This window comes from Oncorhynchus tshawytscha, unplaced genomic scaffold (genome assembly GCF_018296145.1).
Source record: "Oncorhynchus tshawytscha isolate Ot180627B unplaced genomic scaffold, Otsh_v2.0 Un_contig_4965_pilon_pilon, whole genome shotgun sequence".
NCBI lineage: Eukaryota > Metazoa > Chordata > Actinopteri > Salmoniformes > Salmonidae > Oncorhynchus > Oncorhynchus tshawytscha.
The window spans coordinates 35,031-107,119 of NW_024609362.1; the positions used below are offsets into that span (position 1 = coordinate 35,031).

Here is a 72,089-nt window from a genome sequence, read left to right on the forward strand (position 1 = left end):
ATAGGAAATGACAGGACATTTACAGTCTAGTAGATTTAGTAGTCTATAGGAAATGACAACACATTTACATTGTGGTAGATTCAGTTGTCTATAGGAAATGCCAACACATTTAGAGTCTAGTAGATTTAGTGCTCAATAGGAAATGCCAACACATTTACAGTCTAGTAGATTTAGTTGTAAATATGAAATGACAAGACATTTACAGTCTAGTAGATTTAGTTGTCTATAGGAATTGCCATCACATTTACAGTCTAGTAGATTTAGTTGTCAATAGGAAATGACAACACATTTACAGTCTAGTAGATTTAGTTGTCTATAGGAAATGACAACACATTTTCAGTCTAGTAGATTTAGTTGTCTATAGGAAATGACAACACATTTACAGTGTAGTAGATTTAGTTGTCTGTAGGAAATACCAACACATTTACAGTCTAGTAGATTTAGTTGTCTATAGGAAATGCTGAGCGTTTACAGTCTAGTAGATTTAGTAGTCTATTGGAAATGCCAACACATTTACAGTCCAGTAGATTTAGTTGTAAATATGAAATGACAAGACATTTACAGTCTAGTAGATTTAGTTGTCTGTAGGAAAAGAAAATACATTTGTAGTCTAGTAGAGTTAGTAATCAATAGAAATGACAAAACATTTACAGTCTAGTAGATTTAGTTGAAAATATGAAATGATAAGACATTTACAGTCTAGTAGATTTAGTTGTAAATATGAAATGATAAGACATTTACAGTCTAGTAGATTTAGTAGTCTATAGGAAATGGCAAGACATTTAGCGTCTAGTAGATTTAGTTGTCTATAGGAAATGACAACACATTTTCAGTCGAGAAGATTTAGTTGTCTATTGGAAATGCTGACAAATTTACAGTCTAGTAGATTTAGTGGTCTATAGGAAATGCCAACACATTTACAGTCTAGTAGATTTAGTTGTCTATAGGAAATGACAAGACATTTACAGTCTAGTAGATTTAGTTGTCTATAGGAAATGACAACACATTTACAGTCTAGTAGATTTAGTTGTCTATAGGAAATGCCAACACATTTACAGTCTAGTAGATTTAGTTGTCTATTGGAAATGCTGACAAATTTACAGTCTAGTAGATTTAGTAGTCTATAGGAAATGACAACACATTTACAGTCTAGTAGATTTAGTTGTCTATAGGAAATGCAAAACATTTACAGTCTAGTAGATTTAGTTGTCTATAGGAAATGCTGAGCGTTTACAGTCTAGTAGATTTAGTTGTCTATAGGAAATGCTGAGCGTTTACAGTCTAGTAGATTTAGTTGTCTATAGGAAATGCTGAGCGTTTACAGTCTAGTAGATTTAGTTGTCTATAGGAAATGCTGAAGGTTGAAATCATTACTAGCAAATCTTAAGAAGTCACTTTCAAGTTATCCCAAGTTTATTTATTTACATAACAAAACTTTTTAACAAAACTTTTTTTTGAGGTCACTCTTTTTTCGATGGGTTTTCATTGGGATTCCAGATTTCTAAGGGGCAGGCTTGCAGTTCCTATCGCTTCCACTGGATGTCAACAGTCTTTAGAAACGGGTTGAGGTTTCTCCTTTGAGAAATGAAGAAGTAACACTGTTCAGAATGAGGATCGAGGGAAGTGTACGAGTGACCTGAACAGCAGGCTCCACTTTCTTGTTCTCCTGCATTGAACACAGTTTATCCCGTCTTAAATCCCATATTAAATTTGATCGATTATTTACCTAAAAAAATATCCGAAGTTGTATCAGGAAAGTTGCTTGAAATGTTTGGACAAAGATTAAGGGTAACTTTGGAAATGTTTTGTAGTCATGTCGCGCGTTTTGGAACCAGTGTTTTTCAGAATCAAACGCGCCAAATAAATGGACATTTTGGATATATATCAACGGAATTAATCGAACAAAAGGACAATTTGTGATGTTTATGGGACATATTGGAGTGCCAAAAGAGGAAGATATTCAAAGGTAAGGCATGAAATATATCTTTATTTCTATGTTTTGTGTCGCGCCTGGCGGGTTGTTCGTGGAGGTGCTATACTCAGATACACAGTAGACTTTTGCTGTAAAGCCTTTTCAAAATCTGACATGCTGGCTGGATTCACATGTATTGTATGTGTGATTTCATGAAGATTTTAATTTTTATTGTAATTTATTTGAATTTGGCGCCCTGCATTTTCACTGGATGTTTGCCAGGTGGGACGCTACCGTCCCACATATCCCAGAGAATTTAATCCAGCCGCTTTGTCAGATTTCAAAAAGCTTTTATGGCGAAAGCATACCATGCGATTATCTGAGAACAGCGCCCCGCACACGAAAGCATTACATACCTTAAGGGAACATTTTGACATTTCGTGTACGGTTAGTGAGAAAGTCCACATTGGAAATGTACGGTCCCTTACTAGACGTCCGAAAACGTTTGTAAAATTCGCAGACGGCGTCGGGCCGAGCGGCAGGGCCGGACCTACCGGGAAGTCATCTAATGAACTTTGTCGGACATTCGGTTTCCGTTTTATAAAATAATCAAATTTTGGTCATTTTTCCGCTGTTCCGGAAAATCCCACAAGAGGGCATAAGCAATCATATTGCAATTGGACAAAACATCACGAATCACGACAGGGCCTTATCTCGAAAACGGAAAATATTTCGAAGCCGAAACTCGGTGAGCGTAGGTTTGGCATAATGGGCAGTTGGCCCCGAACAAGATGGCGTCTAGGCCTCAACGGTTTTTGAGTTATGGCCATTATTCTGGGATTAAAGGTCCAAAATGAAAATAGAGATATTATTTTTCCACTTCACGTCAAAGTCAAGGAGCCTCCGGTGTCAATAAAAAAAAGAACAAACCATTTATCTATCGTCATTTAAGAGAAATCATACAATGACAGATTGGTGATGTTCAAAGATAGGTGTTTTTTTTCAACAGTTACAGATCCAGTTGCAGGGTGTTCATACAAATCTTTTTAAAGTGTGCTGCGGAGCTCTGCGAGATTTCTGTGATTTTCTATGATTTTCTGAAATATCACACACTCACTAAACCCTCCGTAAATAACTCAGTTCTTAACGTAAAGACTTAAAAGTCAGGATTCTGTAAAGGCATACCCCAATCAGGATATGAATTTATTTATAGCTTCCTGTCCCAACCGGAAGTGCCTTAAATGGTGTCACAGTGGCAGTTTCCAAGGGTTAAAAAGGTCAGATCTTTCCAAAACTTCATATGTGTGATTAGGCAGCCCCCATAAACTGTAAGTCAGTTATTTCTCCCAACAGATAGGCCGTGCCGAGTTCAACGAGATATCCCGCTTGACCGTAGCTCGCTCGGTCTAAGCGCAGCGACTATTGGAATAGTAGGCCCAAAATGAAGCCTACCCCACAACGTCATTTGCTTTTGGGTGACAGTGAGAGAACCGTTAGGGTGAGAAGCACAATTCGACCTCGGCCTGCAGTTTCTCGCCTATCCCTTCTTTAGCTTTTTCTCTTTTCTTCCACTTTCTCACCCTGCTGCCTTTTGTCGTGTTTGCAGTGCTGGGTAACCGTCTGCAGTGGCTCAGTCTCCCAGCTGATACAGGTAGTTCTCACCGTCTTCTGGGAGTCCTCCTTTAAGCCATTCACAAGGTACACCTTCAACAGATGGCTGTAGGCCTCTTCTCCTGGCCTCAACCCACTGTTTAGACGGAAGAGGGTCTCCAGCCTCATTCGATAGTCTTCCAGACACTCTTCTTTTGAAAGCAACCCTGGATGGCTGGCCAATCAGTCTTTGGAGGATACATGTCCTTTAATCTGTTTCCCAAAACAGTGAGTTGAAGCTAGTATGCACCATCTGGTAACCATTGGTGAATTAGATCGTAGTCGCCCTCCACGTCCATCCACTGCAGTCCCATTTTCTTCCTGAAGATGTGGTCTACCTCAGCCGTGGATGGTTTATACTGTCTGCAGAGGAGATTTATGTCGGTTACAAACTTCACCACATTTTTTCTGGCTCCTTTGTGATGTCAGCGATTTTGCCAGGTTTTCTGGATCCACACCTCTGGTCTCCAGTCATCTCCTGTCGCCCCTGGTCATGGCTGTGGGTTGAGGAACAGCACCGGGGGAGCCTGTCTTCAGTCTTGTTTCGGAAAGGGTTATAGTCTCGTTTTAACATAGTTTGTGAAGGTTGTTTGGGTTCATGCTTTTTTCTGGTTTTCCTCCTTGTCCATGGGGGTCCGTTTCACTGGAGTTGGAGGGGTGTAGAGGGGAGATGGGGAGAGAACTCCCATTCAACCTCCTTTTCTTCTTCTTTCTCTGAACTGGAGGGAATCTTCATCTCAGCAGCCTTCTGTATCAGAGGTATTGGGTACAAGGGTTCTTTGTTGGTCTGACCACTGTGGCTGCAGCTGTTTCTTTTTGAGGGACAACAACTTGAGAGGGAGCTGAGGGTGCGGGAGGGTGTTGGTGGTGCCTGTGGTGGAGCCTGCAGTGGAGCCTGTCGTGGTGCCTTGTGGTGGAGCATGTGGTGGTGCCTATGGTGGAGCCTGTGGTGGAGCTTGTTGTGGAGCCTGTGGTGGTTGATAGAAAGGGGGCAATAGGGCGAGGGAAAGTCTTCCTTATTTTATTTTGTCGTTTAGTAGTGTCACTGTTGGTTGTGAGCTCATTCTCGGTAATCTTTACCATTATGTTTTTACACTGTTTATCATATCGTCTCTCTGCTTCTCTTTCCCACTTTTCTAAAACTACCTCAGTCAACTGTCACTGTTCCCTTTAACTTTCCATTCTTCCTGTCATAGTCTTCTAGTTTAACTCAATGTGGCTTTTATTGGAACATCAGCTAAAAGAACAGGATGGATTGAAGAACTCTCAGAGGCTCCTTGTCTTATGCCGTGAGACCAAGTTACTCAGAAGCAAAGATGATTGGAAACAATACAGGACTATTCTGTTCCTCAAGTTCACCTCCCAAGTCGCCAAGAATGTCCTTGACTACACGCCTAGACCAGGTGCTGGGAGCAGAAAGGGAACCATTCCTTTACAGAAGCACAGCATTGGTAGAATATAAATGTCTTACTATTGTTAAGCATATAATTGTTAACTATTAATATTTAACAAATCAGGTTAACACCTTTTAGGGATAGAGAGCAGCATTTTCACTTTGGATGAATTGAGTGCCCATAGTGAACTGCCTCCTACTCTGTCCCAGATGCTAATATATGCATATTATTATTACGATTTGATAGAAAACACTCTGAAGTTTCTAAAACTGTTTGAATTATGTCTGTGAGTATAACAGAACTCATAGCGCAGGCAAACTTCCAAACAGGAAGTGGAAATTCTGGGGCTGATTGATTTTCAACTCATCACCTTTTCACATCCCTGTAAGATATGGATCTGTTCGCACTTCCTACGCCTTCCACTAGATGTCAACAGTCAGTAGAACGTGAAATTAAGCCGCTAGTGTGATGTGGGACTTGATGGCAGCTATTTGAGTCAGTGGTCTGGCAGAATGCCAATTCCTGGTTATGCACAGTACTCACGATATCATCTTGTGTTCCATTACTCTGTAGACAAAAACAAATGCTCCGGTTGGAACGTTATTGGATATATATGATAATAACATCTTGAAGATTGATTCTCTACGTAGTTTGACCAGTTTATTCGACCTGGAATATAACTTTTTGTAGTTTTTGTCCGAGTTCGCCTGGTCCAGCGCCTGCTTTTGGACATGTGAACTAAACGTGCTAGCAAACGCAGCTAATTGAACACTAGTAATGGACATTATCGAACAAAACAACAATTTATTGCGGAACTAGGATTCCTTGCACTGCATTCTGATGAAATATGATCAAAGGTAAGGGAATATTTATGATGTAATTTCGTATTTCTGTTGACTCCAACATGACGGAGAAATATTTACGTCTGAGCGCCGTCTCAGATTATTGCATGGTATGCTTTTTTCGTAACGTTTAAAAAAAAATCTGACACAGCGGTTGCATTAATTAAGAACCAGTGTATTTTTAATTATATCTAAAACATGAATCTTTCGTCAAAGTTTATGATGAGTATTTCTGTTATATGACGTGGCTCTCTGTAATTACTCCGGATATTTTGGAGGCATTTCTGAACATGGCAACAATGTAAACCGTGATTTGTGGATATAAATATGCATTTTATCGAACAAAACATAAATATATTGTGTAATATGATGTCATATGAGTGTCATCTGATGAAGATTATCAAAGGTTAGTGATTAATTGTATCTCTAATTCTGCTTTTGTGACTCTTTGGCTGGGAAAAATGTTTTTTTGGATTTGGTGGTGATGTAACATAAATATATGTTGTGTTTTCACTGTAAAACATTTTAAAAATCGGACACGATGGGTAGATGAACAAGATGTGTGTTTTCATTTGCTGTATTGGACTTGTTAATAATGTGTGAAAGTTAAATATTTCTAAAACATATTTTAGAATTTCCCACGCTGCCTTTTCAGCAGAATGTTGCGTGTCCTAGACAGGAACCTGTGTCCTAGACAGGTTAACCTCACTAGGGTAGGGGGCATTTTTCTCACCTCCGGATGAAAAACGTGCCCAAAGTAAACTGCCTGCAACTCAGACCCAGAAGCTAGGATATGCATATAATTGGTAGATTTGGGTAGAAAACACTCTAAAGTTTCCAAAACTGTTAAAATAATGTCTCTTTCCTACTAAGAAGCCACCAGTCCCGGTTGATATATTATCGAATAGATATTTGAAAAACACCTTGAGGATTGATTATAACCAACGTTTGCCATGTTTCTGTCGATATTATGTCGTGACTGCAAATTCCGGTCGATTTCTCAGCCAAACGTGCAGAACAAACGGAGCTATTTCGCCTACAAAAATAATATTTTGGGAAAAAAGGAACATTTGCTATCTAACTGGGAGTCTCGTGAGTGAAAACATCCGAAGCTCATCAAAGGTGCTGTCACGCCCTGGTCGAAGTATTTTGTGTTTATCTTCATTTATTTGGTCAGGCCAGGGTGTGGCATGGGTTTTTGTATGTGGTGTGTATGTATTGGGATTGTAGCTTAGTGGGGTGTTCTAGTTAGGTCTATTGCTGTCTGAAGTGGTTCTCAATCAGAGGCAGGTGTTTATCGTTGTCTCTGATTGGGAACCATATTTAGGCAGCCATATTCTTTGAGTTTGTCGTGGGTGATTGTCCTTAGTGTCCTTGTTCCTGTCTTTGTTAGTTTACACTAGTATAGGCTGTTTCGGTTTTCGTTATGTTCTTTGTTTTTGTAGTGTTTATCATTGATTCGTGTTTTACGTTTGTTCATTAAACATGGATCGCAATCTACATGCTGCATTTTGGTCCGACTCTCCTTCACACCTAGAAAACCGTTACAGGTAAACGATTTAATTTAATTGCTTTTCTGATTTTCGTGACCAGATTGCCTGCTGCTAGCTAGGAATAATGCTATGCTAGGCTATCAATAAACTTACACAAATGCTTGTCTTGCTTTGGCTGTAAACCATATTTTCAAAATCTGAGATGACAGGGTGATTAACAAAAGGCTAAGCTGTGTCTCAATATATTTCACTTATGATTTCATGAATAGGAATATTTTCTACGAAGATTTATGTCCGTTGCGTTATGCTAATTAGTGTCAGTTGATGACAACGCTCCCGGACCCGGGAGTACCAACAAGTTAAACCTAATCAACACAGTCTACAAGCATCGTACCTTAAAGCAACCAACATTAAAACATTCTAAACCATTTTACTGCATTACTTGAATCACCTTTTAATATCTCCAGGGCTCTCCAGAGGTCTGGTCTGGTGAGGTCTGCACAACGCATCACCGGGGCAACTTCCTGCCCTCCAGGACACCTACACCACCCGATGTCACAAGAAGGCAAAAAGGATCATCAAGGACCATAACCACCCGAGCCACTGCCTGTTCACCCTGCTATCATCAAGAAGGTGAGGTCAGTATAGGTGCATCAAAGCTGGGACAGAGAAATTGAAAAACAGCTCCTGTCTCAGGGCCATCAGATTGTTAAACAACCACCACTAGCACAGAGAGGTGGCTGCCTACCTACAGACTTGATATCATTGGCCTCTTTAATAAATGGAACAGAAGTCACTTTAATAATGCCACTTTAAGAATGTTTACATATCTCACATGTATATACTGTATCTTTCACTAAATATTTAAAATAATATATTACTATCTATTCTTTACTATCTATTGCATCTTAGCCGCTCTGTCACTGCTCATCCTTATATTGTATACTTATATATTCTTATCCCATTCCTTTATAAGACTGTGTGTATTAGGTTTCGTTGTGGAATTGTTAGATATTAGCTGTTAGATACTGCTGCACTGTCATTATCCTCTAATAGTTGCCCCCAGCAACATACACACCCATATGCTCTGCTCACTATCACACACACCCTTACCGTATGGTGTGTATTGAAGTATTCTGTCAGTCAGAGCATCAGTGATGTCATTGTGGCTCAGGCTGAGAGAGAGAGAGAGAGAGAGACAGAGAGAGAGAGAGAGAGAGAGAGAGAGAGAGAGAGAGAGAGAGAGAGAGAGAGAGAGAGAGAGAGAGAGAGAGAGAGAGAGAGAGAGAGAGAGAGAGAGAGAGAGAGAGAGAGAGAGAGAGAGAGAGAGAGAGAGAGAGAGAGAGAGAGAGAGAGAGAGAGAGAGAATGGCCCCAGTTGGTCCCCAAAAGTATAGTTAAACAAGTCCACACACACAGTGCAAGCCACTCACTCCAGGACTTGTACTTTATGCAAGTGTGTGTGATCAGAGGCTGTAGCTGGTGGTCTGTGAGTTGACAGTGGCTGAGGTCCAGTTCTGACAGACCCTCTGAGTGTTCCAAAACCAGGGCCAGAGATCCACAGGCCTTCTGGTCCAGCCTGGTCTCACTGAGGTCCAGCTCCCCACCCAGGGCTCTGCACAGGGACTCTGCATGCCTCTTCAATCCCCTCACACACAAGGTCCAGCAGCTGAAGTAGCAGAGCTTTGCTGGGGCTGAGAGGACAAGAAGCAGAGACAACATTATGACACAGAGTAGGTCTAACTCCTACTGATTAACTAGTTGGTCAAATGATTGTCTTTGTGTGTCTAACCTCAGCTTGACAATATGCAGGATGGGAAGCAGCTCCCTCAGTGATCTGTCCTCCACCTCACATTCTCTTAGGATGAGCTGGACCTGGTTCTGAACCAACTGGGTGCTGTGTTGGTTCTGCTTCAGAACAGAGTTGATGGCCCTGCAGTGGTCAGTAGTCAGACACAGAGCCTCCCCTGGTCCTGAGCTGACAGGTCCACAGAGGAGGAGCAGGAGAAGTCCAGTCTGTAGTGCAGAGACCTCAGCAGCCATAATGCTGTTGGTAGTGGTGGCGCCCCCTGCTGGATCTGAGAGGCACCACAGCACTGGAGGAAACTCAGCAGTAACCTCCTGTCAACACTACAGAGAGAGAGAGAGAGAAACAGAGAAAGAGGGTGTGAGAGAGAGATACTTATTTACACACCATCACACATTAAAACACTGATAAACACACTACAACTCTATTTATCTCCCCTTCAATTTCACCCCTAGCTGAGGTTAAGGTTAGTGCATTACAGGGTTTCATCAACATTCAGGCTCTAAATTAATAAATATAATTTTCTGCAATTCTCCATCATTTTACACGACTGGAGACATTACAATAATTATATATTATATATTTCTATAATAATATATGATATTTTTTTAAATCCCACAAAAAATCCCAAGATGCTCTGACACCAGAACAATAAAACGAATGACCAGTGTCTTAAATGCAACCAATAACACAGGCCAATGAAAGTAGTGGATACACAGATTGTAGGCCAACAATATAGGGAGGAAATTAGAGTCAACCAACTCTCCAGTGGCAAATAGTTTTGCCGTTCCAACTATCTAAATAGGGGTGTTCATTAACAACCATACTGACAGCCACAACTCAATCAGCTGTTCATTAACTTCTTGGGGCTTGCGTCTTGGGCAAAAAACAGGGAAACTTAGCCAAAATATTTCAAACTACTTTTGTAATACAACTTTAGGTATTTTTAAATGTTAATAATCGATCAAATTGTAGACGGGGCAATCTGTTTTCAATACAGGAAGTAAACAAACCATGCTCCTTTTCACGTCTTGTGCAACTCTCAACAGTGTTACGTAGTTCCTAGATGGCCTTCTTCTTTGTTGCACAAATGAATAACCTCAACCAAATTCCAAAGCCTGGTGACATCCAGGGGAAGCGGTAGGAACTGAAAACAGGTTCCTAAGAAATATCCCATTGACAACTCAGGGAACAGATAGAGGCCAAAACATTTTATTCTGAACAGTTAGTCCTCGGGGTTTTGCCTGCTACATAAGTTCTGTTATACTCACAGACATAATTCAAACAGTTTTAGAAACTTCAGAGTGTTTTCTATCAAAATCAACTAATAATATGCATATCTTATATTCCTGGCATGAGTAGCAGGAAGTTGAAATTATCCAAAAGTGAAAATGCTGCCCCCTATACCTTAAAAGGTTAAACATTTAATTAAACAAAACTTTCTATTTTTTAAATCCTAAAACACCAAATTATTTTATAATAACAGTGCATGATAATTCTTCACGTTTTTCTTTCTCTAGTAAATAACTTTCTCTAGTAAATAAATATAGTCCCCTGCTAAATATAGTTCCCTATGGTATGCAGGCAGGGGGGCTGGTCAGTGGCCCCTGCCATTCTTGGGATGGCTCTGCCGTTCCAACAACCTCCCTCCCTCCTGTCCTCTTGCCTTGTGGAAGTGTAGGAGTAGCTGGTTGTGAGATACTACGTGAATGAATGAAAAGCCTTGCTTTCTATGAGACTGCTGGCTACTGCTCCTTGACACCACTCTGTCGAGTCACTGTCTCTACTGTCAAAGATCTGTCTGATGGAGGACTTTCCCACCTCTTGATTAAAACCCAAATGATATTACAGAGGAACAACATGTCACTGGATAGAAATAGTTATTTTATTAGTTCTAGAAAGACTGATCGGAGAAACAGTTCACCCACCTCTTGAGAGTAACCCTTCCCAGAAAGGGGAGAAGATCTGAGATGTTCTTCTCTAGGAACCACTGAGTCAAGTCCTTGTCCTGAGCTTCATACACAACTACAGTCAGCTGCTGCAGAGTGTCTGAGTTTAGTCTAGGAGGTTGGAACATACAGGCTGTCAGAAATATGAAGAAAAACACATGAATGACGTTACTATTTCTACTTTTAAAAAACATCAGCTTCAGACTGACCTGAGAGAGAGAGGTCCCTGGTGACACAGCAGTGTGATGAGAGAGTGACCCTGAATGCAGAAGTCAGTCAGGTCCAGACACTGAACCCTCCAGAGTCTCAGCAGGGACGCAACACTACTCAGAGCCCTGGATAACACTCTCTCTGGTGGCTGGCTGCTCTGTAGGACCAGGGAGAGCTCTGGGACAGTCAGTGGAGTAGCACCTCTCCCTGTCCTCCTAACCAGTCTGGACAGTTTCACTGCCACACCCACATTCAGCCTGGAATGAAACGACAAAACGCAAGTCACTTAAAACAGAGAAACCTTGTCAGATAAATATTCAATACGAAAATAAACTATTGAATAGACCTGTAAAAGCTGTCTTCCTGAACATACCTGAGCTTGTGGAGCTTTGACTCATGTCTCAAAAGAAGTGCGGCTCCTTGGAGAGAGATCTTGCTGGGGGTGAGAGTGAGGTCCAATCTGGAGGCACAGAGACCCAGGACTCTCCCCACAGACCTGCAGGTTTTCCTGGGTAACTCTCCTCCCAGTGACAGGGTGGAGCCCAATGCCTGGAGGAGAGAGGCCAACTGCTGGTCCTCCTCTCTGGACCTCACAGGGATGGATTCACACACAGTCTGGAAGAACCTGTCATCACCACCGCTGAAACAGCAGAACATGGGGGACATCAAATCAGACATTTAGGAGACAGTGACGTCCAAAAGTATTGGGACAGTGACACATTTTATGTTGTTTTGGCTCTGTACTCCAGCACTTTCTAAACGGTGACATTGCCCTGACATTAAAGCTGACAGTCTGACCTTTAACCTCAGTCAGTGAATCATGTCAAAGTGTACAGAGACAAAATAACAAATGTGTAGTAAAATAATATACAAGACGTTTGGTTTTATAGATTAGATATTCTGAATATAAACGTTCAGATTCTTAAAGGTAAAATCCATAAGATTTCTAAAAGACCAATGTCTAGCATCACATAATTAAGATAAATTAACAATATATGACAAAACTCCATAATATCGGTGTTACTAACACAACAGCAACATTTGTTCTGTTTTGAAAGATATATGAATAAAAAAAATAAAATGAATGACATTTAGTAACATTTGAAATCTTGGTATAAATGTTACTAGCATCACATAACCACCACACATGTTCAGACTCACCTCAGCTGTGAGATGTAGGACAGACACTGAAGGAAACTCCTCACTTCACTCTCTTCATTTGACCAGCCCTTCAGCTCTACTGGTTTCTTCTCTGGTTGGAGTTTCAGCACTTCTAGGAGGAGGGAGGCCTTTCTCTCTGAGAGGTCTATGGACCAGACTGCAGGAGCTGACTGGTAAACTGGCTGTAATGCCAAAAGGACACTCCTGCCTGTTTGAGTCTCATAGTCCTTCACATGTGAGTACAGATCCAGCAGGATGTCATATCTCTCAGTTTGATACACAGAGAACAGTGACAGCAGTGTGTTCACAGTTCTCTGGATTGTTTCTCTGTGATCTAGTGCTGCTTGTAGACACAAATCTAGTAGGACTGCTTTGTCGTCTGTCTCCAGTCTTTCAGGGGATCCTCTCTGATGTAGTAGAGGGGTAAACCTGTGACCCATAAAACATAAGAATGTCTATGTTCAGATAGTAGCACGGAGAATGTGACTTCACTCTGTAAAAGCATACTGTTGTTATGTCTATCTTGTTGTGTTGTTGCAATGTCTTATTTGTCTGTCTTAGCCTTTAGATTAGTTGTCATTGGAAATAAGAGCAATATGTTCTCAAATGACTTAAGCAAAGTAATCGTCACGAAGACATTGAGTAAATATATATTGACTGTGGAAAGACTCACCTGAGTTTGTTGATATTAGGTAGACAATTTAAAATGGTCTTGCTGAGAGCTTCACTGAGAACAGTTCTCTGATCCCAGTGTAGACAGAGATGAAACTTCTCTAGACTCTGTTTCATCACTTCTTCTGCTCTCTCAAACACTTGTTTTTCACCCTGGACTGGAAGGTGCAACTCATTTCCACAGAGGCAAAGTAAGCTGGTGAAATCCATCTCTGTCTCACTGCTCAGCAAAGTTGTCCAGAGTTGATAGAGCAGCACTGAGGGGTCAGATGAATCATCAGAGGATGGTCTTTAAAAGAGAATAGATTAGAAATTATATTATACAGATTATGTCAAAGTAGGATGACACAGACATGTTTATAACTCAGTGTCTGAAGGGAAGAGAATATAATAGATATTTTTTTAAAGATGGGTTGTTTCGTCCCAATTTATCTTTCTTTGGCTGGTTAATTGGCAATCAACTGGTGAATTAAATAACACAAACATTACCCAAGATGTCTGACATTCTTCAGAGAGCCCAGTATCAGCCTTACTCCTTGGTCTGACACAGTACAGCCGTTCAGGTCCAATCCAACCTTTCTCTCTGCAGACTGACTGGTCACATAAGAGACTGCACAGCACTGGTGAGGATCAAGATGTTCTCCACTCAGGTCTAGATGATAGTCCAGTTTGTCCAGGAGAAGCTGACAGGCCTCAGTAGACTGATATTCATACAAGCACTGACACAAAAACAGAAGATCTATCTCAAACTCAGGAGCACCACCTTCTGCATGATCTTGGTTTGTTTGAGATGGAAGAAATGTGTTCACCACTTCCTTGAAGAACCAATCTGACGTCTTCTTGATCTGTTCAGCTGGAACTAGGCTGTTTACCAATCTAGTATTCATCTCATTCAGAAGCCCAAACAGGAAAGGAATCAAGTGTTTTGTGTGTTTCCATTCTTCAGTCGGGCACTTCTCTAGAACCTCTCTGATTTTGTCTGGATTCTGTAAGAGCCAAAGGGCACCAAAGAACTCCTGCATTGTGTAATGGAGAAACGCAGCGCAAGTGTCTGATGTTGTTGGTGAAAAGTTAACAATAAATGCCCCCAAGAACGCAAAATGGACACTGCTTTCTTCACAACTCAGTGTTGTCAAGTTCATGTTTTTCTCATTTGTTGCATCAAAAGCAATTTCTGCCAAAGACAATATTTTCTCTCTGTTTTCTTTGAGATAACTGTCGATATCCTTACGTCGTCTGCCACTGTGTTTTTGGATGCAGTGACGGAGGATGTTGCTGTACATTTCAGTTATAGTGCATGTTCTGTTCAGAAGCCTCTGATGTAGGGAAATAAATGCAGGCAACCACCATCTCTAGGTTGTTTAACACACTGCTCAAGGAGTCAGTCTCAGCACTCAGCATCTGTGTTAAATAAGCCCTGATAGATTCTTCACTGAACCCTTTCACCTCCACTCTGAACCAGTCTGTGGGCCAGTCTGTCAGGAAGTCTTCAGATTGATCTGGTCTGCACGTGGTCACAATCTTTGCGTCAGGGAGGAGGTTCTCCACAAGGTCCTTTACTACCGACAGAGAGGAGAGGTCTGTGATTCCATCAAATATGATGACAACATTTTCAGAGTTCTTCTTAATATCCTGTAACACTTCTTCTTTACTGTCTTTTGGCTCACTGTACATGTTAAAGAGAAGGTCCTCCAGGCTCATGGGTTTTCTGTGTGAAATGTCTCTCACCTCAAAATAAAACATGTAATCTAGTTCTCTGTGATCTTTCTCTGCCCAGAGGTTCAACATTTGATGGGCGACTGTTGTTTTTCCAATTCCAGGTTTTCCAACCAGGAGGATTTTTTTCTCATGTGTTTTAAGCAGCTCAGTAGGGGATGTTTCCTGTTTGGCCAAGGGGATGAAGCTCTTTAGTTTTTTAGGCCGAGCTTTCTTCCATATTTAGTTCTTCACTTTAATTTTAGAGAGAGATGAATGCACGTCTGTATCTAACACAAGAGGGGTGTAAGAGAAAGTCCCCTCATTTCTACATCTCTCTGGTAGGAGACTACAGCTTTGTTTCCATGCACCCTCTGTGATCTTCCGTGCTTTACATTTCAGCTGTGTCTGATATCTGTGACAGTTTATTGAGCCTAAGAAAAGGGTCAATAAAAATCGAGTTAATGGTGAAATAACAGAACATGTAAATTGATGTAAGTTCTTCTTCTACACAAGTCTATTTTCTGCCGTACTTCTGCACTACCTACCTTCAAGGATGTCAATGACTATTATCTGCACACCAAATGCCGTACTTCTGCACTACCTACCTTCAAGGATGTCTGACTATTTTCTGCACACCAAATGCCGTACTTCTGCACTACCTACCTTCAAGGATGTCAATGACTATTTTCTGCACACCAAATGCCGTACTTCTGCACTACCTACCTTCAAGGATGTCAATGACTATTTTCTGCACACCAAATGCCGTACTTCTGCACTACCTACCTTCAAGGATGTCAATGACTATTTTCTGCACACCAAATGCCGTACTTCTGCACTACCTACCTTCAAGGATGTCAATGACTATTTTCTGCACACCAAATGCCGTACTTCTGCACTACCTACCTTCAAGGATGTCAATGACTATTTTCTGCACACCAAATGCTGTACTTCTGCACTACCTACCTTCAAGGATGTCAATGACTATTTTCTGCACACCAAATGCCGTACACTCTGCACTACCTACCTTCAAGGATGTCAATGACTATTTTCTGCACACCAAATGCCGTACTTCTGCACTACCTACCTTCAAGGATGTCAATGACTATTTTCTGCACACCAAATGCCGTACTTCTGCACTACCTACCTTCAAGGATGTCAATGACTATTTTCTGCACACCAAATGCCGTACTTCTGCACTACCTACCTTCAAGGATGTCAATGACTATTTTCTGCACACCAAATGCTGTACTTCTGCACTACCTACCTTCAAGGATGTCAATGACTATTTTCTGCACACCAAATGCCGTACTTCTGCACTACCTACCTTCAAGGATGTCAATGACTATTTTCTGCACACCAAATGCCGTACTTCTGCACTACCTACCTTCAAGGATGTCAATGACTATTTTCTGCACACCAAATGCCGTACTTCTGCACTACCTACCTTCAAGGATGTCAATGACTATTTTCTGCACACCAAATGCCGTACTTCTGCACTACCTACCTTCAAGGATGTCAATTACTATTTTCTGCACACCAAATGCCGTACTTCTGCACTACCTACCTTCAAGGATGTCAATGACTATTTTCTGCACACCAAATGCCGTACTTCTGCACTACCTACCTTCAAGGATGTCAATGACTATTTTCTGCACACCAAATGCCGTACTTCTGCACTACCTACCTTCAAGGATGTCAGTGTCCACCTCTTGGTCTTCCTTGAATGGGAAGCAGCTGATCCAGTGGTACAGGTCATGCTGCCGTCTGTCCTTTGAATCAGAGGAAGGCTCCAGTAATGTTCTCTGTCTCGTAATGTACAGAATCTCCAGTAACTTGTAGCATGCAGCTTCCCCTTTTAACGACTCTGTCCAGTATTTATCTGGCTTTGTCACTTCTTGTGTCCTTACTATTAATAACTTCCACTTCCTCATTGAGGAAAACTCTCTGCTGCTGAAGGTTGTCAACAATAAGTGTCAGATCCTTGAGCAATCTGATAAGGTCCAGTCTGCGATCTGTGACATAGTTCACAGCAGTCTGTTTAGTGGTTGCCATTGTGCCTTTGGTTATTCTTCTGAACGTTCATTTGACATGGTTTTCCTACATTACCAAAAACGCAGGATCTACAGAATGAATGAGAATAAAGAAATTAAAAGATTACATATGATAACTATTCATGGTTTAATAAATGAAAATCACCTTTAAGTAACATCAAACCAAATAATTGATTTGATTTACAGTTGATTTGACATTTTAACATTCTTATTGCTAATGATGACGTTGTTGAACAAGGCAATTTATCCACTGTTAACCCCCGGTATGCAGTCTTTGAAAATAAGAATTTGTTCTTAACTGACTTCCTTAATTTTAGTTGAAAAAATAAAATATTGTCTGAATGCTAATTTTGCCAATGACTGACAAGGAACAAGGAACGAACCCCAACAAATGGCAGTATGATATTTAAGAATAATTGAAAAATAAACTTACTTAATTTTGATAATAAGCAGGTATGTGTGTGGAAATTACCTTGCGTCTCCGAAATCTCCAACGCCGTGTACTTTCATCTTCAGGCAACTTCGGTCTATAAAAACATTGGGGTGCGTTCAGCAAGACGCAACGTTTTGGAACATTCAGATAGAGACGCTATGTAGAAAAGACACGCCTCTCTCTAACGTGAAGAGATAATAAGGAATCACGTCGGCTCTATTCATGGCATTTCTATCGGGATTGTTCAACAACATTTGGATCCTGAACGTGGCATTGTTGTAGTAATCGTTGTAGTAATCAATCATTGTTGTAGTAACTTATCAGGTGTGCTAAAACGGTACATGTAGGGTGTATTCATTACAGGACACCGTAGCAAAATGTTGAACAAGTTCAGCCGGACAAGTTTAGCCGAGTGCCTCCCTGTTTTGGCCAGCTTGTTTCTGTTTGATTCCTGATGACTACACCCCAGGGCAACATTCAGAGAGGTGTGTTCTATCAATATAGAGTAGGTCTATTTATATCTGGACGTTCCCAAACATTGGGTCCTGCTCAGTGAACGTGCCCCATTTATATAAAATATGTAATGCATGTCATACATGGTTTATTGTCCTATATAGACTACACTATCAATCGACATGGTTATTACTACACTATTACTGCAGTTAATAAATTACACTAAGTAAGGCAATATAATATATAATATCGATTGGTCAACATACCTGAGATTGGGGAGAGATGAGAACCCACGCTGGACTAAGATCCCACAGGAGAGTTGTAATAAACTAAACCCGGTTGTCACCAGGACAGGAGAGTTGTCGTAAACTGAACCAGGTTGTTACTAGAACAGGAGAGTTGTAATAAACGAAACCAGGTTGTCACCAGGACAGGAGAGTTGTAGTAAACTAAACCAGGTTGTCACCAGGACAGGAGAGTTGTAGTAAACTAAACCAGGTTGTCACCAGGACAGGAGAGTTGTAGTAAACTAAACCAGGTTGTTACTAGAACAGGAGAGTTGTAGTAAACTAAACCAGGTTGTCACCAGGACAGGAGAGTTGTAGTAAACTAAACCAGGTTGTCACCAGGACAGGAGAGTTGTAGTAAACTAAACCAGGTTGTCACCAGGACAGGAGAGTTGTAGTAAACTAAACCAGGTTGTCACCAGGACAGGAGAGTTGAAGTAAACTAAACCAGGTTGTCACCAGGACAGGAGAGTTGTAGTAAACTAAACCAGGTTGTCACCAGGACAGGAGAGTTGTAGTAAACTAAACCAGGTTGTCACCAGGACAGGAGAGTTGTAGTAAACTAAACCAGGTTGTCACCAGGACAGGAGAGTTGTAGTAAACTAAACCAGGTTGTCACCAGGACAGGAGAGTTGTAGTAAACTAAACCAGGTTGTCACCAGGACAGGAGAGTTGTAGTAAACTAAACCAGGTTGTCACCAGGACAGGAGAGTTGTAGTAAACTAAACCAGGTTGTCACCAGGACAGGAGAGTTGTAGTAAACTAAACCAGGTTGTCACCAGGACAGGAGAGTTGTAGTAAACTAAACCAGGTTGTCACCAGGACAGGAGAGTTGTAGTAAACTAAACCAGGTTGTTACTAGAACAGGAGAGTTGTAGTAAACTAAACCAGGTTGTCACCAGGACAGGAGAGTTGTAGTAAACTAAACCAGGTTGTCACCAGGACAGGAGAGTTGTAGTAAACTAAACCAGGTTGTCACCAGGACAGGAGAGTTGTAGTAAACTAAACCAGGTTGTCACCAGGACAGGAGAGTTGTAGTAAACTAAACCAGGTTGTCACCAGGACAGGAGAGTTGTAGTAAACTAAACCAGGTTGTCAGTTGTACTAAAGTGAGGAGTCACAATCCATGAAAAGCTGAGTGGCTACATCGTTTCAGGAGAACACACGAAGCAACTCTGTAAAAATATATACGTGGACGTCTGTCAAACTCTTGTGCTTATTTTAGCAGGGTCTCTCTTGTTATTTCACAGATACCGGAACATGTAAATTCAATTAGACTTTATGTGGACAAAAATGAATGGGAAGTCATTGGCATCGGACAAACCATATACACATTGGCCAATACCACCCAATTCGGCGTTGATTCGTGCAAAGTGTATTGCAACTGCCATATGGCGATTGCCTATTGTAACACTTTAAAAATTCAACAGGTGGCGAATTCGCTCCACCATGGTTTTTCATATTGGGAAATGTCACCCAAGTCAACATCCAAAAGCAAAATTTTGAAAAAATGATTTTTTGTCAAAAACTTATCACCCCTTAAAAAAGTGCTTTCTGGACCGTTTTTCGAAATTCTTTCGATTTTTTTGTCAATTACACATGTGTAAGAACTGTATGAATATACTTTTGTCCAATTTTATCATCATTTTTTTTTTTTTTTTACATGGGCATAAGTAATATGTTTTGTCCATTTTCAATATGATTTCATAGGAAGTCAAAAGTCAAAAGTCAAAAATGTCAAAATTTTGTAAAAACTTCACACACCCTTAAAAAAGTGCTTTCTGGACCGTTTTTTGTAATTTTGTGTCAATTACACACGTATAAGAACTGTATCAACATACTTTAGTTGTATTTTACCATATGAAATTTGACATGCTCAAAAATGCAAAATTGACTGGCCTGATGAACACAGGATGGCCGAGCAGTGATAGTTGTTCCTTTCCATCACTCGTTGTGTTGATTTCATCATGTCCATTTGTGATGTTTTTCACATACAATCATATTGCAAAATTTGCAATATGGTTCAATGCATTTACCATATGAAATTTGACATGCTCAAAAATGCAAAATTGACTGGCCTGATGAACACAGGATGGCCGAGCAGTGATAGTTGTTCCTTTCCATCACTCGTTGTGTTGATTTCATCATGTCCATTTGGTGATGTCTTTTCACATACAATCATATTGCAAGTGCACGTGCATTTGCAATATGGTTCAATGGGCATTTACCATATGAAATTTGACATGCTCAAAAATCATGCAGAAATGCAAAATTGACTGGCCAGATGAACTCGGGATGGCCTGGCAGTGATAGTCTCCTTTCCTTTCCATCGCTCGTTGTGTTGACTTCATCCTGTCCATTTTGTGATGTCTTTTCACATACAATCATATTGCAAGTGCACGTGCATTTGCAATATGGTTCAATGGGCATTTACCATATGAAATTTGACATGCTCAAAAATGCAAAATTGACTGGCCTGATGAACACAGGATGGCCGAGCAGTGATAGTTGTTCCTTTCCATCACTCGTTGTGTTGATTTCATCATGTCCATTTGGTGGTGTTTTTTCACTATAGAATCATATTGCAAATGCACGTGCATTGTTGTGCAACTGGTAACCCAAAAATAAAAATATGGTTGTAAATGCATTTACCGGGACTCCTATTGTCCATGCCCGCTATGGGAGTACCCTACTACGACCCTCTATCCATGGGGGCCGCCCTGAGTGCTTTATGGACTGTTTAAAATAGGCACCTGGTAACCCAAAAATAAAAATATGGTTGTAAAATGCAAGCGAGCTACGGTCAAGCGGGATATCTCTCGTTGAACTCGGCACGGCCTAGGGATTATGGTAATGCCATTGCCTGCTCTCTGTGTCTTTAAGCACCGCACTTTGTCACTCCATCCTTGCTGTGTGTGTGTATGAGAGCTTTTCTTTGACATCTCCTGGGGGAAATGACTGATTTACAGTTTAGGAGGGTTACCTAGTCACACATATGAAGTTTTGGAGAGATGTGACTTTTCTAACCCTTCAAAACAGACAGTGTGACCCAATTAAAGGCACTTCCGGTTGGCACAGGAAGCTATAAGTCAACACATGTCTTGACTGACATAGAAACCTACAGAATCCTGAGTTTTAAGTCTTTAAGTTAAGAATTGACCTATCTACGATATACACAGTGTTGAATGGGGTCATTTTCACCTTTGAAGGTGATGTACATCAAAACACCTTTTGGGTCAATTTAACCACTTCCGTTTGCTCCAGGAAGCTTAGAATCGACACAGGTAGACCTCATAGTGGTCTGATGGACTGTTACTGAAGACAGGTTCATAAGGCATTCATAACCCACATAGGCTTCAGGTTGAATTTAGGAGTGCAGGCAATGTATTCCTATGGGGAGAGAAGTCAATGCAAACTTTTTGATGTAAACACCTTCTTTTAACTGTTAAGGGTTAATGCCACAGGGTCAAGGTTAGGCTTGCACGGATCGGGAGGACCTTAGGAACGTACCTGAGGTCGAATTGTGCTTCTCACCCTAACGGTTCTCTCACTGCCACCCAAAATCAAATGACATTGTGGGGCAGGCTTCATTTTGGGCCTTCTTTTTTTCAAGGTCGCTGCACTCAGAACGAGCTACGGTCAAGCGGGGCATCTCGTTGAACTCGGCACAGTCTGGAGACTATGGTGATGCCATTTTTTGTGTTGATTTCAGAATGCCATTTTGGTGATGGTCCCTCTCCGTTTAAACACATTGCAAATGTACAAAAGTCAACTAGCAAGTCAGTGTCCATCAGTCAATTAGATGTCATTATGACACCAAACTGATATCAATTAACACCAAACCCACTTTTTCCTACTCATTTAGAAGCCAACTATCACATATGTCAGAGCAGGCCCATAATTCACAGCGCCTTCGGTTTAAAACATAATAAAAACGTAAAACACATAGTTACGTTCTAGCTGCGGGTCCAGGTCGGACATTATGTGAAGGCCTATGTGAGGCGACCCCGAATCCCGAGTTTCGGCTCGATAGGTCCTTCGGTGCCCGAGTAAAACCCTAATTGGTGCTGAAAATCCACTTTTTCCATGCCTTGCTACGGGGTCCTTGAATGAGCTATCGGACAGAAACGTTGGGGTCTGTCTCTATGGGCCGAGCCGGTTTCAATGCACCTAGCCTTGCGTCTCTGAGACTTTTCTAAATGTCGTCATTTTCGTAATGGTCAAAATGAATTGAAATCATTGCAAATGTACGAGGCTGTTTCTCGGTCCGAGAACCTTCTAGAGCCACCTAACTCACCACGCACTATCGACCTGAGGTCTAGAACAGGTTTCTAAAGTTTCGGAACTCTAGGTCTGACGGTTCTTTTTAGCTCGAACAAAGCTAACTATTGCAGTCACTGTCTGTCTCTACGCACCCCAATACGTCCCTCCTTCCAAGTTGTGTTTTAGTGTGATTTATTTTTCCTTTGAAATTTTATGGGAAAAATGACTGATTTACAGTTCATGGGGGTTGCCTAATCACATATATGAAGTTTTGGAAAGATCTGACTTTTTTAACCCCTCGAAACAGCCCCTGAGACACCAATTATGACACTTCCGGTTGGCACAGGAAGCTATAAGTCAACACATATCCTCATTGGGGTATGCTGTTACAGAATCCTGAGTTTTAAGTCTTTACGTTAAGAATTGACTGATTTACACAGGGTTGAATGCACTATGTCTATCAAACTGCAGGCAGGGTATGGATATACACTTTTAGGGGATTTTAACCACTTCCGGTTGCTCAAGGAAGCTTAGAATCAACACAGGTAGACCTCATAGTGGCCTGATGGACTGTTACCGAAGACAGGTTCATACGGCATTCATAACCCATATAGGCTTCAGGTTGAATTTAGGGGTGCAGGCAATGTATTCCTATGGGGAGAGAAGTCAATGCAAACTGTTTGATGTAAACACCTTCTTTTAACTGTTAAGGGTTAATGCCACACGGTCAAGGTTAGGCTTGCACGGATCGGAAGGACCTTAGGAACATTCCTGTGGTTGAATTTTCCTTCTAAACCTAACGGTTCTGCCGCTGTCACCCAAAAGCAAATGACGTTGTGGGGCAGGCTTCATTTTGGGCCTACTTTTCAAATGGTCGCTGCGCTCAGACCGAGCGAGCTACGGTCAAGCGGGATATCTCGTTGAACTCGGCACAGCCTAGGGATTATGGTAATGCCATTGCCTGCTCTCTGTGTCTTTCAGCAACGCAGTTTTTCACTCCATCCTTGCTGTGTGTGTGTATGAGAGCTTTTCTTTGACATCTCCTGGGAAATGACTGATTTACAGTTTAGGAGGGTTACCTAGTCACACATATGAAGTTTTGGAGAGATGTGACTTTTCTAACCCTTGGGCATTTACCATATGAAATTTGACATGCTCAAAAATGCAAAATTGACTGGCCTGATGAACACAGGATGGCCGAGCAGTGATAGTTGTTCCTTTCCATCACCCGTTGTGTTGATTTCATCATGTCCATTTGGTGATGTTTTTTCACTATAGAATCATATTGCAAATGCACAAGCATTGTTGTGCAACTGGTAACCCAAAAAATAAAACATGGTCCTACATGCATTTACCGGTCATTCTGATTTTAATGCCCGATATAGGAGTACCCTACTACGGCCCTCTTTCCATAGGGGCCGTCCTGAGTGATGTATGGACACTTTAACATGTTCTGATGGATACTCATTGCTGTGCACCTGTTGAGGTGATTGAACATGTGCAACTGGTAACCCAAAAATTAAAATATGCTCCAAAATGCATTTAAGGGTCATTCTCATATTAATGCCCTGTTATAGGAGTACCCTACTACGGCCCTCTCTCTCTGTCGGGGGCATCCTGAGTGATTTATGGACACTTTAAAATATCACGATGGATACTGATTGTTGTGCAACTGGTGATTGAAAACGTGCAACTGGTAACCCAAAAAATAAAACATGGTCCTACATGCATTTTCCGGTCATGCTGATTTTAATGCCCGATATAGGAGTACCCTACTACGGCCCTCTTTCCATAGGGGCCGTCCTGAGTGATGTATGGACACTTTAACATGTTCTGATGGATACTCATTGCTGTGCACCTGTTGAGGTGATTGAACATGTGCAACTGGTAACCCAAAAATTAAAATATGCTCCAAAATGCATTTAAGGGTCATTCTCATATTAATGCCCGCTATGGAAGCACCCTACTACGGCCCTCTTTCCGTGGGGGCCGTCATTTAGTGCTTTATGGACTGTTTAAAATATCACGATGGATACTGATTGTTGTGCAACTGGTGATTGAAAACGTGCAACTGGTGATTGAAAACGTGCAACTGGTAACCCAAAAATTAAAATATGGACCTCCAGGCTTGTAGGCCCTTACTCACCACCCAGGTAACACTCCTCTATTTCCGGGGATGATTCCAGCATGGGACCCCCCCCCACATCCACAACCTCGCACACCAGGTGAACCAGGGCACCCACACTTAAGCACCCTCCCTCGGGCTATAAAGCAGATAGCTGCGCTGTTAGGAACCGCGTGCACCTGGTGACCCAAAATAGAAGTTGTGCATCTGGGAACCCAAAATAAAGTGGGTGCACCTGGGAACCCAAAATAAAGTGGGTGCACCTGGGAACCCAAAAATTAAAATATGGTCCTAAATGCATTTAAGGGTCATTCTCATATTAATGCCCGATATGGAAGCACCCTACTACGGCCCTCTCTCTGTCAGGGCCGTCCTGAGTGCTTTGTGGACTGTTTAAAATATTACGATGGATACTGATTGTTGTGCACCCGGTAACCCAAAAATTAAAATATGCTCCAAAATGCATTTACCGGTCATTCTGATATTAATGCCCGCTATGGGAACACAGGATGGCCGGGCAGTGATAGTTGTTCCTTTCCATCACTCGTTGTGTTGATTTCATCATGTCCATTTGGTGATGTTTTTCACATACAATCATATTGCAAGTGCACGTGCATTTGCAATATGGTTCAATGGGCATTTACCATATGAAATTTGACATGCTCAAAAATCCTGCAGAAATGCAAAATTGACTGGCCAGATGAACTCGGGATGGCCTGGCAGTGATAGTTGTTCCTTTCCATCACTCGTTGTGTTGATTTCATCATGTCCATTTGGTGATGTTTTTTCACATACAATCATATTGCAAAGTGCACGTGCATTTTGTGCAACTGGTAACCCAAAAAATAAAAATATGGTGATTTCATTATGTCCATTTGTTTATGTTTTCTTACTTTTGCAAAGTCACTGTGCATTTGCAATATGGTTCAATGGGCAGGTACCATCACGAATTTGTCATGCTATAAAAATGCTGCAGGAATGTGAAATTGATTGCCCTGATGAACACAGGATGGCCGAGCAGTGATAGTTGTTCCTTTCCATCACTCGTTGTGTTGATTTCATCATGTCCATTTGGTGATGTCTTTTCACATACAATCATATTGCAAGTGCACGTGCATTTGCAATATGGTTCAATGGGCATTTACCATATGAAATTTGACATGCTCAAAAATCATGCAGAAATGCAAAATTGACTGGCCAGATGAACTCGGGATGGCCTGGCAGTGATAGTTGCTCCTTTCCATCGCTCGTTGTGTTGACTTCATCCTGTCCATTTTGTGATGTCTTTTCACATACAATCATATTGCAAGTGCACGTGCATTTGCAATATGGTTCAATGGGCATTTACCATATGAAATTTGACATGCTCAAAAATGCAAAATTGACTGGCCTGATGAACACAGGATGGAGCAGTGATAGTTGTTCCTTTCCATCACTCGTTGTGTTGATTTCATCATGTCCATTTGGTGGTGTTTTTTCACTATAGAATCATATTGCAAATGCACGTGCATTGTTGTGCAACTGGTAACCCAAAAATAAAAATATGGTTGTAAATGCATTTACCGGGACTCCTATTGTCCATGCCCGCTATGGGAGTACCCTACTACGACCCTCTATCCATGGGGGCCGCCCTGAGTGCTTTATGGACTGTTTAAAATAGGCACCTGGTAACCCAAAAATAAAAATATGGTTGTAAAATGCAAGCGAGCTACGGTCAAGCGGGATATCTCGTTGAACTCGGCACGGCCTAGGGATTATGGTAATGCCATTGCCTGCTCTCTGTGTCTTTAAGCACCGCACTTTGTCACTCCATCCTTGCTGTGTGTGTGTATGAGAGCTTTTCTTTGACATCTCCTGGGGGAAATGACTGATTTACAGTTTAGGAGGGTTACCTAGTCACACATATGAAGTTTTGGAGAGATGTGACTTTTCTAACCCTTCAAAACAGACAGTGTGACCCAATTAAAGGCACTTCCGGTTGGCACAGGAAGCTATAAGTCAACACATGTCTTGACTGACATAGAAACCTACAGAATCCTGAGTTTTAAGTCTTTAAGTTAAGAATTGACCTATCTACGATCTACACAGTGTTGAATGGGGTCATTTTCACCTTTGAAGGTGATGTACATCAAAACACCTTTTGGGTCAATTTAACCACTTCCGTTTGCTCCAGGAAGCTTAGAATCGACACAGGTAGACCTCATAGTGGTCTGATGGACTGTTACTGAAGACAGGTTCATAAGGCATTCATAACCCACATAGGCTTCAGGTTGAATTTAGGAGTGCAGGCAATGTATTCCTATGGGGAGAGAAGTCAATGCAAACTTTTGATGTAAACACCTTCTTTTAACTGTTAAGGGTTAATGCCACAGGGTCAAGGTTAGGCTTGCACGGATCGGGAGGACCTTAGGAACGTACCTGAGGTCGAATTGTGCTTCTCACCCTAACGGTTCTCTCACTGCCACCCAAAATCAAATGACATTGTGGGGCAGGCTTCATTTTGGGCCTTCTTTTTTTCAAGGTCGCTGCACTCAGAACGAGCTACGGTCAAGCGGGGCATCTCGTTGAACTCGGCACAGTCTGGAGACTATGGTGATGCCATTTTTTGTGTTGATTTCAGAATGCCATTTTGGTGATGGTCCCTCTCCGTTTAAACACATTGCAAATGTACAAAAGTCAACTAGCAAGTCAGTGTCCATCAGTCAATTAGATGTCATTATGACACCAAACTGATATCAATTAACACCAAACCCACTTTTTCCTACTCATTTAGAAGCCAACTATCACATATGTCAGAGCAGTCCCATAATTCACAGCGCCTTCGGTTTAAAACATAATAAAAACGTAAAACACATAGTTACGTTCTAGCTGCGGGTCCAGGTCGGACATTATGTGAGCCTATGTGAGGCGACCCCGAATCCCGAGTTTCGGCTCGATAGGTCCTTCGGTGCCCGAGTAAAACCCTAATTGGTGCTGAAAATCCACTTTTTCCATGCCTTGCTACGGGGTCCTTGAATGAGCTATCGGACAGAAACGTTGGGGTCTGTCTCTATGGGCCGAGCCGGTTTCAATGCACCTAGCCTTGCGTCTCTGAGACTTTTCTAAATGTCGTCATTTTCGTAATGGTCAAAATGAATTGAAATCATTGCAAATGTACGAGGCTGTTTCTCGGTCCGAGAACCTTCTAGAGCCACCTAACTCACCACGCACTATCGACCTGAGGTCTAGAACAGGTTTCTAAAGTTTCGGAACTCTAGGTCTGACGGTTCTTTTTAGCTCGAACAAAGCTAACTATTGCAGTCACTGTCTGTCTCTACGCACCCCAATACGTCCCTCCTTCCAAGTTGTGTTTTAGTGTGATTTATTTTTCCTTTGAAATTTTATGGGAAAAATGACTGATTTACAGTTCATGGGGGTTGCCTAATCACATATATGAAGTTTTGGAAAGATCTGACTTTTTAACCCCTCGAAACAGCCCCTGAGACACCAATTATGACACTTCCGGTTGGCACAGGAAGCTATAAGTCAACACATATCCTCATTGGGGTATGCTGTTACAGAATCCTGAGTTTTAAGTCTTTACGTTAAGAATTGACTGATTTACACAGGGTTGAATGCACTATGTCTATCAAACTGCAGGCAGGGTATGGATATACACTTTTAGGGGGATTTGAACCACTTCCGGTTGGTCTAGGAAGCTTAGAATCAACACAGGTAGACCTCATAGTGGCCTGATGGACTGTTACCGAAGACAGGTTCATACGGCATTCATAACCCATATAGACTCCAGGTTGAATTTAGGGGTGCAGGCAATGTATTCCTATGGGGAGAGAAGTCAATGCAAACTGTTTGATGTAAACACCTTCTTTTAACTGTCAAGGGTTAATGCCACACGGTCAAGGTTAGGCTTGCACGGATCGGAAGGACCTTAGGAACATTCCTGTGGTTGAATTTTCCTTCTAAACCTAACGGTTCTGCCGCTGTCACCCAAAAGCAAATGACGTTGTGGGGCAGGCTTCATATTGGGCCTACTTTTCAAATGGTCGCTGCGCCCAGACCGAGCGAGCTACGGTCAAGCGGGATATCTCGTTGAACTCGGCACAGCCTAGGGATTATGGTAATGCCATTGCCTGCTCTCTGTGTCTTTCAGCAACGCAGTTTTTCACTCCATCCTTGCTGTGTGTGTGTATGAGAGCTTTTCTTTGACATCTCCTGGGGGAAATGACTGATTTACAGTTTAGGAGGGTTACCTAGTCACACATATGAAGTTTTGGAGAGATGTGACTTTTCTAACCCTTCAAAACAGACAGTGTGACCCAATTAAAGGCACTTCCGGTTGGCACAGGAAGCTATAAGTCAACACATGTCTTGACTGACATAGAAACCTACAGAATCCTGAGTTTTAAGTCTTTAAGTTAAGAATTGACCTATCTACGATATACACAGTGTTGAATGGGGTCATTTTCACCTTTGAAGGTGATGTACATCAAAACACCTTTTGGGTCAATTTAACCACTTCCGTTTGCTCCAGGAAGCTTAGAATCGACACAGGTAGACCTCATAGTGGTCTGATGGACTGTCACTGAAGACAGGTTCATAAGGCATTCATAACCCACATAGGCTTCAGGTTGAATTTAGGAGTGCAGGCAATGTATTCCTATGGGGAGAGAAGTCAATGCAAACTTTTTGATGTAAACACCTTCTTTTAACTGTTAAGGGTTAATGCCACAGGGTCAAGGTTAGGCTTGCACGGATCGGGAGGACCTTAGGAACGTACCTGAGGTCGAATTGTGCTTCTCACCCTAACGGTTCTCTCACTGCCACCCAAAATCAAATGACATTGTGGGGCAGGCTTCATTTTGGGCCTTCTTTTTTTCAAGGTCCTGCACTCAGAACGAGCTACGGTCAAGCGGGGCATCTCGTTGAACTCGGCACAGTCTGGAGACTATGGTGATGCCATTTTTTGTGTTGATTTCAGAATGCCATTTTGGTGATGTCTTTTCACATACAATCATATTGCAAGTGCACGTGCATTTGCAATATGGTTCAATGCATTTACCATATGAAATTTGACATGCTCAAAAATGCAAAATTGACTGGCCTGATGAACACAGGATGGCCGAGCAGTGATAGTTGTTCCTTTCCATCACTCGTTGTGTTGATTTCATCATGTCCATTTGGTGATGTCTTTTCACATACAATCATATTGCAAGTGCACGTGCATTTGCAATATGGTTCAATGGGCATTTACCATATGAAATTTGACATGCTCAAAAATCATGCAGAAATGCAAAATTGACTGGCCAGATGAACTCGGGATGGCCTGGCAGTGATAGTTGCTCCTTTCCATCGCTCGTTGTGTTGACTTCATCCTGTCCATTTTGTGATGTCTTTTCACATACAATCATATTGCAAGTGCACGTGCATTTGCAATATGGTTCAATGGGCATTTACCATATGAAATTTGACATGCTCAAAAATGCAAAATTGACTGGCCTGATGAACACAGGATTGCCGAGCAGTGATAGTTGTTCCTTTCCATCACTCGTTGTGTTGATTTCATCATGTCCATTTGGTGGTGTTTTTTCACTATAGAATCATATTGCAAATGCACGTGCATTGTTGTGCAACTGGTAACCCAAAAATAAAAATATGGTTGTAAATGCATTTACCGGGACTCCTATTGTCCATGCCCGCTATGGGAGTACCCTACTACGACCCTCTATCCATGGGGGCCGCCCTGAGTGCTTTATGGACTGTTTAAAATAGGCACCTGGTAACCCAAAAATAAAAATATGGTTGTAAAATGCAAGCGAGCTACGGTCAAGCGGGATATCTCGTTGAACTCGGCACGGCCTAGGGATTATGGTAATGCCATTGCCTGCTCTCTGTGTCTTTAAGCACCGCACTTTGTCACTCCATCCTTGCTGTGTGTGTGTGTGAGAGCTTTTCTTTGACATCTGTTGGGAGAAATGACTGACTTACAGTTTATGGGGATTGCCTAATCACACATATGAAGTTTTGAAAAGATCTGACCTTTTTAACCCTTGGAAACTGCCACTATGACATCATTTAAGGCACTTCCGGTTGGCACAGGAAGCTATAAATAAACCCATATCCTGATTGGGGTATGCCTTTACAGAATCCTGAGTTTTAAGTCTTTACGTTAAGAACTGAGTTATTTACAGAGGGTTTAGTGAGTGTGTGTTATTTCAGAAAATCATAGAAAATCACAGAAATCTCGCAGAGCTCCGCAGCACACTTTAAAAAGATTCGTAAGAACACCCTGCAACTGGATCTGTAACCGTTGAAAAAAAAAAAACACCTATCCGTGAACATCACCAATCTGTCATTGTACGATTTCTCTTAAAATGACGATAGATAAATGGCTGGTTCTTTTTTATTGACACCGGAGGCTCCTTGACTTTGACATGAAGTGGAAAAATAATTTCTCTATTTTCATTTTGGACCTTTAATCCCAGATAAATGGCCATAACTCAAAAACCGTTGAGGCCTGGACGCCATCTTGTTCGGGGCCAACTGCCCATTATGCCAAACCTACGCTCACCGAGTTTCGGCTTCGAAATATTTTCCGTTTTCGAGATAAGGCCCGTCGTGAATCGTGATGTTTTGTCCGATAGCAATATGATTGCTTATGCCCCCTGTGGGATATTCTGGGACAGTGGAAAAATGACCAAAATCTTATTATTTTTGTGAAACGGAAACCGAATGTCCGACAAAGTTCATTTGATGACTTCCTGGTAGGTCCGGCCCTGCCGCTCGGCCCGACGCCGTCCGCGAATTTTAAAAACGTTTTCGGACGTCTAGTAAGGGACCGTACATTTGCAATGTGGACTTTCTCACTAACCATACGGCAAATGCCGAAATGTTCCCTTAAGGTATGTGAATGCCCTATCAACCAGATTACGCTTTCTACGTTCCCCAAGGTGTCTACAGCATTGTGACATAGTTTTATGCATTTATGTTGAAGAATACCCGTAGGCGGCTTCATTACGCAAGTGGTCACCTGATGCTCCCGGAGAAATTCTTGTGTAAAATACAGAGGTAGCCATTATTCCAATCGCTTCTACTGAGAAACCAATTGTCCCGGTTGATATATTATCGAATAGATATTTGAAAAACACCTTGAGGATTGATTATAAACAACGTTTGCCATGTTTCTGTCGATATTATAGAGCAAATTTTTTGAATATTTTTCAGGGCGTTGTCGTGACCGCAATTTCCGGTCGATTTCTCAGTCAAACGTGAAGAACAAACGGAGCTATTTCGCCTACAAAAATAATATTTTGGTAAAAAATGAACTTTGGCTATCTATCTGGGAGTCTCATGAGTGTGAGTGAGTGAAAACATCCGAAGTTCATCAAAGGTAAACGATTTAATTTGATTGCTTTTCTGATTTTCGTGACAAGGTTGCCTGCTGCTAGCAAGGCATAATGCTATGCTAGGCTATCGATAAACTTACACAAATGCCTTTGTCTAGCTTTGGCTGTCAAGCATATTTTTCATATTGAAAATCTGAGATGACAGGGTGATTAACAAAAGGCTAAGCTGTGTTCCAATATATTTCACTTGTGATTTTCATGAATAGGAATATTTTCTAGGAAGCTTTATGTCCGTTGCGATATGCTAATTAGTGTCAGATGATGACAACGGTCCCATTCACGGGATGGGGTGTCACTAGAGGTTTACTTACCCTTGGCCTCTTGCCACCATTATCTTTCTGTCTTAATTCTTGACACAAATGCATGTGTGGTACAAATGCATGCATGATACTCATGGGACTACACAATGGCTCTCCCCAAGCCTATAATGGCACAGACATATACAATACAATACCAGCCTTAACGCTCGTCGACCAAGCAATGACTTCCTTCAGGCCTACAACTGCACGACATACATAATGCATTTGCATGTCTCAGTGCTAGTCACAGGACCAGGTAATGAATTCCCTCAGGCCACTAACAACAGCACAGGCATACATTTTCCGCTGACATTCTTGTTATTGCATGTCTAGTGATTAACTCCATGCTGACCATCTCCTGAGCTCAGCCTTTCTTATCCATAAACATGTCTATTAATTAACCCTATGTTGTCTGACTCAATACTGCTGGGGGAACAGTCTAAATACTGGAAAATCAACCATCGTCATGAATTTTCACCTACAATAGTGATCCTTCATTGTAGGATAGTGTCTGTCCAGTTCCTGTCAGTGTTGCCAACTCCTCAGTAAGGAAAGTAGCTATTGGCTGTTCTAAAAGTCGCTAGATGTCGCTAAATGACGGCATCACCTAATTTGCATAATTGGCCATGTGCATGTAATTGTGATGGACGCTGTAGGAGAGAGGAATAACGTTGTGGGAGAGACAATAACATCTACTAAACATGTAAATGTGACCAATAACATCTACTAAACATGTAAATGTGACCAATAACATCTACTAAACATGTGAGTGTGACCAATAACATCTACTAAACATGTGACTGTTACAATTAGATTTGATGATATACACAAAGCAAATGGAAGAGGCTAAAATTAGATGAAATGGATATTTACCCCTAATATTTACAACAAATGGAGGTACAAGGGTCTTAAAGAGATGCTCCACTACTTTTAAGAAAGTATTCTCTAAACCTCCCACTTTGGGCTGGAGTTTTCAATGTGTATGTGACCCCTCTTTCGTCAGGCAGCTTTGTTCTGACTTGAACTAGGATAGTACTGTGAAGACCGACGCTGGAGACGAGAAGCAAGTAAGGGTGTGAACATTTAATAACCAACGGACAGAAACAGAATACGGACATCAGACAAAACAAGAACAGCATCTGGACAAGGGAAACGCAAACGACAATAACGGTGACACAGGGAAGAGAACTGAGAAACAGACAGATATAGGGGACGTAATAAACCAGGTGATTGAGTCCAGGTGAGTCCACTATATATATATATATATATATATATATATATATATAGACAGTACCAGTCAAACGTTTGGACACACCTACTCATTCAAAGGGTTTTTCTTTATTTTTACTATTTTCTACATTTTAAAATAATAGTGGAAGACATCAAAACTATAAAATAACACATATGGAATGATGTAGTAACCAAAAAAGTGTTAAACAAAATATATTTGAGATTCTTCAAAGTATTTGCATTCTCTCAACCAGCTTCATGAGGTAGTCACCTGAAATTACTTTCAATTAACAGGTGTGCCTTGTAAAAAGTTAATTTGTGGAATTTCTATTCTCCTTAATAAGTTTGAGCAAATTAGTTGTGTTGCGACAAGGTAGGGGTGGTATACAGAAGATAACCCTATTTGGTAAAAGACCAAGCCAATATTATGGCAAGAACAGCTCAAGAACAGCTCAAATAAGCAAAGAGAAATTACAGTCTATCATTACTTGAAGATGCAGAACATTTCAAGAACTTTAAAAACATTTTCAAGTGCAGTCTCAAAAACCATCAAGCTCTATGATGAAACTGGCTCTCATGAGGAATGCCACAGGAACGGAAGACCCAGAGTTACCTCTGCTGCTGAGGATAAGTTCAGTCGCGTTAACTGCACCTCAGATTGCAGCCCAAATAAATGCTTCACAGAGTTCAAGTAACAGACACATTTTAACATCAACTGTTCAGAGGAGACTGCATGAATCAGGCCATGATGGTCAAATTGCTACAAAGAAACCACTACTAAAGGACACCAATAAGAAGAAGAGACTTGCTTGGGCCAAGAAACATGAGCAATGGATATTAGACCGGTGGAAATTATTAAAAGAAACAAAATAATTTATATAATTTAAGGTATTTACACACAAACTGGTAAATAAAACTACATGTTCTTATCCCTCACACTCACTCACACATTTAAGAGTCAACTACTTTTATGATTCCATTTAAGCAATGGTGGAAAAAGTACACAATTCTCAAGTAAAAGTAAAGATACCTTCATAGAAAATGACCCAGGAAAAAGTGAAAGTCGCCCAGTAAAATACTGCTTGAGTAAAGGTCTTAAAGTATTTGCTTTAAAATTTTAAGAATGCTTATAATTTATATAATTTATATAATTTAATTTATATATAATTTAATAATTTTAATTTTAATTTTTACTTAAGAAAATTAAAATAATAAATCCTTTCAAATTATATTAAGAAATTAAGAAACAGAAGCACGATTTTCTTGTCTGTTACATTTACGGAAAGCCACGGGGACTCCTTCCCTCAGACATCATTTACAAACTGAGTTTGTTTCGAGAGTCCGTCAGATCAGAGGAAGTAGAGATGACCAAGGATGTTCACTTGATAAGAGCGTGAATTGGACCATATTCCTGTCCTGCTAAGTATTCTAAATACTTTTGGGTGTCAGGGAAAATGGATGGAGTAAACTGTACATTATTTTCATTAGGAATGTAGTGAAGTAAAAGTAGTCAAAAATATAAATAGTAAAGTACAGATACCCCAAAAAACTGCATAAGTAGTACTTTTTTTAATTTTTATACCAATTGTTCGCCACCTTACGGGACTCCCAATCACGTCCGGTTGTGATACAGCAATCCTAAGTAGTATTTTTACTTAAGTACTTCACACCACTGTGTCCACCAGAATATACAGTAAGACAATTTTTCAGATCAATCAGTGTGATTTTGAACCAGCCTTCTACATTGAACACATTATCCTGTTATTATAAATTATCTTCACCAGATCTCAAACCAGCCTTCTACATTGACACATTATAGTGTTATTATAGAACATTATCTTCACCAGATGTCAAACCTCTTGTCTGTCAGGAAGGATCTTCTGTCCTGGATTCTGTTGTTGAAGAGTCTATAAAACATGATTATTATGAATCATTATTACATCATTAGACACCAAATCTCCATCCTCCAACAGTTGCCCCCAGAAACAGACTCATATGATCTCACACACACACATGCTCTGCTCACCGTCACACACACACCCTTACCGTATGGTGTGTATTGAAGTGTTGGTAAAGACCAGTTGGAGAATTCTGTCAGTCAGAGCATCAGTGATGTAATTGTGGCTCAGGCTACAACACAGAGATAGAGACACACAGAGAGAGAGAGAGAGACAGAGACACACAGAGAGAGAGAGAGACAGAGACACACAGAGCGAGAGAGAGAGACAGAGACACACAGAGCGAGAGAGAGAGACAGAGACACACAGAGAGACAGAGAGACAGAGAGACAGAGAGACAGAGAGACAGAGAGACAGAGAGACAGAGAGAGAGATCAGACATTTGTCATGCAGTCACATGGACACACACACAGAAAGCCACTCACTCCAGGACTTGTACTTTATGCAGGTGTGTGATCAGGGACTGTAGCTGGTGGTCTGTGAGTTGACAGTGGCTGAGGTCCAGTTTTGACAGACCCTCTGAGTGTTCCAGAACCAGGGCCAGAGATCCACAGGACTTCTGGTCCAGCCTGGTCTCACTGAGGTCCAGCTCCCCATCCAGGGCTCTGCACAGGGACTCTGCGTGCCTCAGCAGCCCCTCTTCAATCCCCTCACGCACAAGGTCCAGCAGCTGAAGTAGCAGAGCTTTGCTGGGACTGAGAGGACAAGAAGCAGAGTTAACATTATGACACAGAGTAGGTTTAACTCCTACTGATAAACTAGTTGGTCAAATGTTTGCCTTTGTGTGTCTAACCTCAGCTTCACAATATGAAGGATGGGAAGCAGCTCCCTCAGTGCTCTGTCCTCCACCTCACAGTCTCTTAGGATGAGCTGGACCTGGTTCTGGACCAGCTGGGTGCTGTGTTGATTCTGCTTCAGAACAGAGTGGATGGCCCTGCAGTGGTCAATGGTCAGACACAGAGCCTCCCCCTGGTCCTGAGCTGACAGGTCCACAGAGGAGGAGCAGGAGAAGTCCAGCCTGAAGTGCAGAGACCTGAGCAGCCATACTGCGGTTGGTAATGATGATGGTCCCCCCTGCTGGACCTGAGAGGCAGCACAGCACTGGAGGAAACTCAGCAGTAACCTCCTGTCAACACTACAGAGAGAGAGACTTATTTACACGACATCACGCATTAAAACACTGATAAAGACAATACAACTCTGTTAGTCTGGTCAACTCCCAGGCGATCCCCTTCAATTCTACCCCTAGCTGAGGTAAACCTCTTCGGGCTAGGGGGCAGTATACGGACGTTTGGAGAGCTGGTGTGCCCAAAGTAAGATTCCTGTTTCTCAGACTCAGAAGCTAGGATATGCTTACAATTGGTGGATTTGGATAGACATTCTACAGTTTCCAAAACTGTTAAAGTAATGTCTGTGAGTATAACAGAACTGATATGGCAGGCGAATATCTGAAGAAAATCCGACCAGAAAAAAAATAAATTAAATCACAGGCTTTTATTTCGTAAAGCTTTAGAAATCGCCTATGTCCGTTCACCAGATTGCAATTGATAAAGCTTTCACTAGTTGTTTGTTTGTTTGTTGTCAACTGTCATTATTCAAGGTTTTGAGGCTATTATTTTGAAAAAATGAATTTTGACTTACAGTGTGATGACTGTTAGGGTCACATCAGTGGTTTTGTGCACAATGGAGGAGACGCGTACTTGCTAATTTGGCGTTCATATTGAACACAGTCCTTTTGTCACGACTTCCACCCGAAGTCGGCTCCTCTCTTTGGGTGCCGTTTGGCGGTCAACGTCACCGGCTTACTAGCCATCGCTGCTCCATTTTTCTATTATCCATTTGTTTTGTCTTTTTCCCTGCACACCTGGTTTACATTCCCAATCTGATCCAACATCTTGGTGCCATGTCCGCTGCGCCTCGACCAACGCAACCGGAGTTACCTCTACCCATTCCTCCTGGATCCAGTTCCAGTGGCATGCGTCTCTCCCAGGGATGGGACGGCAGCCCGGAGCCAGGGGTTCATATTACAACTGGACCTGTACCTGGCCACCATTCACCCAGCTCCCTCGGGAAGTACTCGTCTCATGTCTCTCGGGGAGAGCTCTGGAGTGTGGGGAGTGGCGGCGTTGGACCACTTCGAAGAGCGGCTTCGACTTGAGACGGAGCCCTGGAATTCCAGACCTTAGCTGCCGGAGCAGGATGGAACGACAGGGCCCTTATCGACCATTACCGATGCAGCCTGCGCGAGGACGTCAGACGAGAGTTGGCCTGCAGGGATGCCACCATCACCTTTGACCAACTGGTGGATCTGTCCATCCGGTTGGATAACCTGCTGGACACCCACGGACGTCCAGAGAGGGCTCTGTTGGTTCCATCTTCCAACACCACCGCTCCGGTGGAACTGGGAGGGGCTGTGCGTAGCGAGGCTGGAGGAGGGGCCTTCACGTGCAGCATCTGTGGCCGCAGAGGGCACACTGCCGGTCGGTGCCGGGTTGGTCCCTCTGGGAGTCGAGGCAGCAGGCAGGGCACTTTGGCGTCACCCCAGGTGAGTCTGCACCACTCTCATCCAGAGTCCTCTGTTAACCAACTGTTTGTACCTGTTTGATTTCCAGATTTTTTTGCCGCATGAGGCACTCGTCGATTCAGGCACGGCTGGGAATTTTATCAACAGAGCACTCGCCCTTAGTGTAGGGATTATTATTATTATTCCTGTGGTTAGACCTTTCCCAGTATACGCTCTGGATAGTCGATCAATGGAGTCCGGGCAGATCAGGGAAGCTACTAGCTACTATCTCCCTGGCCTAGGTGACACAGGGAAGGCACGAGGAGAGAATCAGTCTCTTTCTCATAGACTCTCCTGTGTTTCCAGTGGTACTGGGCATTCCCTGGATAGCTCGTCATGACCCCATTTCATGGCAACAGAGGGCTCTCACAGGGTGTTTGCGAGAGTGATCGGGGAGGTGTGTAGTGGTTTCCGTTGGTGCTACCACAGTGAAAAGTCCAGATCAGATCTCCACTGTGCGCATTCCCCCCGAATATGCCGATTTGGATCTCGCCTTCTGTACAGAGATGGCGACTCAGTTACCACTCCATCGACGGGGCGATTGTGCGATAAATCTCCTGGTAGACGCTGCTCTTCCCAGGAGTCACGTGTATCCTATATCGCAAGCGGAGACGGTGGTTATGGAGACATACAGTGGGGAGAACAAGTATTTGATACACTGACGATTTTGCAGGTTTTCCTACTTACAAAGCGTGTGATTTTTAAGTAATTAATTAGCATTTTATTGCATGACATAAGTATTTGATACATCAGAAAAGCAGAACTTAATATTTGGTACAGAAACCTTTGTTTGCAATTACAGATATCATATGTTTCCTGTAGTTCTTGACCAGGTTTGCACACATTATAGCAGGGATTTTGGCCCACTCCTCCATACAGACCTTCCCCAGATCCTTCAGGTTTTGGGGCTGTTGCTGGGCAATATGGACTTTCAGCTCCCTCCAAAGGTGTTCTATTGGGTTCAGGTCTGGAGACTGGCTAGGCCACTCCAGGACCTTGAGATGCTTCTTACGGAGCCACTCCTTAGTTGCCCTGGCTGTGTGTTTCAGGTCGTTGTCATGCTGGAAGACCCAGCCACGACCCATCTTCAATGCTCTTACTGAGGGAAGGAGGTTGCTGGCCAAGATCTCGCAATACATGGCCCCATCCATCCTCCCCTCAATACGGTGCAGTCGTCCTGTCCCCTTTGCAGAAAAGCATCCCCAAAGAATGATGTTTCCACCTCCATGCTTCACGGTTGGGATGGTGTTCTTGGGGTTCTACTCATCCTTCTTCTTCCTCCACACACGACGAGTGGAGTTTAGACCAAAAAGCTCTATTCTTGTCTCATCAGACCACATGACCTTCTCCCATTCCTCCTCTGGATCATCCAGATGGTCATTGGCAAACTTCAGACGGGCCTGGACATGCACTGGCTTGAGCAAGGTGACCTTGCGTGCGCTGCAGGATTTAAACCCATGACGGTGTAGTGTGTTACTAATGGTTTTCTTTGAGACTGTGGTCCCAGCTCTCCTCAGGTCATTGACCAGGTCCTGCCGTGTAGTTCTGGGCTGATCCCTCACCCTCATCCCTCACTCATGATCATTGATACCCCACGAGGTGAGATCTTGCATGGAGCCCAAGACCGAGGGTGATTGACCGTCATCTTGAACTTCTTCAATTTTCTAAGAATTGCGCCAACAGTTGTTGCCTTCTCACCAAGCTGCTTGCCTACTGTCCTGTAGCCCATCCCAGCCTTGTGCAGGTCTATAATTTTATCCCTGATGTCCTTACACAGCTCTCTGGTCTTGGCCATTGAGGAGAAGTTGGAGTCTGTTTGATTGAGTGTGTGGACAGGTGTCTTTCATGCAGGTAACGAGTTCAAACAGGTTCAGTTAATACAGGTAATGAGTGGAGAACAGGAGGGCTTCTTATTAAAGATAAACTAACAGGCCTGTGAGAGCCGGAATTCTTACTGGTTGGTAGGTGATCAATTACTTATGTCATGCAATAAAATGCTAATTAAATGCAAATTAATTACTTAAAAATCATACAATGTGATTTTTCTTTTTGTTTTAGATTCCTTCTCTCACAGTTGAAGTGTACTTATGATAAATATTACAGACCTCTACATGCTTTGTAAGTAGGAAAAATCGGCAAAATCGGCAGTGTATCAACTACTTGTTCTCTCCACTGTACTTATTCTTTCGAGATTAGAAAGTTTGTCAGATCTGTTACATACCTGTAATTGTAAAAATATGTATGTATCTGAATCCCTGCGTCAGGGGTATATTTGGTCCCCCACTTCACCCTTCTCCTCCAGTTTATTTTTTGTGAAAAAGAAGTCTGCGTCCGTGCATTGATTATAGAGGTCTCAAAATCACTGTGAGATACAGTTACAGTTACCACGGCGATTGAGTCAATGCACGGGGCACACTTTTTCACTAAACTGGATCTCAGGAGTGTGTACAACCTGGTGCGTATCCAGGAGGGAGACGAGTGGAAGACGACGTTTAGTACCACCTCAAGGCATTATGGGTACCTCGTCATGCCGTATGGGTTGATGAATGCTCCATCAGTCTTCAAATCCTTTGTAGACGAGACAGGGACCTGCACGGGCAGGGTGTAGTGCTGTATATCGATGACATTCTAATATACTCCGCTACACGTGCCGAGCATGTGTCCTTGGTGTGCAGGGTACTTGGACGACTGTTGGAGCATGACCTGTCCGTCAAGGCTGAGAAATGCCTGTTCTTTCAGCAAGCAGTCTACTTCCTAAGGGACCGCATTTCAACCGTGCGTAATTAGCCAACTCCCAACACGGTAAAGGAGGTGCACCGATGTTTAGTGTTTGCCAATTACTACTGGAGATTTATCCAGGATTTTGGCCAGGTGGCTGCTCCCATTACCTCACTACCGAAGGGGGTCAGGTACGGCTGCAGTGTTCGGTTGAGGCGGACAGAGCTTTTGGGCAACTAAGGGCTCTGTTTACCTCGGCTTCCATGCTGGCCCATCTGGATTCCTCTTTGGAGTTCATAGTGGAGATCAACGCGTCTGAGCCTGGGATAGGAGGAGTGCTCTCTCAGCATTCGGGCATGCCATCGAAGCTCCGCCCCTGTACTTTCTTCTTGAAGAAGCTCAGCCCGGCGGAAACTATGATGACCGGAGTTGTGTGCTGTAGTTAAAGCTTTGAAGGCATGGAGACCTTGGCTTGAGGGGGCTAAACACCCTTTCCTCATCTGGACTGACCACCGCAACCTGGAGTACATCCGGGCAGTGAGGAGACTGAATCCTCATCAGGCAAGGTGGGCCATGTTCTTTACCCTGTCCTACAGACTTGGTTCCCAGAATGTTAAGGCAGACGCACTGCCCCGACTGTATGACGCAGAGGAGCGGTCCATAAATCAGACTCCCATACTCCAGGCTTCCTGCTTGGTTGTTCCGGTCATCTGGGAGCTGGACGTGGACATTGAGCAGGCATTGCGTACAGAGCCCGCTCCCTCCCAGTGTCCCGTCGGGCGTCTGTACGTTCCGTCTGCTGTCCGGGACCAGTTTATCTATTGGGCCCACACGTCACCCTTCTCTGGTCATCCGGGGATCGGTCGGATGGTGCGCTGTCTAACTGGGAAGTACTGGTGGCCCACCTTGGCAAAGGATGTGAGGGTTTATGTTTCCTGCTGCTCGGCAGTGTAAGGCTCCTACACTTCGCCCAGTGTAAGGCTCCTAGATACCTGCCCAGAGGTAAGCTACATCCCTTAGCCATTCCACAACGGCCTTGGTCACATCTGTGGAAGTCCTGTCATCTCCTCCCTCGATACCAACGGCTCTACAGACTGTGGACAGACCCTGTTTACAAACGTCTTCTGGCACTACGGGTGCCTGAGGATATAGGGTCTGATCGAGGTCCCCAGTTCACTTCGAGAGTCTGGAGGGCGTTCATGGAACGTCTGGGGGTCTCGATTAGTCTCACCTCAGGTTTTCACCCTGAGAGTAATGGGCAGGTGGAAAGAGTGAACCAGGATGTGGGCAGGTTCATGCGGTCCTATTGCCAGGACCGGACAGGGGGAGTGGGTGGCGTTCGTGCCCTGGGCAGAGATGACGCAGAACTCGCTCTGCCACTCCTCCACTAACCTCTCCCCCTTTCAATGTGTATTGGGGTACCAACCGGTTCTGGCACCATGGCATCAGAGTCAGACCGAGGCTCCCGAGGTGGACGATTGGTTCAGACGAGCAGAGGAGACAGGGGAAGCCGCCCATGGTCACGTCACCGCAGTGAGGCCCCGGTGTTCGCACCGTGGGACCGGGTCTGGCTCTCGACCCGAAATCTGCCCCTCCTCCTGCCCTGCCGGAAGCTGGGTCCGCGGTTTGTGGGGCCATTTAAAGTCCTTAGGAGTGTGAACGAGGTTTGTTATAGGTTACAGCTTCCCCCCGATTACCGTATTAACCCCTCGTTCCATGTGTCTCTCCTCAGGCTGGTGGTGGCTGGCTCCAGGAGTTTGAGGTGTGGGAGGTTCCTCCACCCCATTTGGACATCCATGGGGCTCCAGCGTACTCTGTCCGTTCTATCCTGGATTCGAGGCATCGGGTGAGGGGCCTTCAGTACCTCGTGGAGTGGGAGGGGTCCAGAGGAGAGGTGCTGGGTGCTGGTGGCAGATGTGTTGGACCCTGAACTTCTACAGGAGATCCATCGTCATCGGCCGGATCTCCCTGCGCCTCGCCCTCCGGGTCATCCCCGAGGCCGGTGTCAGCGTGCCGCTGGAGTCATGCGTCAAGGGGGAGGGGTACTGTCACGACTTTCACCAAAGTCAGCTCCTCTCCTTGTTCAGGCAGCGTTCGGCGTCAACGTCATTGGCTTTCGCCGCTCCATTTTTTTATTATCCATTTGTTTAGTCTTTTTCCCCTGCACACCTGGTTTACATTCCCAATCACACTGCATGTATTTATTCCTCTGTTTCATGTCATTGTGTGTGACTGCTTTATGTAGTGCTTGTTGCACGTTCGTTCTGGTGCACGTCGGGTTTTTTGTGCCCATATTTTGATTTATATTAAACTGCTAATCACTGCCACCAGTTAGAGCATCTGCTACACCTTTCCGTATGAAATATGATAATTTATTTACATTTTAGACAACCTGAGGGTGATATAGACACGTTGTTTGACTTGTTTCGACGAAGTTTGCTGGTAGCTTTTAGAACTTCTTTGTCTGCATTTTTCAATGAGAGAAACCGGTGGATTACTGAGTCAAGCGTGCCAGCTAAACAGACTTCTTTTGGATTTAAAGAAGGACTTTATCGAACAAAAGGACCATTTGTGATGTTTCTGGGAATCGTATGATTGCAACCAGCTGAAGATCTTCAAAGGTAAGTGATACAATTTATCGCTATTTCTGACTTTCGTGATGGCTCTGCTTGGATTGAAACTGAATGTATTGCTTTTGTGTGTCGTCAGATAATTTTCACTGTAAAGCCTATTTGAAATCTGACACAGCGGCTGGATTAACAAGAAGTGTTTTAATGATTTTAAATGATGTAAGACACATGTCATGAAGGTTTAATATTATGAAGTTAGTGTTTTTTGAATTTCGCACTCCGCAATTTACAGGATGTTGTCAAATCGATCCCGTTAACGGGATTCTAGCCGTAGGGAATTGTAGGGGATCCCTAAGAGGTTTTAAGGTTAGTACATTACACTAAGGTTTAGAGGTTAAATTAGAGGTTAAATCAGTCAGGAAGTGGAAAGCCTCATAGTTCTATCCATTCTAGCAGGGTCAAAGAGTGCCAACTGAACCTGAGTTGGGAGACTCTGTCCAGAAGAGGCAGGATGCTCTCTATCTCCCCCGGTGGTATGGAGGTCCACAGCAGGTTGATTTTGACTTGGTGGCTGTGCTGCAGGGTAAAACACAGAGCGGTACAGTCCACTCTGTCCAGCTCTCTGCTGTTCAGGTTGATCCAATGGTCTGAAGAACTCAACAAACTGGACACACAGTCACTGGCTCTGTCATAGATCTGTCTGATGGTGGACTTTACAAAGCTGGAACTGGACCTGAACAAACATGGAGAATGGATTGTTGTGGTGATGTCAAGGTTTTATAAAGGATAACTCACATAGTAACAACTGGATGGATAGAACATTAATAATTAAAGACTATAAATATTGAATCAAGATCTCCCACCTCTTGAATAAAACCCTAATGATATTACAGAGGAAAACTCAGAACAACATGTCACTGGATACAAATAGTTATTTTATTATTTCTAGAAAGTCTGAACAGAGAAAGAAGTTCAACCACCTCTTGAGAGTAACCCTTCCCAGAAAGGGGAGAAGATCTGAGATGTTCTTCTCTAATAGCCGGTTCTTCTTGAGGTCCACAGTGATGTTGTGGGTTGAATGCTGCAGCAGAGAGAGAAGCACTTCCCAGTCCAGCCTGCAGGAGGTCAGGTCTCCACCAACCTTCTCTAGGAACCACTGAGTCAACTCCTTGTCCTGAGCTTCATACACAACTACAGTCAGCTGCTGCAAAGTTTCTGAGTTTAGTCTAGGAGGTTGGAACATACAGGCTGTCAGAAATATGAAGAAAAACACATGAATGAAGTTACTATTTCTACTTTAAAAAAATATCAACTTCAGACTGACCTAAGAGAGAGAGGTCCCTGGTGACACAGCAGTGCAATGAGAGAGTGACCCTGGATCCAGAGGTCAGTCAGGTCCAGACACTGAACCCTCCAGAGTCTCAGCAGGGACACCACATTACTCAGAGCCCTGGATAACACTCTCTCTGGTGTCTGGCTGCTCTTTAGGACCAAGGAGAGTTCTGGGACAGTCAGTGGAGTAGCACCTCTCTCTATTCTCATAACCAGTCTGGACAGTTTCACTGCCACACCCACATTCAGCCTGGAATGAAAAGACAAAACTCAAGTCACAAAACAGACAAACAGACAAACCAGACATTTAGGAAAAAGTGTGATCCAAAAGTTTTGGGACAATGACACATTAGTTGTTGTTTTGACTCTGTACTTTGAATGAGGTTAAAGTGAAATGTGAATAATGATGAGTGAGAACGTTTTTTTAAAAAAGTTAGAGGCACCAATATCATAGCATGCTAACCTCTCACCATTACAATAACATGGAGGGGTTAGCATTTTATATCATACCCCCAAGACATGCTAACCTCTCACCATTACAATAACAGGGAGGGGTTAGCATTTTATATCATACCCCCAAGACATGCTAACCTCTCACCATTACAATAACAGGGAGGGGTTAGCATTTTATATCATACCCCCAAGACATGCTAACCTCTCAACATTACAATAACAGGGAGGGGTTAGCATTTTATATCATACCCCCAAGACATGCTAACCTCTCAACATTACAATAACAGGGAGAGGTTAGCATTTAATATACCAAGACATGCTAACCTCTCACCATAGCATTTGCATTTCTTTGGAGGTTATGATATTTATGTTTCTGTAATTTTCTCACTCATCATTATTCAGGACTATCTGTAACCATGGTAGCATCTACATTAATGTAGAAGTGTTCAGAAACATAAATATTATTTACTTATTTACAATAGAAGTGACTCCAAAATGAGACAATACATGTTGGACAGAAAATAAACTGAAACACAACCAAAACAAACAGCAACAAGTTTGTAGATTCACTTCATTGTGTTCTTGGAAGACCATACTAAATGTTTGATGACTTTAATACAAAATACTTTTGGTTCACTAAAACAGGTGGACTATGTACTAAACAGTTCACCTGACATTGTCACACCCTGATCTGTTTCGCCTCCCAGGAAAGTTCCCGACGGCTCCGTTACCGAGTTCCTCCCGAGAGTCTCCAAAGTTTGCCGATTCATCTCTTCTTCCCGAGCCGATGCAACTAGGCAGGGCCAGCCGAACGGCGATACATACATACGAAGAGTCAGAGAACTTACTCACAACCCTTTTCATGCTGTGGGGGAACCAGTCGAAATCTCTCCAGATACTCATCGACTCTGGGGCCGATGAGAGTTTCATGGACGCTACCCTGGTGTCTGAGCTAAACATCCCCACTCAGCCCCTCTCCATTCCCATGGATGTTAGAGCCCTGGGTAGGCACTCTATAAGCTGGGTCACTCATAATACTCATCAACCTACGGGAACCACAACGATACAATCCAATTCCTGCTAATTAAGTCTCCTCAGGTTCCTGTGGTATTGGGAATATCTTGGCTCCATCGACACAACCAAATCAAATTTCAAAAATCAAATCAAATGTATTTATATATTTATATAGCCCTTCTTACATCAGCTGATATCTCAAAGTGCTGTACAGAAACCCAGCCTAAAACCCCAAACAGCAAGCAATGCAATGCAGGTGTAGAAGCACGGTGGCTAGGAAAAACTCCCTAGAAAGGCCAAAACCTAGGAAGAAACCTAGAGAGGAACCAGGCTATGTGGGGTGGCCAGTCTTCTTCTGGCTGTGCCGGGTGGAGATTATAACAGAACATGGCAAGATGTTCAAATGTTCATAAATGACCAGCATGGTCAAATAATAATAATCACAGTAGTTGTTGAGGGTGCAGCAAGTCAGCACTTCAGGAGTAAATGTCAGTCGGCGATCATTAAGAGTATCTCTACCGCTCCTGCTGTCTCTAGAGAGTTGAAAGCTGTCCTTGAAACAGTCTTGATATGTTCGTCAAAAGAGAGATCAGGGTCCAGAGTAACGCCGAGGTCCTTCACAGTTTTATTTGAGACGACTGCACAACCATCAAGATTAATTGTCAGATTCAACAGAAGTTCTCTTTGTTTCTTGGGAACTAGAACAAGCATCTGTTTTGTCCGAGTTTAAAAGTAGAACGTTTGCAGCCATCCACTTCCTTATGTCTGAAACACAGGCTTCTAGCGAGGGCAATTTTGGTGCTTCGCCATGTTTCATTGAAATGTACAGCTGTGTGTTGTGTCATGTGTTTCAGACATAAGGAAGTGGATGGCTGCAAACAATCAAAGGGTGATTAACAAAAGGCTAAGTTGTGTTTCAAAATATTGCACTTGTGATTTCATGAATATGAATATTTTCTAGTAATATTATTTGACTGTTGCGCTATGCTATTCAGTGGTTGCAGACGGAAATGATCCCGCTACAGGGATTGGTAGCGTCAAGAAGTTAATTATGTGGACAGACCCCGCGGCTACACCCCCGGACGTCGAGACCATCCTTCACACCTCTTGCTTGGCGACGGCACTCAGTTTGGAAGCAGGTCCGGGAAGCGCAGCATTCCCAGCCGAACACCGGAGGGCCCCAGATAATCGGATGTTTGTTCTGACGCTGTCTGCTCCTCCGTCCTGGAGTGGGCTCACTCCTCCAGGATTGCCTACCGCCCGGGCTCCCACTGGACACTGGCCTTTGTGCAATAAAGCTTTTGGTGGCTTACAATGGTTCCTGACGTCTCTGTGTTCTTCGCCACCTGCACGATTTGTGTGCAGAACAAGCTCATCGGCAGAGGTACTGAGACAGACAGGACTGTTGCAGAGGTACTAAGACAGACAGGACTGTTGTAGAGGTACTGAGACAGACAAGACTGTTGCAGAGGTACTGAGACAGACAGGACTGTTGTAGAGATACTGAGACAGACAGGACTGTTGTAGAGGTACTGAGACAGACAGGACTGTTGCAGAGGTACTGAGGGTTCCCTGGGTTTTAGCCCCTGCTCTTCCCGGAGTAAGAGGAAGAGGTCGGTGTACCCTTGGCCCAGATGTTTGTACGCTGTTGTCATACCTGGAAGAGAGCCCGGTCAGCTCTTCTCAAGACCACCTCCAGGTATCAACTACAAGCGGACCTCCCCCGTCTCGAGCAGAGGGTATGGCTGTTCACCCGAGATCTGTCTCTCCAGGTGTAGTCCCGCAAACTTTCACCCCGGTTTATCGGTCCTTTCCCCATCTCCAAGATCATTATCCCCTCTGCTGTTCGTCTTCTGTTGCCCCGTACCCTCCGAATATATCCCACTTTTCATGTTTCTAGGATCAAACCCATGTCTCACAGCCCTTTGTCTCCTGTTTCCAAAGCCGGAAAACCAGGTAGAGCCCATAGAGGTACTGTCACACCCTGATCTGTTTCACATGTCTTTATGATTGTCTCCATGCCCCTCCAAGTGTCACCCATCTTCCCCATTATCCCCAGTGTATTTATGCCTATGTTTTCTGTTCGTCTGTTGCTTGTTAATTTTGTTTGTCAAGTCTACCAGCGTTTTGCCCCTTTCTCCTGTCATTTCTAAAGTTCCTGTTTTCTAGATTTCTCGGTTTGACCATTCCTGCCCTGACCTGCCGTTCGGTACCTTGTCACATCACCCTGGATTATTGAACTCTGCCTGCCCTGACCCCGAGGCTACCTGCCATTTATGTACATTGTCTTACCACCCGAGACTGTCTGCCGTTCTGTACCTTTCGGACTCTGATCTGGATTACTGACCTCTGCCTGGTCTTGACCTGCCTTTTTGCCTGCCCATTATTTTTGTAATAAACTTCTGTGACTTCGACACTTCTGCATCTGGGTCTTCTCCTGAAACGTGATTCCATAATATGCATGACATTTGGTTCTCTAGATGAGCTATTCTGAGTATAAATTTTCAGGTTTCATGTTAGAAGATTTCTGAAAGATAAAATTCACAAGATATCTAAAAGACAAATGGTATGCATCACAAAATGTAGATAAATTCACAATTTCTGTGTGACCTTTGGTAATGTAACATTTGTAATGTCAGGAAATCGGCAGATAAATGTTACCAGATTCGCAAACACTTTAAGTTTTATATGTCAAATGTTTCTACAAGATAATAACCACTAGCATCACATAATCACTAACTACCACACATGTTCAGACTCACCTCAGCTGTGAGATGTAGGGCAGACACTGAAGGAAACTCCTCACTTCACTCTCTTCATCTGACCAGCCCTTCAGCTCTACTGGTTTCTTCTCTGGTTGGAGTTTCAGCACTTCTAGGAGGAGGGAGGCCTTTCTCTCTGAGAGGTCTATGGACCAGACTGCAGGACTGGCTGACTGGTAAACAGGCTGTAATACTGGAAGGAAACTCCTGCCTGTTTGAGTCTCATAGTCCTTCACATGCGAGTACAGATCCAGCAGGAAATCACATTTCTGATTGTGATAAACTTCAGACAGTGACAACACTTTCTCTACAGCTGTTTGTATGGTTCCTCTCTCATGGAGAGCTGCTTGAAGACACAGATTCAGTAGGAATGTCTTCTCTCTATTTCTCGTCTCTATATTATCCTTCAGTGGAAGAAATCTGAACAAACAGTTTAAAACAGAGATGATAAACAGGTGAGTGATGAGGACTGATATGAGTAACAGGGTTGGGGAACTGAAAACTAATAGCACCACATGACTCCCATCTTTTAAAACAATACAACTATGAATTCGAATTTTGTTCAATTTAAATCCCTAGTGAAATAGAGTTTCTACAGCTTCTTCACATGTTAATGTATTAACAAGATAAAGACAGTGTAAAACATGAATACTATCTACACCAGGTTAGTATATATGGACTCTTGTTGGATAAACTCACTCACCTCAGCTGTGAGATGTAGGGCAGACACTGAAGGAAACTCCTCACTTCACTCTCTTCATCTGACCAGCCCTTCAGCTCTACTGGTTTCTTCTCTGGTTGGAGTTTCAGCACTTCTAGGAGGAGGGAGGCCTTTCTCTCTGAGAGGTCTATGGACCAGACTGCAGGAGCTGACTGGTAAACTGGCTGTAATGCCAAAAGGACACTCCTGCCTGTTTGAGTCTCATAGTCCTTCACATGTGAGTACAGATCCAGCAGGAAATCACATTTCTGAATGTGATATACTTCAGACAGTGACAACACTTTCTCTACAGCTGTTTGTATGGTTCCTCGCTCATGGAGAGCTGCTTGAAGGCACAGATTCAGTAGGAATGTCTTTTCTCTCTTTGTCCTCTCTTCAGGGGATCTTCTCTGACCCTGTGGTGGAGTAAAACTGCAAGAACAGTTTAACAACAAATATATGAATATGTGAGAGATATGATATGCATTTCTGATGGTCACATTATGGTGGGTAAAATACAATGACTATCTTTCTAAACTCATCATTCACTTCATTTGTTCCTAAAAATCCTGACCACAAAGTAAGATTGCATCTTTTTAAACAGTAGGTGTATATTTAGGTCATTAAGTTAATTGCAGAAAGCTACAAACTTCCTCTCTAAAGGGAAATACAGGGACAGACAACTACAATCTCCGAACTGTACTGATCCAACTCACCTCAGCTGTGAGATGTAGGGCAGACACTGAAGGAAACTCCTCACTTCACTCTCTTCATCTGACCAGCCCTTCAGCTCTACTGGTTTCTTCTCTGGTTGGAGTTTCAGCACTTCTAGGAGGAGGGAAGCCTTTCTCTCTGAGAGGTCTATGGACCAGACTGCAGGAGCTGACTGGTAAACTGGCTGTAATGCCAAAAGGACACTCCTGCCTGTTTGAGTCTCATAGTCCTTCACATGTGAGTACAGATCCAGCAGGAGATCCCATTTCCGATCCTGATAAACTTCAGACAGTGACAACACTTTCTCTACAGTTGTTTGTATGGTTTCTCTCTCATGGAGGACTGCTTGAAGACACAGATTCAGTAGGAATGTCTTCTCTCTCTTTCTCCACTCTTCAGGGGATCTTCTCTGATACTGTGGTGGAGTAAAACTGCATGAACAGTTGAACAACAAATAGATGAATATGTGAGATATAATCTGCATTTCAGACGGTCACATTATAGCAGGTCAAATAACATGACTATCTTTCTAAACTCATCATCCACTTCAACTGATCCTTATAATCTTCACCACAAAGTAAGATTGTATCTTTTCAAAACAGTATGTGTATGTTTAGGTCATTAAGTTATTGCAGAAAGTGTGGGAGAAATTAGGTACATATATGGATAAATATACTGTGCTATATAAAAGAGGGATGCATTTGCCATTCTGGTAAGGTACATTGTCTATTGTATAGGACAGGAAGCCAGAGTGGGGCCATGGGAGAGGGCAACACATAGACGCCTAGGGCAGCTGGACATACAAAGGTCAGAGGTTGTCTAAGGAGGGGGTCAGCCAAAGGACCAACTGATGGATTACAGACATCAATTACATCACAGGAGACAAGTCTGTTTGATCTTAGACAACCATATGAAGAGAAGGCGACCAGAACAGCTGGGCACCCTAAAGCTAAAGGAGATGAAAGACACATACAAAAAACACACAGAGTTAATTACAGAGATAAAGCAAGCCTATAGCATAGAGGAATGTATGGTATTTTTAGTATAGCTGAGCATACTAAAAACAGAAGAGACACATAGTCTGTTGACCCTAGATAACACACAAACAGGAGAACGCAGTAAGCTGAGTGAAGGGTCAAAGCAAGGGTCTTGTCACCATTAGGATCTAATGGAATGCAGATGTGGGCATTATTGGGCTGAACAAGCAGAATGCACGGATTGGGATGTAACTTAATTTGCATATGGGAGGGACTTATATGGTAGGTGTATAACTCAGAGCGAGGGCTCTGAAAAAGTGTGTGTGTTCCGCGGACCGCTCCAGCTTATGATACTGTTGTATTAAAAGTCTATATTGATTTTCACAAAGTTCTTGGTTGTGTCATATTTGAACCGATTTTCCACTACAAAAGCTACAAACTTCCTCTCTAAAGGGAAATACAGGGACAGACAACTACAATCTCCGAACTGTACTGATCCAACTCACCTCAGCTGTGAGATGTAGGGCAGACACTGAAGGAAACTCCTCACTTCACTCTCTTCATCTGACCAGCCCTTCAGCTCTACTGGTTTCTTCTCTGGTTGGAGTTTCAGCACTTCTAGGAGGAGGGAAGCCTTTCTCTCTGAGAGGTCTATGGACCAGACTGCAGGAGCTGACTGGTAAACTGGCTGTAATGCTGAAAGGACACTCCTGCCTGTTTGAGTCTCATAGTCCTTCACATGTGAGTACAGATCCAGCAGGATGTCATATCTCTCAGTTTGATACACAGAGAACAGTGACAGCAGTGTGTTCACAGTTCTCTGGATTGTTTCTCTGTGATCTAGTGCTGCTTGTAGACACAAATCTAGTAGGACTGCTTTGTCGTCTGTCTCCAGTCTTTCAGGGGATCCTCTCTGATGTTGTAGAGGGGTAAACCTGTGACCCATAAAACATAAGAATGTCTATGTTCAGATAGAAGCAGGGAGAATGTGACTGCTGCCTCTTTAATGGACTCTTGTCTATCTTGTTGTGTTGCTGTAACGTCTTGTTTGAAAAAATGTAAGTATTCTAGAACGCAGACTTTACTGTAGTTAAAAAAACTTTACAGAAATCTAAAGTACTGTAGTCTATAGTAAAGATCGAGGAATACTAGTGTTTGGTATAGTAATCTACAGTGTACCACAGTTTACTACAGAATTCTATAGTAAGTACTGTAGTATTCTAAGTGTTATTATTTGTTCATATTGGCACTCACCTGAGCTTGTTGATATGTGGTAGACACTTTAAGATGGTTTTGCTGAGAGCTTTACTGAGAACAGTTCTCTGATCCCAGTGTAGACAGAGATTAACCCTCTCTAGACTCTGCTTCATCACTTCTTCTGCTCTCTCAAACACTTGTCTTTCCCCCTGGACTGGAAGGTGCAACTCCTTTCCACGGAGACCAAGTAAAGTGGTGAAATCCATCTCTGCCTCACTGCTCAGCAAAGTTGTCCAGAGTTGATAGAGCATTGACGGGTCAGATGAATCATCAGAGGATGGTCTTTAAATAATAGATTATACATTTGATTATATTTCATAGTAGCATGAAACGGAATTATAATTCAGTATCTGAATAGAAGAGAAAATAAGATATATTTTTTTAAAGATGGGTTGCTTCATCCCAATGTATCTTTCTTTTACTGGTTAATTGGCAACAAACTGGTGAATTAAATAACACAAATATTACCCAAGATGTCTGACATTCTTCAGAGAGCCCAGTATCAGCCTTACTCCTTGGTCTGACACAGTGCAGCCATTCAGGTCCAAGCCAACCTTTCTCTCTGCAGACTGACTGGTCACATAAGAGACTGCACAGCACTGGTGAGGATCCAGATGTTCTCCACTCAGGTCTAGATGATAGTCCAGTTTGTCCAGGAGAAGCAGACAGGCCTCAGTAGACTGATATTCATACAAGCACTGACACAAAAACAGAAGATCTTTCTCAGACTCGGGAGCACCACCTTCTGCATGATCTTGGTTTGTTTGAGATGGAAGAAATGTGTTCACCACTTCCTTGAAGAACCAATCTGATGTCTTCTTGATTTGTTCAGCTGGAACTAGACTGTTTACCAATCTAGTATTCCTCTCATTCAGAAGCCCACACAGGAAAGGAATTAAGTGTTTTGTGTGTTTCCATTCTTCAGTCGGGCACTTCTCTAGAACCTCTCTGATTTTGTCTGGATTCTGTAAGAGCCAAAGGGCACCAAAGAACTCCTGCATTGTGTAGTGGAGAAACGCAGCGCAAGTGTCTGATGCAGTGGGCTCAACCTTAACCATAAATGCCCCCAAGAATGCAAAATGGACACTGCCTTCTTCACAACTCAGTGTTGTCAAGTTCATGTTTTTCTCATTTGTTGCATCAAAAGCAATTTCTGCCAAAGACAATATTTTCTCTCTGTTTTTTATGAGACACTTGTTGTGATCTTCCAGTCGTTTGCCACTGTGTTTTTGGATGCAGTGACGGAGGATGTTGATGTACATCTTAGTTGTAGAACATGGCTGCTTAGAATCCGCTCTTGTAGAATAATAACTACAAGCAACAACCATTAGTGCGTACATTGGGACATGGCACAGACTGAACAACTCTAGGTTGTTTAACACACTGCTCAAGGAGTCAGGCTCAGCACTCAGCATCTGTGTTAAATAAGCCCTGATGGATTCATCACTGAACCCTTTCACCTCCACTCTGAACCAGTCTGTGGGCCAGTCTGTCAGGAAGTCTTCAGATTGATCTGGTCTGCATGTGGTCACAATCTTTGCGTCAGGGAGGAGGTTCTCCACAAGGTCCTTTACTACCGACAGAGAGGAGAGGTCTGTGATTCCATCAAATATGAGGACAACGTTTTCACAGTTCTTCTTAATATCCTGTAACACTTCTTCTTTACTGTCTTTTGGCTCACTGTACATGTTAAAGAGAAGGTCCTCCAGGCTCATGGGTTTTCTGTGTGAAATGTCTCTCACCTCAAAATAAAACATGTAATCTAGTTCTCTGTGATCTTTCTCTGCCCAGAGGTTCAACATTTGATGGGATACTGATGTTTTTCCAATTCCAGGTTTTCCAACCAGGAGGATTTTTTCATGTGTTTTAAGCAGCTCAGTAGGGGATGTTTCCTGTTTGGCCATGGGGATGAAGCTCTTTAGTTTTTTAGGGCGAGCTTTCTTGAATCTTTTGCTTTTCACTTTAATTTTAGAGTCAGATGAATGCACATGTGTATCTAACACAAGAGGGGTGTAAGAGAAAGTCCCCCCATTTCTACATCTATCTGGTAGGAGACTACAGCTATGTTTCCATGCATCCTCTGTGATCTTCCGTGCTTTACATTTCAGCTGTGTCTGATATCCGTGACAGGGTTTTGAACCTAAAATAAGGGTATTAAGGGAAGAGTAACTGTGCCAACAAATCAAAGCCAATCTAAAGGACGAGAGAAAATCAGAAAACTACAAGGACACACTGGTAGATCTTCATAGATTGAAGGGGATCTTTTGGGGATAAATGGTCATCAAAAACAAGAAGGACCGAGGGGCAGTAAAAACAAATTTAAATGTATTTATTATGATGGCATGTTTAACAGAATATCATCTATAAAAACTTTGACACATTTCAGCATAGCCTTCGTCAAGATGACACAGATCTCTACTGAACATGCCATCATAATGAAGGCTTTTTTTACTTCATGAAAAGTGCATTGGTCTTCTTTGTTCTTGATGAACAATCTTAAAAGGTACATTAACCTCATCAATGTGCGCTTCAAATAGCTTCCCCAGCAGCATGGAACCAAAGGAATGGTGTCAAAAGTACAAACCCTGTTCACGGAGTACACATAGTAAGCTAAATTAACCTAAAATAATATTTGAAAGACACGTTTTAACAGGTATGCTATTTTCAGCCAATTGTATACTATATAGTGTACTAATAGGACACTATACAATCGCTTACCAACAAAGTAGTCTGTCATCTCTGGGTCGTCCTTGAAGGGGAAGTAGCTGATCCATTGCTGTAAGTCAGCGTTGCCTAAGGTCCTCTTCCTTGTGATGTCTAGAATCATCAGTAACTCGTAGCATGCAACCTCTCCTTTGGCCGAGACCCAGTCCAGTATTTTTCTGGTTTGGTCAAAATGGTCAACATCAGCCTGAATTTTACTGACTTCCTCCTCGTGAAGAACCTTGCGCAGGAACAGGTTTTCTACAATGAGGGGCAGATTCTGGAGCCTTCCAATGAGACGTAACCTTCCATTTGTAATGTACTCTAAAGCAGATTGTCTTGTAGAAGCCATGTCTCAGGTTGTTACTGCAACATCACTGGTATGTTTCAACACGTTGGATCTCTAGAAGAAGACAGTACATAGTCAGTCACCCACCAGGTACAACCCTAAATCCGTAAACATGGGCACCCTCATAGATATTATCCTGATCAACTTTCCCTCCAAATACACCTCTGCTGTTTTCAATCAGGATCTCAATGATCACTGCCTCATTGCCTGCATCCGCTATGGGCCCCGGTTAAACGACCACCCCTCATCACTGTCAAACGCTCCCTAAAACACTTCTGCGAGCAGGCCTTTCTAATCGACCTGGCACGGGTATTCTGGAAGGATATTGACCTCATCCCGTCAGTTGAGGAAGCCTGGTCGTTCTTTAAAAGTAATTTCCTCACCATCTTAAATAAGCATGCCCCTTTCAAAAAAATGTAGATCTAAGAATAGATATAGCCCTTGGTTCACTCCTGACCTGACTGCCCTCGACCAGCACAAAAACATCCTGTGGCGGACTGCACTAGCATCGAATAGTCCCCGCGATATGCAACTTTTCAGGGAAGACAGGAACCAATACAAGCAGTCAGTCAGGAAAGCAAAGGCTAGCTTTTTCAAGCAGAAATTTGGATCCTGTAGCTCTAACTCCAAAACTTTTGGGACACTGTAAAGTACATGGAGAATGAGACCACCTCCTCCCGGCTGCCCACTGCACTGAGGCTAGGAAACACTGTCACCACCGATAAATCGAGAATTTCAAAAAGCATTTCTCTACGGCTGGCCATGCTTTCCTCCTGGCTACCCAAACCCCTGTCAACAGCTCCGCACCCCCCGCAGCTACTTGCCCAAACCTCCCCAGCTTCTCCTTCACCCAAAACCATATAGCAGATGTTCCGAAAGAGCTGCAAAACCTGGACCCGTACAAATCAGCTGGGCTAGACAATCTGAACCCTTTCTTTCTAAAATTATCCGCCGCCATTGTTGCAACCCCTAGTACTAGTCTGTTCAACCTCTCTTTCATATCGTCCGAGATCCCTAAAGATTGGAAAGCTGCTGCGGTCATCCACCTCTTCAAAGGGGGAGACACTCTAGACCCAAACTGTTATAGACCTATATCCATCCTGCCCTGCCTTTCTTAAGTCCTCGAAAGCCAAGTTAACACACCGATCACTGACCATTTCGAATCCCACCGTACCTTCTCCGCTGTGCAATCCGGTTTCCGAGCTGGTCACGGGTGCACCTCAGCCACGCTCAAGGTCCAAAACAATTTCATAACCGCCATCAATAAAATACAGTAATGTGCAGCCGTCTTCATCGACCTGGCCAAGGCATTCGACTCTGTCAATCACTGTATTCTTATCGGCAGACTCAATAGCCTTAGTTTCTCAGATGACTGCCTCGCCTGGTTCACCAACTACTTAGCAGACAGAGGTCAGTGTGTTAAGTCGGAGGGCCTGTTGTCTGGACCTCTGGCAGTCTCTATGGGGGTACCACAGGGTTAAATTCTCGGGCCGACTCTTTTCTCTGTATATATCAACGATTTCGCTCTTGCTGCAGGTGATTCCCTAATCAACCTCTATGCAGATGACACCATTTTGTATACATCTGGCCCTTCTTTGGACACTGTGCTAACTAACCTCCAAACGAGATTCAATTTCATACAACACTACTTCCGTGGCCTCCAACTGCTCTTAGACGATAGTAAAACCAAATGCATGTTTTTCAACCATTCGCTGCCTGCTCTTAGACGATAGTAAAACCAAATGCATGTTTTTCAACCATTCGCTGCCTGTACTAGCATCACTACTCTGGACGGTTCTGACAAGGGATATGTGAACTACAAATACATATTGCTCTTGCTGCGGGCGATTCCCTGATCCACCTCTACGCAGACGACACCATTCTATATACTTTCGGCCCGTCATTGGACACTGTGCTATCTAACCTCCAAACAAGCTTCAATGCCATACAACACTCCTTCCGTGGCCTCCAACTGCTCTTAAACGCTAGTAAAACCAAATGCATGCTTTTCAACCGTTCGCTGCCTGCACCCGCACGCCCGACTAGCATCACCACCCTGGATGGTTCCGACCTAGAATATGTGGACATCTATAAGTACCTAGGTGTCTGGCTAGACTGTAAACTCTCCTTCCAGACTCATATCAAACATCTCCAATCGAAAATTAAATCTAGAATCAGCTTACTATTTAGCAAACAAAGCCTCCTTCACTCATGCCGCCAAAAATCCCTTCTTAAAAATGACTATCCTATGTGTTACTAATGGTTTTCTTTGAGACTGTGGTCCCAGCTCTCTTCAGGTCATTGACCAGGTCCTGCCGTGTAGTTCTGGGCTAATCCCTCACCTTCCTCATGATCATTGATGCCCCACGAGGTGAGATCTTGCATGGAGCCCCAGACCGAGGGTGATTGACCGTCATCTTGAACTTCTTCAATTTTCTAATAATTGCGCCAACAGTTGTTGCCTTCTCACCAAGCTGCTTGCCTACTGTCCTGTAGCCCATCCCAGCCTTGTGCAGGTCTATAATTTTATCCCTGATGTCCTTACACAGCTCTCTGGTCTTGGCCATTGAGGAGAAGTTGGAGTCTGTTTGATTGAGTGTGTGGACAGGTGTCTTTCATGCAGGTAACGAGTTCAAACAGGTTCAGTTAATACAGGTAATGAGTGGAGAACAGGAGGGCTTCTTATTAAAGATAAACTAACAGGCCTGTGAGAGCCGGAATTCTTACTGGTTGGTAGGTGATCAATTACTTATGTCATGCAATAAAATGCAAATGATTTACTTAAAAAAATCATACAATGTGATTTTCTGGATTTTTATTTTAGATTCCGTCTCTCACAGTTGCAGTGTACTGTGTAGATTAGAAAGTTTGTCAGATCTGTTACATACCTGTAATTGTAAAAATATGTATGTATCTGAATCCCTGCGTCAGGGGTATATTTGGTCCCCCACTTCACCCTTCTCCTCCAGTTTATTTTTTGTGAAAAAGAAGTCTGCGTCCGTGCATTGATTATAGAGGTCTCAAAATCACTGTGAGATACAGTTACCACGGCGATTGAGTCAATGCACGGGGCGCACTTTTTCACTAAACTGGATCTCAGGAGTGTGTACAACCTGGTGCGTATCCAGGAGGGAGACGAGTGGAAGACTGCGTTTAGTACCACCTCAAGGCATTATGGGTACCTCGTCATGCCGTATGGGTTGATGAATGCTCCATCAGTCTTCAAATCCTTTGTAGACGAGACAGGGACCTGCACGGGCAGGGTGTAGTGGTGTATATCGATGACATTCTAATATACTCCGCTACACGTGCCGAGCATGTGTCCTTGGTGTGCAGGGTACTTGGACGACTGTTGGAGCATGACCTGTCCGTCAAGGCTGAGAAATGCCTGTTCTTTCAGCAAGCAGTCTACTTCCTAAGGGACCGCATTTCAACCGTGCGTAATTAGCCGACTCCCAACACGGTAAAGGAGGTGCACCGATGTTTAGTGTTTGCCAATTACTACTGGAGATTTATCCAGGATTTTGGCCAGGTGGCTGCTCCCATTACCTCACTACCGAAGGGGGGTCAGGTACGGCTGCAGTGTTCGGTTGAGGCGGACAGAGCTTTTGGGCAACTAAGGGCTCTGTTTACCTCGGCTTCCATGCTGGCCCATCTGGATTCCTCTTTGGAGTTCATAGTGGAGATCAACGCGTCTGAGCCTGGGATAGGAGGAGTGCTCTCTCAGCATCAAATCAAATCAAATCAAATCAAATTTTATTTGTCACATACACATGGTTAGCAGATGTTAATGCGAGTGTAGCGAAATGCTTGTGCTTCTAGTTCCGACAATGCAGTAATAACGAGCAAGTAATCTAACTAACAATTCCAAAAAAACTACTGTCATACACAGTGTAAGGGGATAAAGAATATGTACATAAGGATATATGAATGAGTGATGGTACAGAGCAGCATAGGCAAGATACAGTAGATGATATCGAGTACAGTATATACATATGAGATAAGTATGTAAACCAAGTGGCATAGTTAAAGTGGCTAGTGATACATGTATTACATAAGGATGCAGTCGATGATATAGAGTACAGTATCAACGTATGCATATGAGATGAACAATGTAGGGTAAGTAACATTATATAAGGTAGCATTGTTTAAAGTGGCTAGTGATATATTTACATCATTTCCCATCAATTCCCATGATTAAAGTGGCTGGAGTAGAGTCAGTGTCATTGACAGTGTGTTGGCAGTAGCCACTCAATGTTAGTGGTGGCTGTTTAACAGTCTGATGGCCTTGAGATAGAAGCTGTTTTTCAGTCTCTCGGTCCCAGCTTTGATGCACCTGTACTGACCTCGCCTTCTGGATGGCAGCGGGGTGAACAGGCAGTGGCTCGGGTGGTTGATGTCCTTGATGATCTTTATGGCCTTCCTGTAGCATCGGGTGGTGTAGGTGTCCTGGAGGGCAGGTAGTTTGCCCCCGGTGATGCGTTGTGCAGACCTCACTACCCTCTGGAGAGCCTTACGGTTGAGGGCGGTGCAGTTGCCATACCAGGCGGTGATACAGCCCGGGCATTCGGGCATGCCATCGAAGCTCCGCCCCTGTGCTTTCTTGTAAAAATAACGGATACAAATTCACATCTGCAAAGTTCTGGCGCTTTCTTTATTCTGAAGAATGTTGCGTGCGCTTTGCCAGAACTTGCTGTTTGTCCTGCTACCACAACGCAACAAGGCCTGATGAACTCACTAATGCTAAAGTATGTAGAATAAAGTATGTAGAATATACCATTTAGATGAATTAAGACATAATTAACATAACCACATTGGTTTAAAAAATAATAATAAAGGGATATCTGTTTTTATTGACTTTGTTTTCAACCCATTTACACTCTCCCCTCCTCTCTTTGATGACTCCTGGAATCTATTGGTTTGTCTATAGTCAAGTCAATGTCTAGTCAGCGTCTAGCATGTCCAGACAAGTGCTGTTTCTTCATGCCAGTAACACTGGATAAGTCATCATGTTTCCAGGCACCATGTAAGAATAGAGCACAATTGCGTTTGCTGCTTGTCTCCATGACTGGTATGACGGTTGACTCTCTGAACATGTCTCTGGGCCTTCGAGTGCCCGTGGACTTTCTCACAGGTAAGTCTTCCTTTCCATTGACCTCTTGCCATTGTACGAGCAAAACATATTGGAGTTCCTCCTGCAGTTCATCCTCCACTCCAGGCTGTTCATGTCCTTCAGACTGTTCCTGGATCTGCTCTATTTCCTGTGCCACTGTAGAACTCCTGAGAAGTAGCTTGTAGTCTGGTACGCCACTCTGGTTGTATTGGTTGTGGTCTGAAATCACTCTGATGGACCCGAGGGCTGTGCTGGTAAATATAATAGAATTTCTTCTTCATCTGTCAGATTCTTGGTCAATCTTGTTACTGTTGGTTGTCATTTTTTTTGTCTTGGTGTTTTCACAGGTTTGGTTGGAGTGTCTTGATGCACTTGCTAGTCATTTATAGGTAACAGGAGGTTCTGGTGCAGCACACAAAAAGTTATGTCTCCAGAGTCTGACTGGATCTAATACACTAGACACCTCTCTAATTCTTTCCACAACTCTGTGTAGTGTCTTCTCACAGTAAGCACAGAGTTTCCCCGGGGGGGCCACCTCTTTCTGATAGGTTCCTCGCAAGGACTAGATCACCTGGCTGAAAAGTTTCACCTTTGACCCCTACGTTGTAGTTCTTCTTCTCTTTTCGCTGAGGACTTTTTACTGTTCTCAGAAGCCATTGTGTGTATCTTAGATCTTTGTTGCCCACTTCTCTGCAAATTTTTTGTTGGGTTCTTGTCACTGTCTCTGGTTCGAGGTTGAACAGTAGGTCGATAGGAAGGCATGGGGCTGTGCCATACAAGAGGATAAATGGTGATTATTATATTATTGCCTCATACAATTATAGGCATGGATGATGTTTGGTAGATGGTCTTTCCACTCTGTCTTCTTCTCTTCTTGCAGAGTACGGAGCATCTGTAGGAGTGTTCTATTCATTCTTTCCACAGGGTTCCCTTGGGTAATTTGAGAGTGTGAGATCCCTGCAAGCTGCTGGAGTCTCTGGAACAGGTTGTTCTTGAACTCTCGCCCTCTGGTCATGGTGAAGCTTACTAGGATAGCCAAACCGAGGAATGAAGTCTTGGAAGATCTTCTCGGCTACAGTTTTTCCTGACTTGTTCTTCGTTGGGTAGGCCTGTGCAAAGCGAGTGAAATGATTGACAAGTACAATAATATATTTATAGCCTATATCTGAAGACTGTTGACACCTTGAGGAAGCGATAGGAAAAGGAATCTGGTTGATATCCCTTTAACTGGAGCAATGGGAGGCTATGGAACATGGAGTTTTCAAAATAGAAGCCACTTCCTGGTTTGATTTTTCTCAGGGTTTCGCCTGCAATATCAGTTCTGTTATACTCACAGACAATATTTTGACAGTTTTGGAAACTTTAGAGTATTTTCTATCATAATTAGTCAATTATAAGTATATTCTAGCATCTGGTCCTGAGAAATAGGCTGTTTACTTTGGGAACGTTATTTTTTCCAAACATAACAATAGTGCCCCCTAGCTTCAAGAAGTTAAGTGGTGACATTTGGATAAATAGTGAAGTGGAGCAGAGGAGAGAGAAGAGGTTGAAGTCCCTTGAGGCTGATGCAGCCAAATGTTTTAAAATAACAAATGATTAATCTGGCGCAGTTACCAGTCAATCATCTCAGCATAGTGAGCCTGAAGGCACTGGCAGCGGAGAGGAGAGAGAGCAGAGAGAGCAGCAATACCAGTTCTACTTTAAGTCAAGGGTTTTGCAGCTGAAGCGGTAAGACAGAAGACAATAGGGATAAGATAAGCAATGTTTGGGTTTGGCTAGCTGGCTATTTAGTTATATCGGGTGCCTTTTGTTGAAACAAGCGCTCATCAATGTCACTTTTCATGAACCGACAAATCACAGCCTGGATGAGGCGGGACATTAAAAAAAGGTTGACGCGATACAGCAACTTCAGAAACGTTGAACTCATCATTCTGCATGAATGGTTCTGATTACTGACAAGTTAGTACTTACCATTAACAAACTGGAGATTAACTGGAGACTACCAATTGAGATCATTTTTCTTGCACAAGGATTTAATGACGGAAACAAAACAAAAATTATGAATGTTGGTTGTGTATTTCTTGAACTGCTGTATTGTCCAATTGGAATTAATATTATACTAGTTTTATATAGTATACTATTATATTAAATTATATGAATATACTAACATTATATAATTAATATTATACTAGTTTTATATAGTATACTATTATATTAAATTATATGAATATACCTACATTAATATATTAATATTATACTAGTTTTATATAGTATACTATTATATTAAATTATATGAATATACCTACATTAATATATTAATATTATACTAGTTTTATATAGTATACTATTATATTAAATTACATGAATATACTAACATTATATAATTAATATAATACATTATACTGTTATATTAACATTAGACTTACATTTTAATGTTATAATATTATTCTAATATACTAATTACTCATCCAGGTTGAGGATAGTGCATCTGCAGTGGACAGATGTATATTGATTATTTTAAGAGGCCGAAGTCAGGGGACCTAGATATGGTTTTTTTTTGTGTCCACCCCCAACAAATTAGGCAGTGGCTTCTGATTTAATGATCAATCAGCCTTTTAAAATTATAAACTTGGATTAGCTAACACAACGTGTCATTGGAACACAGGAGTGATGGTTGCTGATAATGGGCCTCTGTACGCCTATGAAGTTATTCCATAAAAAAATCTGCTGTTTCCAGCTACAATAGTCATTTACAACATTAACATTGTCTACACTGTATTTCTGATCAATTTGATGTTATTTTAATTGACAAAAAAAATGTTTTTCTTTCAAAAACAAGGAAAAGTCTAAGTGACCCCAAACTTTTGAACGGTAGTGTAAGTGAACCCCAAATCAATGTAGTTTTCATAATATTTGCGCCTCTTCGCTGGTCCAACGTCCCTGTCTGTTGTTCGGTGCTTTCCCGGGTAAGGGGGCAGTAGGTCTTCGGCTGCATCAGATCCACAACTGTCAGTGTCCATGCTAGCTGGGCTAACAACAAATGTAGAATGACTGATGCTAGCATTGGATGTGCTCGTGGAAGCAGAACAACTTGTATCGTCGACAGGTGCAGGTGTAGTACTGCGGGTAGTAGCAGTACTACCAGCAGAGCTGGTGTGTGTTTCTATGGACTCGGGCCTTACTTTTTTTTTAACCATTTATCAATTTTCGAGCAAACGGAATGAGCAGCAGCTATGTTTGGCTCCATATGGACTGTTAGTGGAATTCCCGCTAGAATGTAACAGTTAATGTGATTGGATGTTAAGCTACCTGCATTTTTTTTAACCTTTATTTAACTAGGCAAGTCAGTTAAGAACAAATTCTTATTTACAATGAGAGCCTACCCCGGCCAAACCTGGACGATGCTGGGCCAATTGTGCGCCGCCCTATGGCGGATACAATCACTACTGGATGTGATGCAGCCTGGATTCGAACCAGGGCCTGCAGTGTCACCTCCTGCACTGAGATGCAGTACCTTAGACCGCTGCGGCACTCGGGAGCCCAATTTGACATTGTGCTATTTTGCTGAACACTAGACGCTTTCATTTTATTTTGGCAGTGAAACGAGGATACTCAGACAAGAAAAAAACAGAACAGAACCCAAGGGGGTTCTACCTCTCTGATTCAACCATAGGACCAGCTCAAGAGTTATAGCTACGCTGCCTCGGAAAATATAAAATTTAAAAGTAGGATTAAAAAAATAAATAATTCACTAACCTTTTGAAAATCTTCATCAGATGACAGTAATATTACAAGTTACACAGTACATTTTTTTTTTTTCAATAATATGCCATTAATATCCATAAATCTCTGTTTACAATGACGACATTTCAAAAATGCTACTCAAAATGTCCGTTGTTGGCGTCCGACAGTAGGTGGCTACAATGCGGAGCCCGGAAAATAACAATTAAAATCTTTAGGGGGGTAGCCTACTTGTTTGTTACTTGTTTCGGAAACCCTGTTACTGAAGGCATATCTATCTATAATCCGTTGTCCGTCGGACCGGACTGTGTGTGGATATCTTGATAGAAACCGTCTGAACCGAACTTTTCTCCAAACCGCCACCTATAACTTGGCTGTATTAAGATACGAGGAAGCGCGTATTGTGCGCTGAATACCACAGCCAATGTGCCGGTTTGGAGAAAAGTTCGGTTCAGACTGTTTCTATAGGTCTACAGATATCCACACATGATAGAATCCGGACCAACAGACAAGGAGTTACAGATTATCAATAACACGATTTTTTGGGAACAAGTAACCTACCTCCCTACAAAATGTTGTCAGTAATTTTCGAGGCTCTGCATTGTAGCCACCGAGGACGCCAATGCGCGCATGTGCAGCGTCCTATATAGAGGTAACCATAGAAACAAGAATGAATAGAAGAACTTCTCCATTCAAGTCAATGACGTCATAATGGGTGGACTGGCGGCCATTTTGAGTGTACCCATGGCTCAGAATGGACAGGTTAAGACAAGATGATTATAATATCCCATAACTCTTTGCGCTACTATTTTTATTTTTTATAATCAATGCTTATCTTATAAAATTCAGGAAAGGCTTTGGTCCAATTAATTTGCTTATTTTCTAATGGTTCCACATGGAAATATTACTCTGTCTGGCTCTTCCCATCTTCAATCTGATCAGCTAACTATTCAGCTATGTATGAATAAGATGTATCTTATATGCTAACATTAGCTAGCAGGGTAGATGGTTGTATTCAACCTGTCCAACTAGAGATGTCAGCTATGTATGAATAAGGTGTATCTTATATGCTAACGTTAGCTAGCAGGCTAGATGGTTGTCTTCAAACCATCTTCAACCTGACCAGTTAGCTAATCAGCTGTGTATGAATAAGTTGTATCTTATATGCTAACGTTAGCTAGCAGGCTAGATGGTTGTCTTCAAACCATCTTCAACCTGACCAGTTAGCTAATCAGCTGTGTATGAATAAGTTGTATCTTATATGCTAACGTTAGCAAGCAGGCTAGATGGTTGTCTTTTTTCTGACATTCTCTTATGATCTGCTTCTGACCGCTTACCTTCTGCCGAGGCAGAGTTCAGCGAACATTCCCCCAGTTAGTTCAGGTTAGTCCCTCCCTGTTTCTGACGGTTTAGTCAACATTAGAGAACATGCCCCAGTTAGTTTAGTCCCGGGCAATGACTATCATTTCATTCATGCATTATGAATGAAGCCTGTCGCTTGGTCGGTCTTTTAAAAAGCTATAGGAGTTATAATCTTAATGACGTGTAAACTATGATGTGGAACTTGTCTCTGGAGTTTCCAGGCTGCTTGCTGAATTCACTACAGCAGTGAGCAGTCAGTGGTCTGTTGCAGTCTGAGTCTGATGCTATAACTTAGAAGCTTCCGCAGTTTAACATCCAGTCTGTTCTAGAAGGACACTTCATGCACTATTATAACACGTTCTAGTTTATAAAGTCTGAATGATCAGTTTTAGCTAAATACAGTCCCTCCTCTGTTGCAGTTAGCCTGCCCAACACTATCAGGCTACGACATGGTTATTCATTTGGAGACTAAGAAAGTATTTTGCGTGAGAATGCGTGAGATATAAGAGGTGTGCCATGATCAGAGGGTGAAATGCGTGAATCACCGCCAATGGGTGAGAGATAGCAGCTCTGTTATGACAGCTGTCGGTAACTGCGCTCATGGGGGTTTTCTATTCTAAAAATCAGTTGCCCATACAACAGTTGTAAATACTGCAGATTGTAGGTCTACCGTTCATAGTTGTTCGTCCTGTCTCCTTCTCCCGCCTGAGCGGACAGCGGAGACTCGCAGGTTTCATTCCAATGTGGATCTGTGGATCAGTGGACCAGTGTGGCGTGAGCAGCAATAGTGTAATCGGCAGTTCGCTTTCAAAATAAAAGTCCCCCATTGTAACTGATGCAAACAGATATATATAGAGAAAAAATGCCCCAATTGGACAATATAATGCTAAACAATGTTGGCATGTTGCTGTATAAATTCTAAGACAGTAATATTTGTGTAATTTCACCAAATAACTGGTTCTGTTGGTGTCACTGATTAGGCTGATACCCCATTTCCGTTTCAAATCCACCGGTTAGGCTGTACATTTAAGAATGCCCCCAATGCAATTCTGGGGCAGGGACATGTTGGGGAACCATGGTGTGGGCTGTATATAGGCTACATTCTCTAGAGACACCATGGTGTGGGCTGTATATAGGCTACATTCTATAGAGAAACCCTGGTGTGGGCTGTATAAAGGCTACATTCTCTAGAGAAACCCTGGTGTGGGCTGTATATAGGCTACATTCTCTAGAGAAACCCTGGTGTGGGCTGTATATAGGCTACATTCTCTAGAGAAACCCTGGTGTGGGCTGTATATAGGCTACATTCTCTAGAGAAACCCTGGTGTGGGCTGTATATAGGCTACATTCTCTAGAGAAACCCTGGTGTGGGCTGTATATAGGCTACATTCTCCAGATAAACCCTGGTGTGGGCTGTATATAGGCTACATTCTCTAGAGACACCATGGTGTGGGCTGCACTGTTGGTTAAGGGCTTGTAAGTAAAGCATTTAGCCTTAAAGTCTACACTTGTTGTATTCGGCGCATGTGACTAATAAAGTTTGATTTCTTTGAATATGTAATTTAACTGGCATTTATCGGTAAAGACAACAAGTTAGAACTTCTAAGTTTCCAAGAAATGGAACGTTCCAAAAGGAGATTCCGTTGATGTCATTGACCTAATATGGTGCTTCCTGGTAAATGGGCGGGTCCGGCTTTCCCGAGATCTGCCTATCAGAGGAGGATATGTCTTCAACAAACAACTTTTACATCGTCATGAAAAGAAACACACTTGGGGTGGGATCACGTTCATACCAGCAATAACTTGAAAGTGATTATTTAGGATTTACTAGTAATGATTTCAACCTTTAGAGAAAACACAGTGACAAACACCAATTATGTGCCTCATGGGACATTTATGAAAAACACAAAAACAAAATATTCATAAATGATTTAAACGGTCAAAAATAGTAAACTTTTGGGAGGTTTTTCTGTTTTGATATCAGAAAAGGTTTTAAGTTTTGTTTTATTTAGAAATAGACGAGTCCCAACACATTTAACAATTGTCAGATGTGCTGTAGTGTTTCTAGCCCGAGGTCATTTCCAACACCTGGTTGTTATGGAAACAAAAGGAAAGAAAGACATCATCAACTGACAATCAAATCAAACTTTATTAGTCACATGAATACAGGTGTAGAACCTTACAGTGAAATGCTGAATACAAGCACTTAACCAACCATGCAGTTTTAAGAAAATACCACAATAAAAGTAAGAGATAAGAATAACAAATTATTAAATGTGGAGGCTATATACAGGGTATTACGGTAAAGAGTCAATGTGGAGGCTATATACAGGGTATTACGGTACAGAGTCAATGTGGAGGCTATATACAGGGTATTACGGTACAGAGTCAATGTTGAGGCTATATACAGGGTATTACGGTACAGAGTCAATATGCGGTTAGTAGGTAGGTAATTATGTAATTGAGGTTTTCAACACTTTGGGCTGGATGTTTCAATATGTAGTTAATTATAATTACATAATCACTGTCTCTTACCGACAATTTGTTGAAACTGTGCCGCACCATTTCCCCTCCATTTCCCTGGCAATTAGAGGTCAACATCAGGTATTAGTTCAGGAAGAGAAGGCTGAATCCAGGACAGAAGATCCTTCCTGACAGACAAGAGGTTTGACATCTGGAGAAGATAATGTTGTATAATAACTCTTTGATGTGGAACATAAACTGATGGAACATTTTAATACAAAAGACACACAACAAACTAGTTGTTCCAGCTGGAACAGTCTGATCATGTATAAACTACAGTCAACAGACTCATTAAAGAGATTCTCTGCTACTTTGTGTACTTTTTAGCCAGTAGTGCTGATAGTAACACTCACAAGTCAAAAGTGGTCCCTGAAAATGTTGTACTACATCACATATGTTCACCACGTCATCTCTCTCTCTGCTGTGGCGCGCCCTGCAACCTCATTGGATAACCCTGGGCTGGCTTCTTGCCAGCTGTCACTCAAATATAAGTGGCTGAAGCTCATGAGATAGAACTCTAATTGCCAGGGAAATGGAGGGGAAATGGTGCGGCACAGTTTCAACAAATTGTCGCTTTCCAACTTTTTGTGGATTTTTGTGTCTTTTGAGGTAAGACAGTGATTATGCATGAATTAACTACATACTGAAACATCCAGCCCAAAGTGTGAGGTTGAAAACCTCAATTACATAATTACCTATCTACTAACCGCACATTGATACACATTGATATTGGTACCCCCTGTATATAGCCTCCACATTGACTCTGTACCGTAACACCCTGTATATAGCCTCCACATTGACTCTGTACCAGTACCCCATGTATATAGCCTCCACATTGACTCTGTACCAGTACCCCTGTATACAGCCTCCACATTGACTCTGTACCGTAACACCCTGTATATAGCCTCCACATTGACTCTGTACCAGTACCCCATGTATATAGCCTCCACATTGACTCTGTACCGGTACCCCATGTATATAGCCTCCACATTGACTCTGTACCGGTACCCCTGTATATAGCCTCCACATTGACTCTGTACCGTAACACCCTGTATATAGCCTCCACACTGACTCTGTACCGGTACCCCTGTATATAGCCTCCACATTGACTCTGTACCGTAACACCCTGTATATAGACTCCACATTGACTCTGTACCGTAACACCCTGTATATAGCCTCCACATTGACTCTGTACCGTAACACAGTATTGTTATTTACTGCTAATGTGTTATTCTTATCTCTTACTTTTGTGGTATTTTCTTAACTGCTGTTGTTGGTTAAGTGCTTGTAAGTTCTACACCTGTTGTATTCAGCATTTCACGGTAAGGTCTACTACACCTGTTGTATTCAGCATTTCACTGTGAGGTCTACTACACCTGTTGTATTCAGCATTTCACTGTGAGGTCTACTACACCTGTTGTATTCAGCATTTCACTGTAAGGTCTACTACACCTGTTGTATTCAGCATTTCACTGTGAGGTCTACTACACATGTTGTATTCAGCATTTCACTGTAAGGTCTACTACACCTGTTGTATTCAGCATTTCACTGTGAGGTCTACTACACCTGTTGTATTCAGCATTTCACTGTGAGGTCTACTAAACCTGTTGTATTCAGCATTTCACTGTGAGGTCTACTACACCTGTTGTATTCAGCATTTCACTGTGAGGTCTACTACACCTGTTGTATTCAGCATTTCACTGTGAGGTCTACTACACCTGTTGTATTCAGCATTTCACTGTGAGGTCTACTACACCTGTTGTATTCAGCATTTCACTGTAAGGTCTACTACACCTGTTGTATTCAGCATTTCACTGTAAGGTCTACTACACCTGTTGTATTCAGCATTTCACTGTGAGGTCTACTACACCTGTTGTATTCAGCATTTCACTGTAAGGTCTACTACACCTGTTGTATTCAGCATTTCACTGTAAGGTCTACTACACCTGTTGTATTCAGCATTTCACTGTAAGGTCTACTACACCTGTTGTATTCAGCATTTCACTGTGAGGTCTACTACATCTGTTGTATTCAGCATTTCACTGTCAGGTCTACTACACCTGTTGTATTCAGCATTTCACTGTGAGGTCTACTACACCTGTTGTATTCAGCATTTCACTGTGAGGTCTACTACACCTGTTGTATTCAGCATTTCACTGTGAGGTCTACTACACCTGTTGTATTCAGCATTTCACTGTGAGGTCTACTACACCTGTTGTATTCAGCATTTCACTGTGAGGTCTACTACACCTGTTGTATTCAGCATTTCACTGTAAGGTCTACTACACCTGTTGTATTCAGCATTTCACTGTGAGGTCTACTACACCTGTTGTATTCAGCATTTCACTGTGAGGTCTACTACACCTGTTGTATTCAGCATTTCACTGTAAGGTCTACTACACCTGTTGTATTCAGCATTTCACTGTGAGGTCTACTTCATCTGTTGTATTCAGCATTTCACTGTCAGGTCTACTACACCTGTTGTATTCAGCATTTCACTGTAAGGTTCTACACCTGTTGTATTCAGCATTTCACTGTAAGGTCTACTACACCTGTTGTATTCAGCATTTCACTGTAAGGTTCTACACCTGTTGTATTCAGCATTTCACTGTCAGGTCTACTACACCTGTTGTATTCAGCATTTCACTGTAAGGTCTACTACACCTGTTGTATTCAGCATTTCACTGTAAGGTCTACTACACCTGTTGTATTCAGCATTTCACTGTAAGGTCTACTACACCTGTTGTATTCAGCATTTCACTGTAAGGTCTACTACACCTGTTGTATTCAGCATTTCACTCTGAGGTCTACTACACCTGTTGTATTCAGCATTTCACTCTGAGGTCTACTACACCTGTTGTATTCAGCATTTCACTGTAAGGTCTACTACACCTGTTGTATTCAGCATTTCACTGTGAGGTCTACTACACCTGTTGTATTCAGCATTTCACTGTGAGGTCTACTAAACCTGTTGTATTCAGCATTTCACTGTGAGGTCTACTACACCTGTTGTATTCAGCATTTCACTGTAAGGTTCTACACCTGTTGTATTCAGCATTTCACTGTAAGGTTCTACACCTGTTGTATTCAGCATTTCACTGTAAGGTTCTACACCTGTTGTATTCAGCATTTCACTGTAAGGTCTACTACACCTGTTGTATTCAGCATTTCACTGTAAGGTCTACTACACCTGTTGTATTCAGTGAGGTCTACTACACCTGTTGTATTCAGCATTTCACTGTGAGGTCTACTAAACCTGTTGTATTCAGCATTTCACTGTGAGGTCTACTACACCTGTTGTATTCAGCATTTCACTGTGAGGTCTACTAAACCTGTTGTATTCAGCATTTCACTGTGAGGTTCTACTACACCTGTTGTATTCAGCATTTCACTGTAAGGTTCTACACCTGTTGTATTCAGCATTTCACTGTGAGGTCTACTACACCTGTTGTATTCAGCATTTCACTGTAAGGTCTACTACACCTGTTGTATTCAGCATTTCACTGTGAGGTCTACTACACCTGTTGTATTCAGCATTTCACTGTGAGGTCTACTACACCTGTTGTATTCAGCATTTCACTGTGAGGTCTACTACACCTGTTGTATTCAGCATTTCACTGTAAGGTCTACTACACCTGTTGTATTCAGCATTTCACTGTGAGGTCTACTACACCTGTTGTATTCAGCATTTCACTGTGAGGTCTACTACACCTGTTGTATTCAGCATGTCACTGTGAGGTCTACTACACCTGTTGTATTCAGCATGTCACTGTGAGGTCTACTACACCTGTTGTATTCAGCATTTCACTGTAAGGTTCTACACCTGTTGTATTCAGCATTTCACTGAAAGGTCTACTACACCTGTTGTATTCAGTATTTCACTGTAAGGTCTACTACACCTGTTGTATTCAGCATTTCACTGTCAGGTCTACTACACCTGTTGTATTCA

At 42.6% G+C, this 72,089-nt stretch overlaps 1 protein-coding gene across 5 annotated transcripts; it reads right to left on the bottom strand.

The window, feature by feature from the left end:
* Positions 1–10,976: 10,976 nt before the first annotated feature.
* On the bottom strand, positions 10,977–55,453 carry LOC112227920. Of its 5 annotated transcripts, XM_042314999.1 has the most exons (14): positions 55,068–55,453; positions 52,818–54,489; positions 52,347–52,631; positions 51,599–52,027; positions 50,118–50,546; positions 49,405–49,833; positions 48,702–49,121; positions 44,465–44,722; positions 44,121–44,366; positions 43,619–43,873; positions 36,083–36,424; positions 35,715–35,984; positions 35,378–35,461; positions 34,886–35,238 (listed from the first exon to the last, which is right to left on the bottom strand). In XM_042314999.1, exons 1-14 carry the CDS (start codon positions 55,402–55,404, stop codon positions 35,172–35,174), a joined length of 5,523 nt encoding a protein of 1,840 aa, XP_042170933.1. In that variant the 5' UTR covers positions 55,405–55,453; the 3' UTR covers positions 34,886–35,171. The 5 variants fall into 5 exon arrangements, with proteins under 5 accessions (XP_042170935.1, XP_042170936.1, XP_042170933.1 ...); XM_042315000.1 differs by lacking the exon at positions 50,118–50,546; XM_042315003.1 differs by lacking the exon at positions 52,818–54,489 and having other exon boundaries at positions 34,893–35,238; positions 55,068–55,156.
* Between the last annotated feature and the right edge of the window lie 16,636 nt (positions 55,454–72,089).

Coding starts and splice junctions, on each gene's coding strand:
- LOC112227920 (XM_042314999.1), bottom strand. CDS start 55,404: ATGGCTTCTACAAGACAATCTGCTTTAGAGTACATTACAAATGGAAGG. Junction 52,632..52,817: donor AAGAATGTCAGACATCTTGG/GTAATATTTGTG, acceptor TATTATTTAAAG/ACCATCCTCTGATGATTCAT. Junction 36,425..43,618: donor GACAGAGTCTCCCAACTCAG/GTTCAGTTGGCA, acceptor CTCTCTCTGTAG/TGTTGACAGGAGGTTACTGC.